Source organism: Salvelinus alpinus, chromosome 5 (assembly GCF_045679555.1).
Source record: "Salvelinus alpinus chromosome 5, SLU_Salpinus.1, whole genome shotgun sequence".
NCBI lineage: Eukaryota > Metazoa > Chordata > Actinopteri > Salmoniformes > Salmonidae > Salvelinus > Salvelinus alpinus.
In genome coordinates this window covers 54,936,791-55,008,879 of record NC_092090.1, presented here as the reverse complement: position 1 = coordinate 55,008,879, position 72,089 = coordinate 54,936,791, and the positions used below count along the sequence as shown (strand labels likewise).

The window sequence follows — 72,089 nt, the reverse complement described above, 5'->3', positions numbered from 1 at the left end:
TTTCCCAGAATGTCCAGATATTTTTATGACACTCACCTATTCTGACCAAATAACTATTCATAAACGTTACAAAAAAATACATGTTGTATAGGAAATGATAGATACACTAGTTCTTAATGCAATCGCGTGTTAGAATTCTAAAAATAACTTAATTACGACATCCAGCTTACGTTATAGCGAGAGAGTGCCCAAAATCTGAGCGCAAACTAATAGTACACATGTTCGACAGATATATGAAATAACATCATAAAATGGGTCCTACTTTTGATGATCTTCCATCAGAATGTTGTACAAGGGGTCCTTTGTCGGGGACAATCGTTGTTTGGTTTTAGAATGTCCTCTTCTCCAGTCAATTAGCACGGAAAGCTAGCAAAGTGGCGCGAAGCTCTCCTTCGTGAACAAACGCAGACAACGCAACACGCATAACTTCCCGAAAAAATTTCAATAATCTAATAAAACTATATTGAAAAAACATACTTTACGATGATATTGTCACATTTTATCAAATAAAATCAAAGCCGGAGATATTAGTCGTCTATAACGACAGCTTTTCAGAAGGCAATACCCGGTCCCTTCTCGCGCCTTCCAGAAAACAGGAAATTGGTGTCACGTCATGCCAAGAGCTCTTATTCGACCTCAGATCAAGTTATACACTCCATTTCTTCTCTCACTGCCTGTTGACATCTAGTGGAAGGCGTATGAAGTGCATGTATACTAATACATATCAAGCACATTTATAGGCAGGCCCTAGAACAGAGCATCGATTTCAGATTTTCCACTTCCTGTCAGGAAGTTTGCTGCAAAATGAGTTCTGTTTTACTCACAGATATAATTCAAACGGTTTTAGAAACTAGAGAGTGTTTTCTATCCAATAGTAATAATAATATGCATATTGTACGAGCAAGAATTGAGTACGAGGCCATTTGAAATGGGCACCTTATCCAGGCTACTCAATACTGCCCCTGCAGCCCAAAGAGGATATGCAGTGGAAGAAAAAAAATTACGTTTATAAAAATTCATTATAAAAATAAAAAGATTGAGGCCAAGCTATATAAAGTAGAAATAACAGAGTTTTGGGGCAGTGAAGAACAAATTGTTATTTACAATGACGGCCTACCCCGGACGACGCTGGGCCAATTGTACGCCACCCTATGGGACTCCCAATCACAGCCAGATGTGATACAGCCAGGATTAGAACCAGGGACTGTAGTGACACCTCTAGCACTAAGATGCAGTGCCTTAGACCGCTGCACCACTCAGGAGCCCACTCAGGAGCCAATGTTGATCCAGAGCATCCCAGACATGCTCAATGGGTGACATGTCTGGTGAGTATGCTGGCCATGGAAGAAATGGGACATTTTCAGCTTCCAGGAATTGTGTACAGATCCTTGCGACATGGGGCCGTGCATTATCATGTTGAAACATGAGGTGATGGCGGCAGATGAAGGATACAACAATGAGCCTCAGGATCTGGTCATGGTATCTCTGTGCATTCAAATTGCCATCGATAAAATGCAATCATGTTCGTTGTCCGTAGCTTATGCCTGTCCATACCATAACCCTACCGCCACCAAGGGGCACTCTGTTCACAATGTTGACATCAGCAAACCGCTCGCCATCTGCTCGGTACAGTTGAAACTGGGATTCATCAGAGAAGAGGACACTTCTCCAGGTGACAGTAGCCATCGAAGGTGAGCATTTGCCAACTGAAGTCGGTTACGATGCTGAACTGCAGTCAGGTCAAGACCCTGGTGAGGATGATGAGCATGCATATGAGCTTCCCTGAGATGGTTTCTGACAATTTGTGCAGAAATTCTTCAGTTGTGCAAACCCACAGTTTCATCAGCTGCCCATGTGGCTGGTCTCAGATGATCCCGCACGTGAATGTCCTGGGCTGGCGGGGTTACATGTGGTCTGCGGTTGTGAGACCGGTTGGACGTACTCTAAATTCTCTAAAACGACATTGGCTTATGGTAAAGAAATTAACATTTAATAATCTGGTGACAGCTCTGATGGACATTCCTGACGTCAGCATGCCAATTGCAAGCTCCCTCAACTTGAGACATCTGTGGCATTGTGTTGTGTGACAAAACTGCACACTTTAGAGTGTCTTTTTATTGTTCCCAGCACAAGGTGCACCTGTGTAATGAATATGTTGTATAATCAGTTTCTTGATATGCCTGTCAGGTGGATAGATTATCTTGGCAAAGAAGAAATGCTCACTAATATAGAAAGAAGCTTTTTGGAATATTGGGACAAAACTTGGGACAAAACTTTACATGTTGCGTTTATATTTTTGTTCAGTGTTTTGTTCAGTGTAATTCAATTACAGATGTAAAATAAAAAAACATGGGCATAGACTAAATATAAAATGGGAGTGACTGTCTGAATAGTATATTATTCGAATTAGGCTACAAATGAGAAGGAAAAAAAGTTTAATGAAATAAGAAAAGACGTCATGCATAGGCTAAAAGGCTACTACTTCTACTTCTCTCATCTTTCCTCAATAGTGTGTGAATGCGGCCCGCAGTTTGGGGCATTCCTGCATGTGGGCGTTAATGAATCTGCAGGAACGGCCCACCCTCAAGCATCATATTGGTTACTGCATGAACGTCTCCCCCCTCGAGCGAGCCATAAGCCTACATATTGAACTTGAAATAACCACAAAATCTAAGAAGAGAAAATAAGAAGCTGTTTTCATGGTGTTAAAAAATTATTGCTGCTCCTGATTCTCAAATCCATTTTGACCATAGATCTATAATTGTCTTTCCAGACAGTGTAGACTGGTCTTATACCTTATCGTTTTGGAGTGCTGCTCCAAGTCTGCGATTTGTGTGTCAGGTTAGCTAACTATGAGAGTGTCATGTGAGGATCCAAATAGGTCAGATAAGGTTTGCAATGAATGACTTCAACCAGACCCCCTCTCACTAGCAGAGGGGGGGAGGAGGGAACTGGTGGGGTTAACAACTCACACCCTGTTGTAAATCAAGGACAAAACAATAATTTCTCCCTCTCCAAATTCACCCAAGGAATGTGCTTTGTTTCAAGAATACTTTTTCCCGACGAAACTAACAGGTTCAAAAGCAACTACAGGAACAATATTTCTAACGTACAACGTGGGGAATGGTCAGAGGCGATCTAAAGAACACTAATGTCATTTTGATTATAACATTTTTAATGACATCACAAAATAACAAAGGAAACTGTACCTTGGAAAGTATACCCACTGCATGTGTGAAGTGTCCATCCTATGCGTTGTGCATGAAATATGAAAAAATTATGGTGTTTTTGTTGAGAGGGATGTGATTTGAGAAACTATAAGAGATAGTTTTACATACCTTTGTACATGTGACAAGTCACGCCTCTGAGTGAGGTCAGAGAGCGTATCAGCCTGACAGAACTGCCCTTTTGAACAAGCTGTATAAAATAATGGGTTAAGAATGAACATATCAGACCCGAGAGACGTAGAGCTGCATGTTTAAAGTGGTCTGAACTCTGAATCTCAATACGAGGTAGGGACGATAAACTCACTTCCCGGACAATCACTGGTACGGCTGATTAGCTGTCCTAAGTAAAGTAATTAGTAAAGTGAATTGAAGGAAAAATCAACTCTGTAGTTCTGTTCAGGACTACACGATAAGTCACCGGACAACTGCAGAGACAAACAACAGTAGAAGACATGTTGGAACCATTTTTGGACAATCAAAGCCTTACAAGCATGCCGCGAAAAGGCCCAACCCCCTTTCCAAGGCGACCTGGTTCTGAGAGAGATACACACATTTCATGTAAATACATTAACGATTTCTTTACTCCAAGCAGGCGGTGGTTCGTGTGCAAAGTATAAGAGTACTATAAGTGAGAGTAGTTTCTAAATGTACCAATGTTCTCTCTCTCTCTCTCTCACCCCCTCCCTTTCGCCCTCCCCCCTCTCTCTCTCCCTCTCTATGTCTTTTGTAACAAGCAGCCATATTGGTGTCAGTCCGCTAGGGACCTGTTTTTAACATATTAAGTGTATGTTTATCTTGTGTTACCATTTAGTTAGCTAGTAAATAAATAATTTAACCAATTTGTGTGTATTGAATCATAAGTAAGGTTTGGGTTTTTGCAGATGCAAGGAGGTTACGACTGTTCAGAATTATGATATGATACGAGGTTATGATTAACAATTTACTGTTTATAGATGTGATAGGTAAAGACCTTTTTAGAGTTTAATTTGGGAGGTGGTAACTCTAAAGAACTGCTCTGGTGGTGCCCCAGATCCTAATGAGTTAATTGTTACATGATTAATTTAAAATTGGGACTGTAGTCCTAAAGTCAATTGTGTTAAGCCATTCATTCAAGTTCTTCAAGTACCAGTGGAAATGGTAGCTTGTTCCCTGCCCACATTTTCATTGTTGTATACCAATAAGTATAGCCCTATGGCCATAATTGGGGAGCTAGTAGTGCACAAAGAAACATCACGAACCACATGACTCATTCTTGCAGCTTTCCAGTTCTAGACTGCAGGGAGAGAGAGGGAGAAGACAAACTCCATCTAACTAGTTTTAATGTATGGAATCACATTACCGTTGTCCTAGCTAGCTAGCTACCGGCGTTGTCACCTCTGCCTCTTCTTCTGTGGGGTTTATCGAGAGTTGGCATCAACGTTATGGTACATTACCGCCACCTACTGTACTGGACCACCTCTGCTTGCCGCCTGTGTACAGGAGTCCTAGCTTAAAAATGGACCAATAGAAGTATAATGCAGGAATGCCCCAAATTGCGAGCTTCTCTCTTTCTTGGACTCGCCTCAGTTTTTTTATGCCTTCTTTCAGACAGGAATATAGGCCTATTTCTATGACTAATTCCAAATGTCTTATGTTTTATTAACAGGGAATGAGGGTATTTAAAACCTTTTCTCAATAGGGGGTGCTGTTTACACTTTGAAGATTTTTCGTTCCCAGATTAAACTGCCTCGTACTCAATTCTTGCTCGTACAATATGCATATTATTATTACTATTGGATAGAGAACATTCTCTAGTTTCTAAAACCGTTTGAATTATTTCTCTGAGTGAAACAGAACTCATTCTGCAGCTCACTTCCTGTCAAGAAGTGAGATTTCTGAAATTGAGGTCTCTGTTCCAGGGTCGGTTTATAAATTCCCTTATAAGCTATGGGGCTACATGCACTGCATACGCCTTCCCCTAGATGTCAGTAAGCGGTGAGACTTTGAATGGAGCGGATAGCACCATCTGGGGGAGTATAAAACCTCTTGGAACGGAAGTACCGACCTTTTCGACGAGGCGCCTGACGCAGAAGGGAGACCGGCATGGCGTCTTCAAAAGCTTTCGGTTTAGCAGTTCTTTATCTCCGGCTCTGATTTAATTTGTTTTTTGTCTTAAAAACTTCATAATTTAAACCGACTTATAGCAGTTTATTGCGATTTTCTGGAGTTTCTTTGTCAGGCGTTATCACGAGTTGGGCACCTCTCCGGTACATCGGCGTTAGCAGCTAATTTCTACAGGAGTAGAGGACATCTTTCAACTAAAAGACGATTGTTCTGGACAAAGGACCACTTGCCCAAGATTCTGATGGAAGATCATCCAAAAGTAAGAGCTATTTATGATGTTAATTCGTATATCTGTGGAAAGATGTAAAATTATTAGTTCGCCATTGATTTAGGCATGGTCTCGCTGTAACGCACGCTGAATGTCGAGTAACGTTAATTTAAAAAATCTAACACAGCGGTTGCATTAAGAACTAATGTGTCTTTCATTTGCTGTCCAACCTGTATTTTTTAGTCAAGTTTACGATTAGTTATCGATTAGATTAGGTGCCTCTCCAAGATGGCGCCGGCCAGATTGCCTGAAATGTTGCTACTAATCACATTGTATAACCACGATTTGTGCTGCTAAATATGCACATTTTCGAACAAAACCTATATGCATTGTGTAATATGATGTTACAGGACTGTCATCTGATGAAGTATATCAAGGTTAGTCAAAAATTATATATCTTTTGCTGGATTGTTACGATCGCTAACCTTTGCTACTGGTAAACGGCTTGTGTTTCCAGCTATTGTGGTAAGCTAATATAATGCTAAATTGTGTTTTCGCTGTAAAACACTTAAAAAATCTGAAACATTGGCTGGATTCACAAGATGTTGGTCTTTCATTTGCTGTACGCTGTGTATTTTTCAGAAATGTTTTATGATGAGTATTTCGGTATTTGACGTTGTTCTCTGTAATTATTCTGGCTGCTTCGGCACTATTTCAGATTGCAGCTGCAATGTAGAACTGTGATTTATACCTGAAATATGCACATTTTTCTAAAAGAACATATGCTATACAATAAATATGTTATCAGACCTGATCTGATGAAGTTGTTTCTTGGTTAGTGGCTATATATATCTTTATTTGGTCGAAATTGTGATAGCTACCTATGCAGGGAAAAAAATGGTGGGGAAAAAGAGTTGTGTCTTTTGCTATCGTGGTTAGCTAATAGATTTACATATTGTGTCTTCCCTGTAAAACATTTTAAAAATCAGAAATGATGGCTGGATTCACAAGATGTGTATCTTTCATCTGGTGTCTTGGACTTGTGATTTAATGATATTTAGATGCTAGTATTTACTTGTGACGCTATGCTAGGCTATGCTAGTCAGCTTTTTTACTGTGGGGGGTGCTCCCGGATTGGGACCAATTAGAAGTTAATTAGGCTAATGATATTCATACACAGGTTAGTAGCAAATAATATAATTTAATGCAGCTACAGTGCATTCTGGAAGTATTCAGAGCCCTTCACTTTTACAACATTTTGTTACATTAGCCTTATTCTAAAATTGATTAAATAAATAAAAAATCCTCATCTATATACACACAATACCCCATAACGATAATGTAAAAGCAGGTTTTTTGAAATGTTGGCAAATTCATAAATAATAAAAATAGAAATACCTTATTTACATAAGTATTCAGACCCTTTGCTATGAGACCGAAATTGAGTTTCCATTGATTATCCTAGAGCTGTTTCTACAACTTGATTGGAGTCCACCTGTTGTGAATTCAATTGATTGGACATGAATTGGAAAGGCACACACCTGTCTATATAAAAGATCCCACAGTTGACAGTTCATGTCAGAGCAAAAACCAGGCCATGAGGTCGAAGGAATTGTCCGTAGAGCTCAGAGACAAGATTGTGTCGAGGCACAGATCTAGGGGAAGGGTACCAAAAACTGTACACAGCATTGAAGGTCCCTAAGATCACAGTGGCCTCCATCATTCCTAAATGGAAGAAGTTTGGAACCAACAAGACTCTTCCTAGAACTGGCCGCCTGGCCAAACTGAGTAATCGGGGGAGAAGGACCTTGGTCAGGGAGGTGACCAAGTACCCGATGGTCACTCTGACAGAGCTCCAGAGTTCCTCTGTAGAGATATGAGAAAACTTCCAGAAGGACAACCATCTCTGCAGCACTCCATCCATCAGGCCTTTATAGTACAGTGGCCAGACGGAAGCCACTCCTCAGTAAAAGGCACATGACAGCCCACTTGGAGTTTGTTAACTTCTCTGGGATATGTGGGACGCTAACGTCCCACTTGGCCAAAAGCCAGTAAAAATGCAGAGCGCCAAATTGATTTCATGAAATCACACATGAAAGACACCAAATTAAAGCTACACTTGTTGTGAATCCAGCCAACATGTCAGAATTCAAATAGGCTTTTCGGCGAAAGCAAACGATGCTATTATCTGAGAATAGCACCATAGTAAACAGAGAGAGAAGCATATTTCAACCCTGCAGGCGCTACACATAACCTTGCCTTACCTTTGACCCGCTTCTGTTGTTGGCACTCCAATATGTCCCATAAACGTCACAAATGGTCCTTTTGTTCGATTAATTCCGTCGATATATATCCAAAATGTACATTTATTTGGCGCGTTTGATCCTGAAAAACACCGGTTCAAACGTGGGGAACGTGATAACAAAATATCTCAAAAGTTACCTGTAAACTTTGCCAAAACATTTCAAACTACTTTTGTAATACAACTTTAGGATTTTTTTAATGTAAATAATCGATAAAATTTAAGACGGGATGATCTGTGTTCAATACAGGATTAAAACAAACTGTAGCTAGCCTTCTGGTCATGCGCCTCTAACAAACAGGACACAACAAGTGACACTGATTCAAAATGGCCGTACTTCTTCATTACACAAAGGAAAAACCCTCAACCTTTTCTAAAGACTGTTGACATCCAGTGGAAGCGGTAGGAACTGCAAGAAGGTCAATTAGAAATCTGTATTCCCAATGAAATACCATTGAAATGACCTAAAAAAAATAATATTCTGAATGGTTTGTCCTCGGGGTTTCGCCTGCTAAATAAGTTCTGTTATACTCACAGACATGATTCTGTAACGATTGTTCTCCTCCTCGTCTGAGGAGCATGGATCGGACCAAAACGCAGCTTGTGTGGAATACATGATGAATTTATTTAAAGAAGACGAACACGAAGCACACTTGAGAAATTACAAAATAACAAATGACGTAGACCGACCTGAACATATGAACTTACATAAAACGAAGAACGCACGAACAGGAACAGACTAGACAAACGAAACAGTCCCGTGTGGTACATACACTGACACGGAAGACAATCACCCACAAACAAACGGTGTGAACAGCCTACCTTAATATGGTTCTCAATCAGAGGAAATGTCAAACACCTGCCCCTGATTGAGAACCATATAAGGCTAATTAACAATGAAACTAAACATAGAAACAAACAACATAGACTGCCCACCCAGCTCACGTCCTGAACAACTAAACACAGCTAAACAAAGGAAAATAAGGTCAGGAACGTGACAGATTCAAACAGTTTTAGAAACTTCAGAGTGTTTTCTATCCACATCTACTAACAATATGCATATCTTATGTTCTGGGGATGAGTAACTGGCAGTTGAATTTGGGCATGCTTTTCATCCAAACGTGAAAATGCTGCCCCCTATCCTAGAGAAGTTAAAAGGCTCCTAAAAGACTCTCAGACCATGATAAACAAAATTCTCTGCTCTGATGAAACCAAGATTTAACTCGTTGGCCTGAATGCCAAGCGTCACGTCTGGAGGAAACCAGGCACCGCTCATCACCTGGCCAATACCATCCCTATGGTGAAGCATGGTGGTGGCAGCATCATGCTGTGGGGATGTTTTTCAGCGGCAGGGACTGGGAGACTAGTCAGGATTTAGGGAAAGAAAACAGAGGAAAGTACAGAGAGATCCTTGATGAAAACCTGCTACAGAGCACTCAGGACCTCAGACTGGGGTGAAGGTTCAGCTTCCAACAGGACAACGACCCTAAGCACACAGCCAAGACAATGCAGGAGTGGCTTCGGGACAAGTCTCTGAATGAAAGATGGTCCTCTCCTCCCTCCTCTGAGGAGCCTCCACTGGGCAGGATCAACTAGGGCAGGTATTCCCAAACTGGGGCACACATACCCCTGGCAATGCCATCGGGGCTATGCCAAATAAAAACGTGATTCACATTTTTTTTTTAAATACAACAAAACAACATTTTTGGTGAGTTTTTTTTTCTTGTCTGAGTAGCCTCGTTTCACTGCCAAAAATAAAATTCAACCATTTAGTGTTCAGCAAAATAACAACACAGGCTAGAGACATTGGATAAGATTTAAATGTAATATGCAAACACTGATCATTGTGAAGAAGTTTATAATTTATCAACAGTCCTATGTGTGATTTGGACCACCAGAGAAGGACAGAGAGAGAGCGCTGCCCCTGAATGAGAGAAACCTGTCTCTAGTCTATTTTACTATTCCTTTAATTACCTTATGCAATACAATTATTTTAAGATCGAGTTATCAAGGGTTGTAATTCAAATTGTATTTGTTATTTTGATTTAACCGGCAGTGTTGTTGTTGTTTTTTTAAATTGTAACGGCTTTTCGTCCTCTTCGTCTGAGGAGGAGTAGGAAATATCGGACCAATGTGCAGCGTGGTAAGTGTCCATAATAGATTTTTAATAAATCAAAATGAACACAGAACAAAAATAACAAAACACGAACAAACAACCGAAACAGTCCCGTATGGTGAAAACACTGAAACAGGAAACAATCACCCACAAAACACAATAGAAAACAGGCTACCTAAATATGGCTCCCAATCAGAGACAACGACTGACACCTGCCTCTGATTGAGAACCATACTAGGCCAAACACATAGAAATATAACAACAGAACAAAACATAGAAAAACAACATAGAATGCCCACCCCAACTCACGCCCTGACCAACCAAAATAAAGACATAAAAAAGGAACTAAGGTCAGAACGTGACAAAAATATAAATCACAATGTGAGTCATGTGTCAAAAGGGAAGAAGTGTATTGTTGCTGTTGTTTTGTTTTTGTCTTGCTTCAATTAATATCTCACCAGATTGGGTCTGCTGGATGGTTGGGATTTCTCCCTAAGGATTATCCCTCTGACCCCTGACCCTGTAACTCTGCGGTGAGGTAACCAATATGATGGGGGAGTATAAACCAATTTGAAAAAATGGTTTCAACTGTGTGTTGTTATTTTCTTTGATATTTGTCTTTGACATTTGCATTAAGAATATTGGTAGAAGTAATAATTTGTCATAGAGTGAATAGTTTGTCTGGATTTCCTGAATCAGAAATTCCCTAAACTAAACTGTTGTTCACTCAAGGTTATGGCGAAGGTGACCACAGATGGTATCTAGATGCATGGAAGGGATAATTTGACCAAGAACAGTGTGAGCCTCACCCCCTCTAACCCGCTGAAGTAATGACGACAATGGCGTTCACTATGGTCCTTCACCACTTCTACCTGAAACCTGAGTCAAAGCCTGTACACAGCATCCAGTCGAAGCTATCAACTGCCTTTTCTCTCAGGAGTGCGACATGAGTCCATGTGGAGTGAGCATGGAGAGAGATCTTGTCCAAACTTCTCTCACGCTGCTGGTGTACTGGTAGGAAAATGAACAAGACATAATGGACCGTAAAGGACAGCGGCTCAGGTGAGAGATTAGTCTGCTTGGGAAAATCAGATTATTCACCAGATTTTGAAATCGGGACATTATCAAGTGCCATCTACTTTGAACATGTGTGCCATTGGGAGGACAAACTGTAAAGCTATCTGAAGAAGAAAATAAAGAAAAAACAGAAGAATGCGTGCCGTGAATGCGTGCCGTCAACCATCCCAGTTAGTGATTTAGGCTTATCCTAAATTGTTTATTTGGGGTATCAGGTTGATTTGTGGAGGTCTGCACACTGCGGAATTTATAGTAATGTAGACTAAGAATGCATTGAGATACCAATCTGTCATTACTGCAAATGAGGGCTGTGATGAGAAATGTTAATGCTAGAAATAAAAGATTAATATACTGTAATGAAACAGCAGGGAGCAGGTCTCGAACCCTCGACCTTCTAGCCCGAGGTCCGGCGCGCTATCGACTGTGCCTGCAAAAGCATGCTCAAGCGGTGGAGTCGATTTCCGCGCTTATAAACCCAGGGTCCTTACACTACTCCCTCCTTTCAAAGAGCGCGTCCTTGTGCTAGCTTGCGACTCTACGTCTTACAGGAACGAGCTCACCGGCCAAGCACACGCACTGTCGTGGATGCAAGGTCCGATCACTTCTGACACCAATGTAATGACCTGACTGGAACAATTGGAACAATTGTCCAGACAGAGGTTTGAGTTTACGAATTGACGGTTTATTAACCCAACTTTACACAGGCTACTGTTTGGCCGTAGCCCACGCCAAATAAATTAAAGATAACCCACAAGCCAACCGTGACCTTCTCTTGTGAAAAACAGACGTCAGAGAGAACAAAGGCTAAACCTGGTCTTAACTTCCAATGCTCCATCCCCCTGCCCAACCCCACTCCACGCCACTCCGCCAACCGCCAGGATGCCCGGCATCAGAACATTCCAGGCATGCCCGTGATTGGCAGATAGCAGGTTGATTGGCATGTCGGACCCCGCGAACACTGGGTACTGGCAAGTACAACACAACCACCTCCTAGCCTAACACATAACACACAGCTGTCTGTGCGGGTCGCTACAATACTTTTTGTCAATGTACGTACTGCCAGTGTCGGTGTGTGCTAAGTTGAGGGTTTTAAATTCAAGTGATAGAACCAACATGAAGCACTAAGGACTGTCATTCTAAATTTGGGTTGGATAATTTATTAATAGTTCTTATTATTATCTATATTAATAGTTCTTATTATGATTTGGAAAGGCGAGGCTTCTAAAGACAGAGCGATGCCCCTAAAATGTGAGGAGAGACACTAGGTTGTAGCTTGGGCTAACCTTGCCCCAATCTCATTTTTATCAAGGTTGGTGTGAAACTGTTATAACATGTGTTCTCTCTCTTCCCTGTGAAAGTCAATATGGTTTCTAGGTGGTGTTGAACATGTGAGTGAACATTGTTCCAGATCAGGGATTGTTGGAAATTGACACATTTTTTGTAATTGACTAATTGCTTGAGCAAATTTTTTGTATGTTTATAACTATATATGTGGAGCAATTCATGTCTTATGATTTAGATGGAATGATTTATGTGCAAATGTATTTGTGGCCAGAGGCAAAGTACAAAGGGGGGCCTGTCTCTGTGAGATGGTAATCGTAGAAGGAGTCCTGAGCCAAAGGGACCAACGCAAGCCTGGAGTGGCCCAGAAGTTAACGCTTAATTAGAACGATTTATTTATTTCTAGTTCAGATAGTTTATAAGGTCTGGTGTTGTTTATAAAGTACAGTAGTCTGGCATTGTATAACTTGGGGTTGTGTGGTGGACCTTAGCAGCCTCCCAGGGTATGGTATGGTGTGGTTATAAAGTGTATTTTAACGTGTGGTTATATAGTCTGGTATCGTGTAGGTATAAAGTGTATTTTAACGTGTGGTTATATAGTCTGGTATTGTGTAGTTTATAAAGTGTATTTTAACGTGTGGTTATATAGTCTGGTATTGTATAGCCTGGGGTGTACTGGCTCTCAGCAGCCTCCCAGGCTGGTGTATGAGGTTCACCAGGTGAGCTCTGGGCTGGGGCTGGCACCCTGGGTAGTGGGGCGTCCAAACTGAGAGGAGGACCTCATTCCACACCCGGTTATACTCCCCCCTCACCAGGCTACAACTCACACCTATACGGTCAGCCAACACCTTATAAAGCAGAGCCCTGTGGTAGTAGGTTCCCTTGGGTATCTGTCCGATGGGGATGATGTTGGACTGTAGTTCGTAGCACAGCTCACTGAGGTGGAGCTCCCACAGGAAGTCATGCTGTCTGTCCACCTCCACCTCCCCGCCCATCACCTCACTCACCAGCCTGGCTAAGGCACTGTACTGCTCACCCTCCGCGTTCAGCGGGAGGATGGTCTTGGTGGCCTCGGTAACCGACAAATCCACTATAATTGAGAATTTCAATAAGCATTTTTCTACGGCTGGCCATGCTTTCCACCTGGCTACCCCTACCCCGGTCAACAGCACTGCCCTCCCCTCTGCTACTCGCCCAAGCCTTCCCCATTTCTCTTTCTCCCAAATACAGTCAGCTGATGTTCTGAAAGAGCTGCAAAATCTGGACCCTTACAAATCAGCCGGGCTATATAATCTGGACCCTTTCAATCTAAAACTATCTGCTGAAATTGTTGCCACCCCTATTACTAGCCTTTTCAACCTCTCTTTCGTGTCGTCTGAGATTCCCAAAGATTGGAAAGCAGCTGCGGTTATCCCCCTCTTCAAAGGGGGGGACAATCTTGACCCTAACAGCTACAGACCTATATCTATCCTACCCTGCCTTTCTAAGGTCTTCGAAAGCCAAATCAACAAACAAATTACCGACCATTTCGAATCCCACCATACCTTCTCCACTATGCAATCTGGTTTCAGAGCTGGTCATGGGTGCACCTCAGCCACGCTCAAGGTCATAAACGATATCTTAACCGCCATCGATAGGAAACAATACTGTGCAGCCGTATTCATTGACCTGGCCAAGGCTTTTGACTCTGTCAATCACCACATCCTCATCGGCAGACTCGACAGCCTTGGTTTCTCTAATGATTGCCTCGCTTGGTTCACCAACTACTTCTCTGATCGAGTTCAGTGTGTCAAATCGGAGGGTCTGTTGTCCGGGCCTCTGGCAGTCTCTATGGGGGTGCCACAGGGTTCAATTCTTGGACCGACTCTCTTCTCTGTATACATCAATGATGTCGCTCTTGCTGCTGGTGATTCTCTGATCCACCTCTACGCAGACGACACTATTCTGTATACTTCTGGCCCTTCTTTTGACACTGTGTTAACAACCCTCCAGGCGAGCTTCAATGCCATACAACTCTCCTTCCGTGGCCTCCAATTGCTCTTAAATACAAGTAAAACTAAATGCATGCTCTTCAACCGATCGCTGCCTGCACCTGCCCGCCTGTCCAACATCACTACTCTGGACGGCTCTGACTTAGAATATGTGGACAACTACAAATACCTAGGTGTCTGGTTAGACTGTAAACTCTCCTTCCAGACTCACATCAAACATCTCCAATCCAAAGTTAAATCTAGAATTGGCTTCCTATTCCGCAACAAAGCATCCTTCACTCATGCTGCCAAACATACCCTTGTAAAACTGACCATCCTAGCAAACCTCGACTTCGGTGATGTCATTTACAAAATAGCCTCCAAAACCCTACTCAATAAATTGGATGCAGTCTATCACAGTGCCATCCGTTTTGTCACCAAAGCCCCATATACTACCCACCACTGCGACCTGTACACTCTCGTTGGCTGGCCCTCGCTTCATACTCGTCGCCAAACCCACTGGCTCCAGGTCATCTACAAGACCCTGCTAGGTAAAGTCCCCCCTTATCTCAGCTCGCTGGTCACCATAGCAGCACCTACCTGTAGCACGCGCTCCAGCAGGTATATCTCTCTGGTCACCCCCAAAACCAATTCTTCCTTTGGCAGCCTCTCCTTCCAGTTCTCTGCTGCCAATGACTGGAACGAACTACAAAAATCTCTGAAACTGGAAACACTTATCTCCCTCAGTAGCTTTAAGCACCAGCTGTCAGAGCAGCTCATAGATTACTGCACCTGTACATAGCCCATCTATAATTTAGCCCAAACAACTACCTCTTTACCTACTGTATTTATTTATTTATTTTGCTCCTTTGCACCCCATTATTTCTATCTCTACTTTACACTTTCTTCCCACTGCAAACCAACCATTCCAGTGTTTTTTACTTGCTATATTGTATTTACTTCGCCACCATGGCCTTTTTATATTTTTATTTATTTATATTTATATTTTGTTTGCCTTCACCTCCCTTATCTCACCTCACTTGCTCACATTGTATATAGACTTATTTTTCACTGTATTATTGAATTTATGTTTGTTTTACTCCATGTGTAACTATGTGTTGTTGTATGTGTCGAACTGCTTTGCTTTATCTTGGCCAGGTCGCAATTGTAAATGAGAACGTGTTCTCAATTTGCCTACCTGGTTAAATAAAGGTGAAATAAAAAATAAAAAAACAGGGAGTGGGACGCAGCATCATACGGAAGCATCCACGGCTTCTCTGTTACCGTGGCTACCTCCTGCTGGGGCTTACTCTCATCCTCATCTCTCAGTTTCTCGTCCTCCTTCCACCCTTTACTGGAGGTCCTGGAACGCTTATTTAGAACGGCCAGTTTCGAATGACGCAACAATCAGCATTTGAACTGGCCACATTTTTTTGCTGAAACTATTTACACAAACACAGTCCTTACAAAGTTATGTCCAGAATGTGAGCAGTTTATTTTTGGATGCAATGTTCAGATATTCCCAGAAGTATCTATAGCATAACACAATCATCCTAACCGGAAAAATGTAGGCTACATTTGTCCTAGCGCTAACTGAGAAAATATTGACGCAACACAAGCGGTCATATTTTCTAACTCTCGGCTGACATAAACTACAATATGATTTAGCTAATAGCAATTACTATGTATAATTCATCACATGACGGGTGAGCTCACCGTTGATAAAAAATAATTGAGTAAAACACTTTCTAGAAATCGAAAGTATTCCGACGATGATTAGTTTCAGTGCGTAGCCATGCTTTTTTTCCTCAAAGAAACCAAAGATAATAAGAGAAGACAAGATGAGTTTGGTCTGTTTGTAGTATGCATGTTGAAGGGGTGTGTCGTCTACCATCGTTCACATCCCACCATTCACTTCCTGAAGTACTCAAAAAAATTGTGAACCCTGACTCACCTCATTTTGTTATAGCATCTTTGGTCCGATAGACGATTACGTGACCCCAGAATGCATTGTATGTCAACAAACAAGGCTCCACACACATAGCTGGAATTAGCTTAGCTCATCATAATCCGTACAACCTTCAAAAAAGTATTTTACACACACACTATGTGCCCATTACAATCTATGCAAGAATCGGAATGCATACAGTAAATATATCAATAATTACCACACAAAACATTTTCTGATAGTGATTTATTGATACAAATGGCGCGTGCAGGCAGTCAATCACGTAACCGCTCACTCAGAGCCATTCAGTCTTGTTGTTTATGTATGTAGCTAGTGAGCTAAGTTGTAGCATTAGCAATGTCTTTCAAAAGGAGACAACTCACAAATGCGGAAATTCTGGAGATTTAAAACAATTCTGACAATGAGACTGAAAGTCAGGAATCAGATTCTGACAGTGAGGAGCTGCCCCCCAGCCATTGAGAACCCTGAATCTGAGGACCCCTTTTCCACTGACAAAGTTCCAGTTCCCTTTGAAGATGCTGATGGTAATGGAGGCAGACCGACAATGGATGAAGTACAGGAGTTCTGTGGTAGCTGGAAGGCTGCCAGCCATTTCACCCCTCCTGACCCTGCTGTTTGCTTTGATGAGTCCCAGTCTGGAGTGCAACGCCCCTTGCCATTTCCATCTGTTCTTTCTGACAGAGGAGCTGGTGGGAGACATAGCAGAGACCAATCGCTATGCCTTGGAGCTACAGGAGAAGAGAGAGCCAGGAGTGGGGGGGACAACCACAATTTGTGAAATGTATACCTTCCTGGTGACAGTCCTTCTCATGGGAATAGTAAAGAACTCCCTAAGAGAATACTGGATCACAGATCGTATGTTTGCAACTCCCTTCTTTGCCACCCTCTTTAAACTGCATTTCATCAACAATGCTTCTGCCACCCTAAATGACCTGTTATACAAAATAAGAAATGTCAACATCTGGCAGTAAAGTGGCATGACAAACGAGACATCCATGTCCTCTCCACTGTCCATACAGCAACCACGTCGGCCACAGGGAAGGTGGACCACCTGACGGGAGAGAGAAAAATCAAACCAGACTGTGTACTTGACTATAACCTCAAAATGGGGGCAGTGGATAACGCGTACATGATAAAACAGCTTTGTGGAATGCACTCAGAAAACGACCAAGTGGTATAAGAAGATATTTTAAAACATTTCCAGGGTAGCTTCAAAATACAACAAGCCAATACTTCTGATGCAATTAGCATTGTTTTACAGAGCTAATAGAATAATGTAACTAGCTACATAAGCACGATTGACTATAACACCATAAAGGTTATGAAATTAGTAACATTACCTCGCGTGTCTGCGGTTATAAGGAATATACACAAATATATTATGCTCCATACACACAGTGAGCTACAGTAGAAACGGTATAACACGACATACAGAAACTATTATAACGTAATAAGGCACTTACTTTGATAGAAACGCAGTCTGGATTTGAACATGGGTGTCTGTAGTGACGCCTCTAGCACTGAGACGCTGTTCCTTACAGCTCCGCCACTTGGGAGTCATAAGGCCAGGGTAGCTTCAAAATACGACACATGCTAATATTTCTCTGATGCAATTAGCATTGTTTTCCAGAGCTAATAGAAGAATGTAGCTAACTACCTAAGCATTGAGTATAACACCATAAAGGTTATGAAATTAGTAATGTTACCTCGCGTGTCCGCGGTTATAAGGAATATACACAAAAATATTATGCTACAGTAGAAACGACATAATGACATGCAGAAACTATTATAACGTAATAAGGCACTTACTTTGATAGAAACGCACACATCTCCAAAGTTATCATTGGTTACGAAAACAACTATGACTGTGATGCAGGCAACAGACGGAAGATGTGAACACGTGTGTACAGGATGGGAGATGAGAAAATGTCTGCAGACTTGAACTGGACTAACAATTGGGAAGTGTTTGGGGAATTTTGTCCGGGTTCAGATGTGTAGGAGGTGACTCAGCATAAGATAAAGGGTTAAATATCAGTGCTTGTGTCAATATGTCTTTTGTCTTATGCCGCTGTATCGACCCAATTGGTGAATAAACTTGGTTTGAGCTTTATTAAGCGTCCGTGAGTTTTTTAATAGGTTCATTTAGAACCTACCAATTGGCAAGAAATTCATTTTAAGACTATGACCAACAATGTCCTATGAATCTTAATGGATCAAATGCTTGCACTGTTGGGTTTGTGGTGACAGCTATGAGAACCTTTCCAAACAATGAGAAGATCTGAAGGCTCTGTTTAAGAGACCTCCTGGAATGAGGAGAGATAAGAGGTCTCTAGATGACATCCCACACTCAGGCACTTGCCTCCAGGTTCTTTGGTATGTTTTTCCCTGGATATGGAGTTGCATATGCCCTAGATCAAATTCGGGAGATCTTTAAACACGTGGAGAAAAGTGGCAATGCTAAAAGAATTGCGTAAATTGTCTCTGCAAAACAGAGAGGCTCTTGACTATCTTTTGGCAGGACAAGGGGGCACTCGTGCAATCATTGGCGATGAATGTTGTACTTTTGTCACAGATCACTTTTCTGATATGACTGATCTCGCCAAATACACTGTTTCTAAGAATAATTCCCCACAGCCAGAGTGAAAGTTGCAACATGGTTGGAATCCCTGTTTGGAAGTTGGGGATCCCAAATTCCAAATGGGCTGCAGCGTGTGTATTTTTTCTTAGTTTGCCTAATTGTGTTATTAACATGCTGTGTATGTGTGTGTATTTTTGATAAATTCACTCCCGTTAATAGAAGTATAACCTTTATTATGATGATAGTCATACCATACTAATTAGATTGTAAAAGCCAGAATGAAGGCTTTTAAATGATGAAGTGTCTGGTTTTATGTGTTGATTTCCCTTACTTTAATAGAAGTATATAACATTTTGATAGAAGCTATAATCTAATGCTTACCTTAAAATTTAACGATTATTATCACAGAAGAGGAGAGGAGGGAATGTGAAGGAAAATGCTGTGTTTGTGCTTTTCTAATAACCAATTTGACTGGGTTCATGCAAGTGACTGATTGATCGTGCCTGGGAGGAATCGTCACTATCAGTAACTGCAATTTTGCAGTACGCCCACAACATTGTTTCGAGAATGGAAAGGGATATCTCAGTTTCAAGGTCTCAGCTTGGAGAGAATAATTGTTGTGAGGTATTGGTCGGTCACATGCATGAACCAGATGTTGATGAATTAATTATGAATGATGAAAAAGCAAAATCATGCAAATATAACTTAAGCAGCATATAAGAGAACTAACGGGACTGCCCCGGTGGAGCTCACTTCAGACCTGTAGTTTATGCATGTAAGTTTGACTGTGACCTCTCCAGCTTGCTGTTAATAAAGAATGATTCATTTAAGATTGACTTCAGGTGTCCCTGGTGGTAATTTCCATGACAACAGTTTTTATAGGGTCACTACTCCACAAAATGCCCCCAGCTTTCCCAGCCTAGATGTCATTCAGCCCTGGAGGAAACAAGATGTTCTGACCATTTATTAATTTGAATGTGGATAAATGTGTTACTTTGAGTCAGAACTCACACTTGTCGTGGAAAATTGCAAGATTATGTTATAATGCTTGTATTGCATTATAATGGTTGTTTTATTCGACAGAATAGAGTATTCTGTTAACTATTGTGTGTGTGTTCCACTGAGGATGGGCCTCTATGAGATAGCACTGACAGAGGAGGTTTATGTCTTTGGGTGATAAAACCTAAAGAGCATTCCAGATAACATGAGGTAATGTTTTTGTGCTATGAAGTACCAGGAACGAGATTAGAACCTCATATTAGGGACCAAACTGAATGATAATTTATAGTGAATGTTATCTGGCTTTCTCAATTATAAAGTCCCTTTGTGAACTGTTCCTAAGATCTGTGGTTCGTCATGTAGGTTGAGAGGGGTGTAATCTTGGCTATAAAAGATCTTTGTACTTTTCTGTTGTCACTTTCAATGGTTCATTAGAGATGGCGCATCATTGAAAGTCAAAGGCTATTGTAAAGCTCTTATTATTAAAGATGTAGTTTAAGTATAACTCTGACTGGTGTGTGAAGTTTGTAACTCTCCTCATTTGGTAAATACAGAAATAAGTCACCACACACTCTATATCAGTAGCCTTGAGGCCAGATGCATCCCTGAAAGGTCTTGATGCACTAATGGTGGAGGCTGGCGACACAGGAGGGGAAACAGGATAAGAGGATATGGGGGATGATGGGAGCAGAGACAATGATGACAGGCAGAGGCTGAGGTCAGGTTATGGTGGGAGGTCGAAGCTGAGAATGAGATCTGGTGATGGTGGGAGGCTGAAGCTTGGGTCTGGTGATGGTGGCAGGCAGAAGCTGGGGTCTGGTGATGGTGGGAGGCTGAAGCTGGGGTCTTGTGATGGTGGGAGGCTGAAGCTGAGGTTGAGGTCTGGTGATGGTGGGAGGCAGAAGCTGAGGTTTGGTGATGGTGGCAGGCAGAGGTTGAGGTCTGGTGATTGTAGGAGGGAGAAGCTGAGGTCTGGTGATGGTGGCAGGCAGAAGCTGAGGTCTAGTGATGATGGCAGGCTGAGGTCGGTTATGGTGGGGAACTGCTTTAGGAGGTTGGCAAAACGGAACAAGATTGGTGAAGGAAGGATGAAGTATGAGATGGTTGAAGTAAATTAATCAGGAAGGACAACAAAAGAACAATGAAGGTGAACAAAATACACTAAAATAAATAAAATAAAACAGAGTGGCCTGCAGTGTGACCAGCAGAAGAGGCAGCAGATGGGGTAGTAAATCGACAGGATTTGTGTGGGATTCTTTCCTTTTCCTCTTTGAACATGACCAGGTCGTTAGTGTTTATCATTGGGGTTAACATTTATTCCTTAGAAAGCAGGTCTGCATTCTTCCCCTAAATTCTGGCAATAGTATATGGGCCCAACTGGTCATGGTCCAATATACCACACTTCCTTTGCTGGCTCTGGATGTTCCTTCTCAGGACCTGGTCTCCAACGGCAAAGGTCACTTAATTTCCCTGTGTCAACTTTCTCTTCCTCACCTTCTCTTGCTCCTTCTCCACATTCTGTTAGTACTATTCTGTATTATGATTTTTTGTTGTTGTGTCAAATCGCCAATTGGCATCCTATCCCTTATGGGATTAATTGACACATAAACAAACATTACAATTATTCACTATGGCTGTCACGCCTTGACCTTAGAGATCCTTTTAATTCTCTATTTGGTTAGGTCAGGGTGTGACTAGGGTGGGCAATCTATGTTTGCTTTTTCTTTGTTGGCCTGGTATGGTTCCCAATCAGAGGCAGCTGTCTATCGTTGTCTCTGATTGGGGATCATACTTAGGCAGCCTTTTTTTCACTTTAGTTTGTGGGATCTTGTTTTTGTACTGTTGCTTTCCAGCCCTACAGAACTGTGCGTTTCGTTTTGTATTTTTATTTTATTTTCGGTGTCATCAATAAAAGAAAGAGGTACGCCTACCACGCTGCACCTTGGTCCGATCCTTCCATCGACGAACGTAACAGAAGATCCCACCACAAACGGACCAAGCGGCGTGGCCAGGAGGAGCAGGGATCCTGGGCACTGGAGAGAAGGGAGTGGAGGACTTCCTGGACGTGGGAGGAGATCATGGCAGGAGACAAGAGCCTACCATGGAAGCAGGGGGAGGCAGCGAAGGAGGATCAACGACGACTCCAGGGTTCGCAACCACGACAGAAGCACACGGGGTGGTTGGCAGAGCCAGGGTTTAAACCAGAGCCAACTCCCTGTACTCACCTTGGGGAGCGTGTGACCGGGCAGGCACCATGTTTTGTGGTGATACGCACTGTGTCTCCAGTGAGCATCCACAGCCCGGTGCGTGCTGTGCCAGCTCCCCGCACTTACCGTGCGAAAGTGGGCATCTGTCCAGGACTGGTGGTGCCGGCTCAGCGAGCCTGGTCTCCAGTGCGCCTCCTCGGTCCAGGATATCCTGCGCCAGCTCTACGCGTTGTATCTCCGGTGCACCTTCACAGCCCAGTGCGTCCTGTGCCAGCTCCCCGCACTTGCCGTGCGAAGGTGGTCCTTTGTCCAGGATGCGTTGTGCCAACTCTATGCTCCAGACCTCCAGTGCGCCTCCACGGCCCAGTGCGTCCTGTGCCAGCTCCCCGCACTTGCCATGCGAAGGTGGTCCTTTGTCCAGGAGGCGTTGTGCCAGCTCTACACTCCAGACCTCCAGTGCGCCTCCACGGTCCAGTATATCCTGTGCCAGCTCCATGCACCCGGCCTCCAGTGCGTGTCTCCAGCCTGGTACGTCCTGTGCCTGCTCCACGCACGACACCTCCAGTGACGATCCATGGCACGAAGCTTCCAGTGACGATCCATGGCCCGAAGCCTCCAGTGATGATCCATGGCCTGAAGCCTCCAGTGATGATCCATGGCCCGGAGCCTCCAGTGATGATCCATGGCCCAAAGCCTCCAGTGATGATCCATGGCCCGAAGCCTCCAGTGATGATCCATGGCCCGGAGCCTCCAGTGATGATCCATGGCCCGGAGCCTCCAATGATGATTCATGGCCCGGAGCCTCCAGTGATGATTCATGGCCCGGAGCCTCCAGTGATGGTCCATGACCCAGAGCCTCCAGTGAAGATCCATGGCACAGAGCCTCCAGAGACGATCCAAGGTCCGGAGTCTCCAGTGACGGTCTGCAGTCCAGAGCCTCCAGCGACGGTCGGCAGTCCAGAGTCTCCAGCGACGTGCAGTCCAGCGGCTCCAGAGAGGGTTCCCAGTCCGGAGCCTCCAGCGGGGGTTCCCAGTCAGGAGCCATCTGCGACGATCTACGGTCCGGAGTCCCCGGCGACGATCTACGGTCCGGAGTCCCCGGCGACGATCTACGGTCCGCAGTCCCTTGCGACGATCTACGGTCCGGAGTCCCCGGCGACGATCTACGGTCCGGAGTCCCCGGGGACGATCTACGGTCCGGAGTCCCCGATGACGATCTACGGTCCGGAGTCCCCGGCGATGATCCACGGTTCGATTCCTCCGGCGATGATTCACGGTATGGAGCTTCCGGCGACAATCCCCGCACCAGAGGTGCCACCGAAGTTGGTGGAGCCACGAGCGGAGCGGGGTCTGCGTCCTGCACCGGAGCCGCCACCGAGGGTAGATGCCCACCAGGACCCTCCCCTATAGGTTCAGGTTTGTGGCTGGAGTCCGCACCTTTGGGTGGGTACTGTCACGCCTTGACCTTAGAGATCCTTTTAATTCTCTATTTGGTTAGGTCAGGGTGTGACTAGGGTGGGCAATCTTTGTTTTCTATTTCTTTGTTGGCCGGGTATGGTTCTTTCCAGCCCTACAGAACTGTGCGTTTCGTATCGTATATATATTTTTTTCCCGGTGTCATCAATAAAAGAAAGATGCACGCTTACCACGCTGCACCTTGGTCCGATCCTTCCATTGACGAACGTAACAATGGCAATTAAATGATAATTCTTCTTCCGGTGTTCTCTGCAAATGTCTTAGTGCCTTTTCAGACCCTCTGCCAGGATCTCATTTGCCAGGACATCCTCAACACTTGCATCTGCCTATACCAAAATAAATGTGAATATGTCAACTGTGTAGGTCGACATCAAGGATACACGATAATCAAATGAATGAATTCCAGACTTACTTCATAATGTACTGGCATCTTAGAAGGATATTGAGCATTTTGGCCAAACTTCAAAAAGTATGGGGAGAACTTTGTCATCATTTGTTTCTTTGTTCTGATTACAAAAATGGTAGCATCCAGGAATTTGTTTCATTGTTCTGCTTTCAGGTTCACCTGTTTGTTAATTAAGGGTCCTGAAAGATATAAAGACGTTTGAGGATTATGTAATTCCAATCTCATCACAATTTATAAATTATATTTTTAATACATTTCAATCTTGGCATTCATCATCTCCACCAAGCCATTTGTTTGAGTGTACAGGGAACAAAAGCTACGTTATATTCCCAGCCTCTCACAGACATCTCTGTTGATCTTTCAAAGAGGGCAAATTATTAATTTGAATGTTCCACTCTAATGTCAATGTTAAAGCATGTTGAAAACGTGTCAATGAGAAATTAGGATACCTGGAATTTGTAGGTCAATTTAAGCAAAATACTAAGCATTAGACTGAAAAGTATTAGTAATGTTTGGACTAAAACTTACCTTGTTCACAAATTACTTCCCTTGATCAGTTACAATTATTCTGGGGGCGCCAAACCTGTAGAACAATTTCACAATGCAGTCTGTGACCTCCTCTGCACATTTTGTCTTTAACTTCTTACGGCTGAGATCGGCTGAGATCCCGTTAACGGGATCGACTTGACAACAGCCAGTGAAAGTGCAGGGCGCCAAATTTAAACAACAGAAATCTCATAATTAAAATTCCTCAAACATACAAGTATTTTACACCATTTTAAAGATAAACTTGTTGTTAATCCCACCACAGTGTCCGATTTCAAAAAGGCTTTACGACGAAAGCACAACATATCATTATGTTAGGTCAGTACCTAGTCACAGAAAAACCCTGCCATTTTTCCAGCCAAAGAGAGGAGTCACAAAAAGCAGAAATAGAGATAAAATTAATCTCTAACCTTTGATGATCTTCATCAGATGACACTCATAGGCCTTCATGTTACACAATACATGTATGTTTTGTTCGATAAAGTTCATATTTATACCCAAAAATCTTAGTTTACATTGGCGCGTTATGTTCAGTAATGTTTTGCCTCCAAAACATCCGATGATTTTGCAGAGAGCCACATCAATTTACAGAAATACTCATCATAAATGTTGATGAAAATACAAGTGTTATGCATGGAACTTTAGATAAACTTCTCCTTTTTGCAACCGCTGTGTCAGATTTTTTTTTACCTTTACGGAAAAAGCACACCATGCAATAATCTGAGTACAGCGCTCAGACACAAAAACAAGCCATACAGGTACCCGCCATGTTGTGGAGTCAACAGAAGTCAGAAATAGCATTATAAATATTCACTTACCTTTGATGATCTTCATCAGAATGCACTCCCAGGAATCCCAGTTCCACAAAAAATGTTTGTTTTGTTTCGATAAAGTCCATAATTTATGTCCAAATACCTCCTTTTTGTTCGCACGTTTAGTTCAAAAATCCAAATTCACGACGCGCAGGCACACTTAGTCCAGACATAAAGTCAAAAATTCCATTACAGTTCGTAGAAACATGTCAAACGATGTATTGAATCAATCTTTAGGATGTTTTTAACATAAATCTTCAATACTGTTTCAACCGGAGAATTCCTTTGTCTTTAGAAAGGAGAAGGAACGCAGCTACCTCTCACGGGGGAGCGCCTGAGTGAGCTCATGGCACTCTGCCAGACACCTGGTTGAAACAGCTCTCATTCCCTCATCCTTCACAGTAGAATTCTGAAACAATGTTCTAAAGACTGTTGACATCTAGTGGAAGCCTTAGGAAGTGCAATATGACCCCATAGACACTGTATATTCGATAGGCAATGATTTTTTCTCAGGTTTTTGCCTGCCATATGAGTTCTGTTATACTCACAGACATCATTCAAACAGTTTTAGAAACTTCAGAGTGTTTTCTATCCAAACTACTAATAATAAGCATGTCTTAGTTTCTCTGCCTGAGTAGCAGGCAGTTTACTCTGGGCACCTTATTCATCCAAGCTACTCAATACTGCCCCCAGCCATAAGAAGGGGAAAGCCTCTGTCCATTTTGAAATGTAATCCATCATTACACATATGTACTGGTACCCCTCAGATGCCCTGGTTAGGTCCATCCCAACCAATTCCCATGGTTCCATTACCTAACAAAGCAGAAAAGACAAAAACATCTTCTATATCTGCATATTCATTGTTCAAAGGCATTGGAAATGTGTGGGTCGGTGGAGAGGAAATTACCACTATTGGGGTTTCAAGTTTTAATGTCACATGCACTAGTACATTTATTGCAAACTCAAAACCCCAAAATGCAATAATCAATAACAATGTATTACTAGAATAAAACACAAGAGAAATAAGAATAAGAAATATGAAATACACAAAGTAAGTAAGCATACAGGAAATATTTAAAAAGTCAGTGCCAATACCATATTTACATGTGCAGGGATACTGGAGTGATGAAGGTAGATATGTATGGGGTAAGGGGTAAGGTAACAGGATATAAAATAAACAGAGTAGCAGCAGTTTGCATGTGAAGGGGTGTGCGGGTGTGTAGAATCAGTATATATGTACAGTATGTGCATATTACAGTATGTGTGAATGAGCAAATGATGGAATGAGTGTTTATGTGTCTGTTGGAGTGACAGTGTGTGTGCATGTGTAGGGCCATGTGAGTGTGCATAGAAACAGTGCAAATATTTAAATAAAAGGTCAATAAAGATAACTCAATAACTCAGTCTGTGTAGCTATTTTGTTAGCTATTTATCAGTTGTATTGCTTGGGGATAGAACTTGTTCAAGAGCCTGTTATGGTCAGACTTGATGCACCGGTACCTCTTGCCCTGCGGAAGCAGAGAAAATAGTCTATGGCTTGGGTGGTTGGGGTCTTTGACAATTTTCCAGGCCTTCTTTTCACACCTCCTAATATAGAGGTCCTGGATGGCAGGAAGCTCGGCCCCAGTGATAGAGCCATGCGATCGAGGGTGGTGCTATTTTCATACCAAGCAGTGATGCAGCCGGTCAATATGCTCTACCTCCTGAAGGGGTAGAGGCACTGTCATGCCTTCTTCATGACTGTGCGAGTGTGTTTGGACCATTTTAAGTCTTTAGTGATTTGGACACCGAGGAACTTGAAGCTGTCTACCTGCTCCACTGCTGCCCCATCGATGTGGATGGGGGAATGCTCACCCCCCCGTTTCCTGTAGTCCACGATCAGCTCCTTGGTCTTGCTGACGTTGAGGGAGAGGTTGTTGCTCCGTAATCTGATGTCTGTTTCAAAACAGTTATTTTCCCCTGGCAGACTGGACATTGAGCTACCTGCAGGAAAGGGGCAACACTACTTCTAGGTTTCAGAGCAAGTGACGTAACTGATTGAAACGCTACTAGCGCGTACCCGCTAACTAGCTAGCCATTTCACATCCGTTACATGTGCATAATAGTGTACTTTTATTTACGACAAGGTTGTGGTATAAAATACCCATTGTTATAAGACAATAGATCTGAAAATACGAAGACTGAAAAATCGAGCACATAGACCTACGCAGGCCTGCTCGATGTTTCAGTCTTCATTGTCACACATTGTCACACACCAAGTACATTTTGACTGATGCCAATGATACAGTATGTTCACAACTACGGAGGTTTACTTCCAGCCATTAATATGATTTCGGTGTTGATGTATCAAATAAAACAAGTGAGGTGGGTGATATGCAGACAAGCAAATGTAATTATAATCGGACAAACTAAGAAACTTTAACAGGGGAAAAGAGAAAAATTCCACGTCTCCCGTTTTCTGATGACATCCCTTTCTTGTTTTTTCTTCCAGCATGTCCCTTTACAACTAATCAGTGTTGACAAACCACCAGTATCATAACATTGTCCACGCTATCTAGAATCCTTGGGATGTCCCAACTCTGAAGTTACCCCATTGAAGTTGACATTTAATATAGTTAAGGTGATGGTTAAGGTTAGGGTCAGTGGCGATTTTAGCTTGTAAATCTTGGTGGGGCAAACTAAAATATATATTTTTTAGATACATGCCAGCAAAGCCACTACACAACACAACAATTAACAATACATTAATTGGACTATAACGGTGACAAATGGTTCCCACAAACTGTTAGGGCCTACATAAAGCTGTCCCAATGGCAGAGTCCCAACAGCAATCTCAACACCTTACCACAAATCAACCTGGCTATCAGGGGAGCATTGTCTGGCAGCGAAACAGTTCATTCAGCCTTGTTTACTGCCTTTAAAAAAAACATAGTTGATATGGCTGACTTGCTTAAACAAATGTGGTTTCCACTGACAATTGAGATGTACAAACTATGGCATAAGGGGATGATGAGCGGATAAAAGGCAATCCGTAATTTAGATTCCGACATTAATGAGCGAGCTAGGACAGACGTAGTAAATATAACTATTTGTTCATCACGTTTGAAATGTGCAGCGACAGAATTCAGAACATGGGCCGTTCTTACAGTTTTCTCCCTGTACACCAAGTCAGTAGGATAAATAAAGGGGGCATGTAAGCAGACAATGAAAGCTCTTACAATATTCAATGATGACATTTCTCTAAAACAGGCTATAAGCTACATGTGCACCACCAAGTCAGAACAGTAGGCTAAATTATGAGGGGAAAAAGGACCAAATTATTAGGGTGAGGCACATGGGTTACTAACAGCTTACTATCCAACATATACATAGTATTACTTTCTTAGCTACAGTATACATATCTCCCTGGCATATTACATAATTTTTGCAGTAGCATAAAATACATTTCTGGACTCACGTTGTTGTGCTGTGTTCACTTGAACAGGAATGTGGCACGGCGCTTCTTCGTGGGCAAATTTTGTCATCAAACTTTGTCATCAAAGTCTGGCATTCTCTGGATTTATGGTGCTTTCAAGACAACAGGGGATTCAGAAAAAAACAAGGTTGAATCATGACGTTAGTGATCTTCAGGATGGAGTTCTAGAAAGAGGCAGGTTGGAATTCCGAATTGGATGACCGTTCAAAATGTATTTTCCCAGTCAGAGCTCGTTTTTTTCAGAGTTCTTGAACTCACTGAAGTCTGAGATTTCCCAGTTCCGAGTTTCCAGTTGTTTTGAAAGGGGCAGAAGTCATGCTGGATTGACAGCATGGCCAATGTTGAATGTTTATCCTTTTAAGCTTGAAAAAGAGACTCTTAAACTCAGACTCGGACCACAAATCCACTCCACTGAATAGCAGGCTAGTGATTGCTTTGCAATGCTTGCAGTTAGCCACTGATTCCTTCCTAACCACTCATTGTTGAATTTGCAATTTCCAACTTGTTGTGTAATGTTTATGTCCAATGGCCGATGAGCACCGAAACGTTTTATCTATAATTTCTCTTCATATGACAAGGATTGAAAAGGATTTTCCAGTAGATTGTCGACTTGATTCAAGATGATGACTGCTAGCTTGTCCAATCAAAGATAAAATCTGTAGATATAACGTGGGCAGAGCCAAGCACACGCTAGCGAGATCCTATTGGTGCGTTCTAGCATGCACCTGCATATTTCCGTTAGGGAACGCCTACTCTGTGGTGTGCTTGCAATAACTCAATTCGCCTTTGCATTACACAGCGCGATTTTTTAAACGTTTTGCGAAAGGTACTTTACCTACAAAACTTAGTCCACTCTGTTCAAAGTAGATTTGGGAACAGAAAACTGTATTGAGAGCAACGAGGAGGAGATGAGGAGAAAATGTGCAGAATGTCAGCCCCAAAAAATAGAGACCATATTTGTATGCGGCTTTATTACCTCAATTATTATTATTTTAATTTTTTTTACATTGTTTGCAAACTGATATTTGACACGTACTAATGCCAAAATAACATGCAAAACAGGCACATTTAAAAAAAATATATATAATAATTATAATTCTTGTTTTTAGCTAAACAGGTTCAATTCAATGCCCCACCTGCCCTGGATGACGGTTCGCCACTGGTTAGGCTTAAGGTTAGTTAACTTAGAGTTTAGGGTAGGGACGTCCAATGGATCCCAGATAGCACTTTCCATTATAACACCGGACGAGATTGCATGAGTGATTAAGATAGTTTTTCCTTCTGTGTGCACATGTGACACATTTTACCTTTATTCAACTAGGCAAATCAGTTAAACACACATTCTTATTTACAATGACAGCCTACCCTGGCAATGCTGGGCCAATTGTGCACTAACCTATGGGACTCCCAATCACAGCCAGATGTGATACAGCCTGGATTAGACCGCTGTACCACTCAGGAGCCCTAGCAGCATGAATATAAAATGTAAAATATAAAACTTCGGCTGTGAGTGATGGAAGAAAATTGACCTTGGAGACAATTCATGGAAAAATTCAATGGATATTTGTCACAAAGGTGATGATGAAAGTTTCTTCTTAAATCATTTTGAAAATTGACTTCTCTTTGAGGGCGTCTTCTGGGCTCCGCGTCAGTTAAACTGTAGTACGCCAGTCTCCTCTGTCTACATGGGATGGCGTGCTTCCCAACCCAAATGGATGAGTATACGTGGCACGCTATGGCAATTACTGCCTACAGAGGGAGCTGTGTTATGGGGCGGAGGTAGCGCTTGCACTTCTTAGATGAAGAGGAGCTAGCGTCTGAAAAAACCCAAGGCGAAAGGTCAGATTTTTGTCAGTTAGAATTTTAGGAAACTGTGGTGGCACCAGCTGTACCAGACTCAGAGCGTGACATGGGGCAGAATGATCTGATGAGCAATGCGGAGGACGTGGCGGACCAGGTAAGCAGTTAACCGACAAGGCCCTCGCGGCCACGGCAGAACCAGACAGGAGTCACCATTGAATTAAGAGGAGGGAGTCTTCTCACTTTTTCATGATAGCGAAACTAGAATGTGGATAAAAAAGTGAATGTAAATTAATGAACAATGATGGTGTAGTCCCTTCCCGTTTGAGTTATTCTTCAATCGTACAGTCATGAAGCCGAAACAGTTGCAATAGTGGCTACCTCAGGTTTAGCTTTCGAAAACACTTCTGCTCCGTATGTATGGGTTTCAGCGGTTACATTCGTCCACATTTGGTACATTTCCGACGCTGTGTTTCTACTCTTAGAAACGTCAATAATCATTGTTTTCGAAACGTATGCTGATATGCCCCTGACAATTGTTATAATAACAAATCTATATAGTTACTGTAGCAGTTATGCTTACACACAGGTGTTCAGCGCAAGCTATATGGCTGATTAGCACATGTGGCCGCCTATGTCTTCCATCTGTCTTTTGAAACAAATAATGTAAACATGCAGATATGGCCGTGTGGGAACACTAACCATATAAAGGTGTGTCGTAGTTTAACCTTTTAGTTTTTAGAAAATCGTTTCGCTTAAATGAAAGATACGTTCCTTATGTTTCCAAAAACGTACCTCAAGCGATATGTTAATGTTTAGATTAGTGTCGGGGCTCCTAACAAAACTCCCCCAGTTAGAAGATACTATCATCAACAGGTAAGCGGTGGACCGCTAAATCAGTTGGCGTCTATGAATTGTCTACCTCAGGCTGTTTGCAGTAAACACAGTAACATGGATAGTCAGATTAATATAGTTTGTTTAAAACGTTTACATGCTTTGCAATAAATATTATAATCCTGTTCACATGGAAATCTGAAATCAGGCTACCTGATGGGATTTAAATAAATTTAAGAAAATCTCTAATCAAAATAAACATTCTACCACAGAGACGATGTTATTTTTGTGAATCTTATTTGATTTTGAGATTGGACATATAAAGTTTGTATGTGAACTATTTCTAAGATGCATACTTGAGTTTTTATGAACTCACTTCACTTACCCCAAGGTAGTATGACTGTCAGATTTGTCAATCTGAAGTCTAAAAAAACATTCACATGCAATTAGAATCCAACCTGAATAAGACATCCTATTTCTGACTTCCTTATAACTCATATCCAACCAAAATAAGATCCGTTTATGACCTGCCAATATTACTTGTGTAATGCTGTACTCATTTCTCACAGCAGCAATGTACACTGCAAATCAAACTTTATTTCCCACATGCGCCGAATACAACAAGTGTAGACTTTACCGTGAAATGCTTACTTACAAGCCCTTAACCAACAGTGCAGTTCAAGAAGAAGAAAATATTTACCAAGTCAGTGTGCGGGGGTACAGGCTAGTTGAGGTAATCTGTACATGTAGGTGGGGGTGACGTGACTATGCATATGTAACAAACAAACAGCGAGTAGCAGCAGTTTACAAAAGGGAGGGGGGGTGTCAATGTAAATTGTCCGGTGGCGATTGTTATGAATTGTTCAGCAGTCTAATGGCTTGGGGGGTATAAGCTGTTGAGGAGCCTTTTGGTCCTAGATGGCAGAGAAAACAGTCTATAACTAGGGTGTTTGGAGTCTCTGACATACATTTTATGGCCTTTCCTCTGACGCCGTCTATAAATCAGTCCATATGTATAGTACTTTACACCACTATCACAATATCCAGCTACTATGACAATGGTGAGATTATCGACAAAAATGAAATTGCCTATTTAAAATAGCCAAATTATCCTAGGGTTCCATTCACAATAACTGTTGAACATTTATTTTGTACCACCATAAAAAAAATCACATCAATAAAGAAATACAGTTTCTAAGTCAAATAAATTAACTAGGGGGGAGGAGATTATATTACAAAATGAACCCAAATTAACAAGAACAGCAGCAACAACTTATTTTAGTGGCGATCCTCCACTCCATTGTTTATCCAGTGCCTACTTTTGAAAATTGACTTCTCTATGGTGGTGTTTTCTGGACTCCGCATCAGTTAAACTGCAGTACTGCCAGTCTCCTCTGTGTACACAGGATGGCGTGCTTCCCAACCAGAACACTATCCCCTTGTCTCCCTCGTGTCTTTACGGTGCATACTTTAGCACCAGTCTGACACGGAACCCAAACCGGCTGCGCGTGTGCACCATCGTGCATAAATATATTTTGTCCCCCTACACCAAACGCGATCACGACACGCAGGTTAAAATATCTAAACAAACTCTGAGCCAATTACATTAATTTGGGAACAGGTCGGAATGCATTAAAAATGTAAGGCAATTTGCTAGTTAGCTTGCACTTGCTAGCTAATTTGTCCTATATAGCTAGCTTGCTGTTGCTAGCTAATTTGTCCTGGGATATAAACATTGAGTTGTGCATTTCAGGTAAAATAACAAGGTCCTCTACTCCGACAATTAATCCATACATCAAACGGTCAACCGAATCGTTTCTACTCATATCTCCTCCTTCCAGGCTTTTTCATCGTTGAACTTATATGGTGAATGGCATCTAAACTTTCATAGTATTACCACGGCGACCGGCAAAACATTTCGTCTTTCAATCACCCACGTGGGTATAACCAATGGAGAGATGGCACTGACTGTTAGCACTTGGTCTATAGCAGCTTCCCACAAGAATGGGCTTTAGGTGAGGCAGATGAACCTGTAGCCATATTACTTCAACAGTATTTAACATTAGATTGTCGCTAAGCTTTACAGGAATGTGGTTCTGAATATAGACCGAAACCATGCCTCATTGGCATTTGTCTTTTCGGTAGATGTGATAACCATGTATTGCTACCACTATTATCTAAGTGAGTTTCAGAGATAATCAGAATATGAATGTCTTCTGTTACAAGCAAGTTATTGACTTAATGGACCTTGTTGATATGGGCTATTTTTAGCACTTCTGGGTTGTTTGATTGTTTTTAATGCTTTACTGGGAAGCTTATCAGAAGTAGACTTGCTCATATTATTTATTATTATTTAGCTCACCCTGCACTAAGTGGACTTCCTACTAGAGCGCACCGCCTCAGTGCTAACAGTATATTTCCGGTTTCTTAGGCTCATGATTACTGCATACAATAGCTGTAGGATCAAGAGGTATTCAGGGCAATTAGAGGTACATAAATTAAGTTACTTATATTGTCTGCCAATGCCCTTAGGATAATGTACATTGGATGCAGCATTATGACGACTCATTGTCACAATGATACAATGGTAGAGATTAATTGAGCTGGTCTTGGGTCACATGACCTCATAATGAAGTCATGTGTCCATTGGGTAAGACGGAGGCTTGTGCTACCAGTGGTGGCACATGTGCAGATCAAATGCACAGCTGGAACACTGATTAAGCTGTTTACATGTCCTAATAATTTGAAAGATTGCTCAGAAAACCAGGTGTTTTAATCAGCGTATGCTTACTTAGATTTTGGTTTGACCCAGATTTTAAGATAAGCAGAGTAAGACGTTTACATGACAATTTCCATACTCAACCTACTGCCATAATCAGTTTAATATTGAATTATTTGAGTGCATGTAAACGTACCCAGTGATAGTTCTCTGAAACATTATGGGCATGGCTTCATTATGATGACTTAACGTTGCTCAGTAAGTAAATAATCGTGGACGGCGAGAAGAACTTCAGTCTGGTGGCCAAGATTGAACGTTGATTGTATGAACTTGAGTAATGCTTCATGATTTTACTTTTTGGCTACTAGCTAACCTCTTTGCTCTGTATATTTTTGTCAGACATCTTTGTTTGGCTATGTTGTCGTCATGAATTACATCTAATCTGAAAACTCACATAATGTTTAATCAGATACACTATGTATCACATGCAGTGCAGTCCATTGTACTTCACCTGTAAACCAGTAAAGTGACACATGATATCCAATCCATATAGCATTTTTCCCTGATGGAACAATTGCGCAGTACTTGTGTTTTATCTTTGAAGCTATCTTAAAATGCCTGTGATGTACATTGGAGAATAGGGCCCGGACGATACCAGTATTGCAATATTTTTTCCCATGACAATTATGAACTTTTTTACAAATAGATGCTTTAAGTCAAATATTGATATATCATCCCAAAATGTATATAGCGATTAGTGTTGCACATTTTGGAGAATATTCAGAGGTGGAAACTTTCCGTCGGAATTAACAGGAATATATGGGAATTAACGGGAATATATGCAAATTAATATTAATGCCATTTAAATGTAGATGGTTTTTGCATTGGATATATTTACCATATAATATGAAGACAGAAACATAAACCTTTTACCTTATCATAAGTAGACATAATTGCAAATGATTGAATCCTTCCAATAGAAAAAAAAAAACCAAAACAATTTACTTAGGAATTGAACTTCAATTAAATGTGTTGACTCTTCATATGGGATGATTTCACTGACCTAACGATCCATCGCATCTCCCAAAAATGTTTTCAACATGCATCTGTAAAGCTTTGGTTGTCTTCCTCTCGGGCTACCATGCCTTCTCCCTGGACCTCCTCAATGTCCACCTCTTGAACATCAGAATCTGAGGCCTCATCTTCACTGTCACTTTCCAACCTTGTTGAGGATGGCTCGTTGTCAGGCTCAAAAAAACTCAAATTTGCTCAGATGGCCAGCAATTTTTCAACCCTTGTATTGGTCAGCCTGTTGTGTGCTTTGGTGTGTGTTCCCAAACAAGGACCAGTTGCGCTCTGAGGCGGCTGATGTTGGTGGGATTTGGCGGCTGATGGAGGCAACTGGGGAAAGAGCCTCAGATCCACAAAGTCCCTTCCACCAGGTGGCTGATGAGATATGTTGGCACGACTGCCATATTGCATCTCCATCCCAAAGCCCTTGCTTGGAAGTGTACTTTGCCAGACTGCCAAGAACCTTGCCCTCATCCAGGCCAAGTTGGCGAGACACGGTAGTGATGACACCATAGGCCTTGTTGATCTCTGCACCAGACAGGATGCTCTTGCCAGCATACTTGGGGTCCAACATGTACGCTGCGGCGTGTATGGGCAGTTTCTTATGCTTGAAGCAACAGTGAAGTGGGCAGGGCAGTACAGATTTATTCTCTTACATCTGCAAGCAGAGTCTGAACTAGAGGTTGACCGATTATTGGAGGACAAAAAAAAGCCGATAACGATGAATCGGCCGATTTTTTTTTATTTTTTTTATTTTTTTTTAAATGTATTTGTAATAATGACAATTACAAAAATACTGAATGAAAACTTATTTTAACTTAATATAATACATCAATAAAATCAATTTAGCCTCAAATAAATAATGAAACATGTTCTATTTGGTTTAAATAATGCAAAAACAAAGTGTTGGAGAAGAAAGTAAAAGTGCAATATGTGCCATGTAAGAAAGCTAACGTTTAAGTTCCTTGCTCAGAACAAGAGAACATATGAAAGCTGGTGGTTCCTTTTTAACATGAGTCTTCAATATTCCCAGTTAAGAAGTTGTAGTTATTATAGGAATTATAGGACTATTTATCTCTATACCATTTGTATTTGATATACCTTTGACTATTGGATGTTCTAATAGGCTCTTTAGTATTGCCAGTGTAACAGTATAGCTTCCGTACCTCTCCTCGCTCCTACCTGGGCTAGAACCAGGAACACAACGACAACAGCCACCCTCGAAGCAGCGTTACCCATGCAGAGCAAGGGGAACAACTACTCCAAGTCTCAGAGCGAGTGACATTTGAAACGCTATTAGCGCGCACCCCGCTAACTAGCTAGCCATTTCACATCACATCGTTACACCAGCCTAATCTCGGGAGTTGATAGGCTTGAGCTGCTGGCAAAATGCACGAAAGTGCTGTTTGAATGAATGCTTATGAGCCTGCTGGTGCCTACCATCGCTCAGTCAGACTGCTCTATCAAATCATAGACTTAATTATAACATAATAACACACAGAAATGCGAGCCTTAGGTCATTAATATGGTCAAATCCGGAAACTATCATCTCAAACAAGACGTTTATTCTTTCAGTGAAATACGGAACCGTTACGTATTTTATCTAACGGGTGGCATCCATCAGTCTAAATATTCCTGTTACGTTGCACAACCTTCAATGTTATGTCATAATTATGTAAAATTCTGGCAAATTAGTTCGCAATTAGCCAGGCGGCCCAAACTGTTGCATATACCCTGACTCTGCGTGCAATGAACGCAAGAGAAGTGACACAATTTCACCTGGTTAATATTGCCTGCTAACCTGGATTTCTTTTAGCTAAATATGCAGGTTTAAAAATATATACTCCTGTCTATTGATTTGAAGAAAGGCATTGGTGTTTATGGTTAGGTACACATTGGAGCAACGACAGTCCTTTTTCGCGAATGCGCACTGCATCGATTATATGCAACGCTAGATAAACTAGTAATATCATCAACCATGTGTAGTTGTAACTAGTGATTATGATTGATTTAAGTTTAATGCTAGCTAGCAACTTACCTTTGCTTCTTACTGCATTCGCGTAACAGGCGGCCTCCTCGTGAGGCTGGTGGTTAGAGCGTTGGACTCTAACCACAGTAAGGTTGCAAGATTGAATCCCTGGGCTGACAAGGTGAAAATCTGTCGTTCTGCCCCTGAACAAGGCAGTTAACCCACCGTTCCTAGGCCGTCATTGAAAATAAGAATGTGTTCTTAGCTGATTTGCCTAGTTAAATAAAGATTAAATAAAGGTGTAAAAAAAAAAATTGGCAAAATCGGCGTCCAAAATTACCTAATTAATCGGCCATTCCGATTTAATCGGTCGACCTCTAGTCTGAACATCAGACAGGATGGCATTGTCTCCCTCAATCTGTGCAATGGCTACTGCTATAGGTTTCAGGCTGCTTACCACTCTCTCCCAAAATACATCATACAGGAGGATCCTCTTGATGGGGCTGTCCATACCGGCAGACTGTGATATATGGCCATTTCTTGGAGAGACTCCTACACCTCCAGGAGACTGTCAAACATGACAAAACCACCCCAACAGGTGTGGCTGGGCAGCTTCAATGTGATTCTCTTATTCTTCTCACTTTGCTGGGTGAGGTAGATTACTGCTATAACTTGATGACCATTCACATACCTGTTAAACTCTCTTGTAGAGTTTATCCATTGTTTTCAGTGCCATGATGTCCTTGAGGAGCAGATTCAATGCATGAGCAGCACAGCCCATGGGTGTGATGTGAGGGTAGGACTCCTCCACTTTAGACCAAGCAGCCTTCATGTTCGCAGCATTTTCTGTCACCAGTGGAAATACCTTCTGTGGTCCAAGGTCATTGATGACTGCCTTCAGCTCATCTGCAATGTATAGACTGGTGTCTGTCCCTTGTGTCTGTTTTTCTTGTAGAATACTGGTTGAGGGGTGGAGATGATGTAGTTAGTTATTCCTTGCCCACGAGCAGTCGACCACCCATCAGAGATGATTGCAATACAGTCTGTTTTCTCTATGATTTGCTTGACCTTCACTTGAACTCTGATGAACTCTGCATCCAGCAAATTAGTAGATAAAGCATGTCTGGTTGGAGGGGTGTATGCTGGGTGTAGAACGTTCAGAAATCTCTCCCAATGCACATTGCCTGTGAGCATCAGAGGTGAACCAGTTGCATACACCGCTCGAGCAAGACATTCATCAATTTCTGACTACGTTCCTCAATTGAGTAAAAATAACTACTGATTCCAGGAGGACCATGAGCTGTTCCTATCGATTAAGTGTCTGATTCATAGTTTTCACCTCGAATAGAAGTAGAGGGACTTTTGTCAGATGTTGTGAGTGCTGAGGGAAAGTTAAGCACTTAGCCAGATGATTCTGCATCTTTGCCTTCTTCACATATGATTTGGCACAGTATTTGCAAATGTACACAGCTTTTCCTTCTAGATTAGCTGCAGTGAAATGTCTCCATACTGTTAAGTTCATGTTTTAAGTATCCCTATATTTCTGTTATTACGGGGCTATCACTCAGTCAAGAGTGCGCATGCGCAGGAAGTTAGTTCGTTGTTGGACCTAGCCTGGAGTGTAATGGCTACCATGTAGTGTGTTCATATAGTAGAGTAAACTTTGTTAAACTGGAACCTCGTCCTTGTGTCATTTCGAATTAACATTGGTAGCAGAGAATGTCTTCTAACTACAACGTGCCACCTCGCTTCGACGAGAAGAGGTCGTACGAAAGTTGGAAAAATGAACTGGGAATCTGGACACGCGTTACTAATCTGGACGCGAAAAAGCAAGCACTTGCGGTGGTATTATCGCTCGAGGGAAGAGCGAGAGATACAGCACTGGAAATATCCGTTGAGGATTTGAACAAGGATGACGGTATGGGAACTTTGATCACAGCACTGGATTCTGTATTTCTTAAAGAAGAGAAAGACCGTGCCTACGAGGCATAGTCAAACTTTGACAGTGTAAGAGAGATATTTCGGTTGCAATGGCGGACTACATCATTGATTTCGAACAGAGGTACAATAGAATGCGCAAGTACGACATGGTTCTCCCAGATGCAGTGTTAGCTTTCAAGTTGCTAGATACTGCCTGTCTAGATGGTAGGGAGAAACAGTTGGCTTTGACTGCTTGTACTGTGCTGACTTTTGCATCTATGAAGTCGGCACTAAAAAGAATATTTGGTGAGAAGACGTCTGTCGCGCCAATAACAGATGGAATGCAAGTGAGTGACGCAGCATATTACACCGAGCAGCACAGAAAAGGCGCCAACAAGTCACGTTCTCAAGACAACCAGAAGAGGGCGCCATTTCCCGGCACTAATCCACTGGACACATATGGAAGGAGATCAAAATGTGCAATTTGTCAAAGCACTTACCATTGGGTTAAAGACTGTCCTCATAAAAATGAACAAGTTAAACTAACAGAGGAAATTGTAAACACAGAGATAGAGCAGTGTAACATTACACTGTTTTCAAATGAATCTGATACTGAGATTTTTATAATTGAATCCTTAGGATCTGCTGTGATTGATACTGCATGTACACGGACAGTGTGTGGCGCAAAATGGCTTGATAGCTATGTCAGTGAACTAAATATGAAAGAAGTACAAAATATGATTGACACACCAAGCAAAAGAGCTTTCAAATTTGGAGATGGGAGAATTGTCCATTCTATCAAGAGAGTTAAGATACCAGCAAAAATTGGTCAGACTAAGTGTCACATTGAAACAGAGGTGGTCCCTACAGATATCCCCTTACTATTAAGCAAAGCTTCCCTCAAGAAGGCAGAGGCTGTACTAGACATAAAAAATGACAAGGCAGTGATGTTTAAACAACCAGTGACTCTTGAACTTACTACCTCAGGCCACTATTGTGTAAACATTTTAGACAAAGACATCTCACAGAGTCCATGCAAAAATGAGATTCTGACAGACACAGAGCACATGGAGATTCTGACAGTCACAGAGAACATGAGCACTAAAGAAAAACACAAAGTATTGCAAAAGCTTTACAAACAGTTTGGACATGATACAGTTGACAGACTTCAGAAGTTACTCAGCAGTTCAGGGAATAATGATGATGAGAAGTACGAAACTGGAAACAAAGTGTACTACAAACGAGTTGACTGTCAAGAGTGGAAAGGACCGGGAGTAGTCATTGGTCAAGATGGTGTGGTGATATTTGTGAGGCACGAAGGCATGATTGTCAGGGTGCATCACTCAAGATTGCGGAAAGTAAATGATCAAAAAGATAGAGGGGCTGTAGCTGAGAATCAGTCTCCTAATGAAAATGACAAAAAGGACACAGTAACAGACACAAACCTACCAGATGTCACATCCAATGATATGGACACTGAAACTGACACAGGAAATGGAGCAGAGACCTTTAACCATGCCACAGATAATACTATTGAGCGTTCAAATGAGGAAAACATTCAACAACAGCCATATGTGTTAAGAGAACATGGTTGTTCCAATCTGAAAACAGGACAAACTGTTAAATACATGGACAGAGAAAGTGGTATTCCACATACAGCAACCGTCATTGGACGAGCAGGAAAAGTAAAACACAAGAACTGGTACAACTTGCAGTACTCTGAACCAGCTACACTTTCTGGTACAACAGGGTCAGCTGACCTGTCACTTGTAGATAATATCAGAATTGAATCAATGGAAAATCGAGAAAAACAGAATGACATTCAAAATGATGATGTACTTGAAACAAAGGACGTGTCATTTGACTCAGCTAAGCTAGATGAGCTCAGTAATTGGAGGAAAAATGGAGTGTTTGAGGAAGTCAAAGACATTGGCCAAAAGTGCGTATCAACAAGGTGGGTGTGTACCCTTAAAGAATCCTTAACTGGAATAGTGCCCAAAGCACGTCTAGTGGCTAGAGGTTTTGAGGGGCTGGCTGCTAAAGAACTCCCAAAAGACACACCGACATCAGAGTCATTCAGATTGCTGATGTCAGTGATCTGCCAGAAAAAATGGAAACTTAATTCCATAGACATCAAATCTGGATTTTTGCAGGGAACAGAGCTGTCAAGGGACATTCACATCCGACCTCCGCCCGAAGCTAAAAGTGAAGGAACACTGTGGAAACTAAAAAAGTGTGTGTATGGACTGGCAGATGGATCACTCTACTGGTACAACAAAGTCAAGGCAACAATGCTGAATACAGGTGGAAAAATGTCACAAGTGGATCCTGCAGTCTTCTATTGGCTTGATCAAGACTGCAATGTGACTGGAGTACTTGCCTGTCATGTTGATGACTTTATCTGGGGTGGCTCACAGACCTTTGCTTCAACTGTGATTCCACACCTCAAAGCTGTTTTCTAGGTTGGCCGTGAGGAGCATGATCATTTTTGTTATGTTGGCATAGAGTTTATTACAGTTGATGGAAAAATACTGATGCAACAGGAGAGCTATATCAAGAATCTTCAACCCATCCACATGGATTCTTCAAGAGCCGTACAAAGGAATTCCCCTCTGTGGAATTGAAGCTGGTCAATTGAGGTCAAAGATAGGACAAATTTTATGGGCTGCGAGACAGAGTAGACCTGGTTTGATGGTTGCAACTTGGCATCTAACACAAAACACGCCACTGTACAAACCATTCATGAGGCAAACAAAGTTGTTCGTAAACTGAAATCACAACAAGTGACTTTAATGTTTCAGCATGTTGGAAAAGATGACTCTTTGAAAACTGGTTGTCTTCAGTGATGCTTCGCTAGGTTATCACTGGTGGGACAAAATGGCACTTCCTACCTGTAGTTTGTGTCACTGACAACTACTCATTAGTTGATGCTGTGAAGTCAACCAAGTCTGTCACAGAGAAAAGACTTTGAGATTAGCAGCATCAAGGAACTTATTCAAGCACAGAGAATCCAGCGGATTCTGTGGTCGACCACAAAGGAACAGCTTGCTGACTGTCTGACTAAAAAGGGAGCATCCGTTCTTGTGCTCCTACAGGCTCTCGCTCCTACAGGCTCTCAGTAATGGAAAGTGGCAGCTTGAGTAATACAAATAAAAACTGTCACACAACCCATTTGTAATGGGGATCTTGAATAATACTTGGACATTTAATTATGTTGTTGATGTTTTTTTTGTCTTTAAAGAAAAGGGGGAGATTGTTAAGTTCATGTTTTAAGTATCCCTATATTTCTGTTATTACGGGGCTATCACTCAGTCAAGAGTGCGCATGCGCAGGAAGTTAGTTCGTTGTTGGACCTAGCCTGGAGTGTAATGGCTACCTTGTAGTGTGTTCATATAGTAGAGTAAACTTTGTTAAACTGGAACCTCGTCCTTGTGTCATTTCGAATTAACACATACATCAGATAGTGCCCGTGACATTTTCCTGTAAAGATTAGAAAACATGAGTAAAAAAACAAATACAATTTAATGTACAAACAAATAGTTAAGCAGTTAGATTAAACAACTCCTTTGTATGATACATGTTTTAAAATGAAAGAAGTATTGAAACAGGTGAATTAACACTCAGTTAGCAGGCTCAAGCAAGCTCAAACCCACATGGTAGCAAAGACTAACTAGCAGAAATTAAGTTAGAAATTATTTAAACACTTTGCTGTAGGCTACTATTTACTAGTTAACAAAAAATCATGTTTGTCATATAGAATATATTCACCCCACCCAGTATTGTAATCAAAACTTACCAGAAAGCATGTAGTCCTTGGCTCAGACAGTGTGGTTGTTTTGGGCTCAATAGCATCTCATTAGTGTGCATGATCTTGAGAATCAGCTGTACATGTGATGGAAGAATGTACTGTGCATGCAGAGGGTTGCAATTCCATTGAATTGGGGATAGTTTAACCAAAATATGCCACAAGACCTAGAATTGCCTTGTGTATCTTACAAAAAAAGGTTCACTGTTATAAGCTAACTTTTTTTGATGAATTTAAGCAAAATTCCCCAAATTCACAAGCTAAACTTCCCATGGAAATTTACCGGAAAGTTTACGATCCTTTGCAACCCTAACTGCGATATGTAACTATCAACCCCCCCCCCCCCATCACTACTATTAGCCTACTTTCTAGTGTACTGATATATCCTAGCCTATAGCCTAACATCAGAGGGACAGTACAAGCACTACTGCAACAGTCCTCCCTCCCTTCACCGATCCCCTGTAGACACAACCGACTAGGTCGTAAATCTGCTTATAGGAATATATACCCGGTAAGCAAATCATCTTCTTCTGGCTCTAACCAGTGGCAATGCTGGGGGCATTCCAGGTTGTCTGTTATTATGCTAATGCTTCTCAGAAGATGTCATATTAACCTGAGACGTTCAACACTTGTTACTGGACGGAAGATGACCTGCCTGAAACGCCAGTAATGACTACAAAAGTTGACCTTAGATACTGATCTTGGGTTATTTTAGCATTTTCCCCACTTATGGTTAAGGTTTGGATTGAGGGAGGTATCCTAGATCTGTACCTAGGGAAAACTTAACCTCAAACCTGCATGTGTTGTGACTGAGCTACTCTCTCTGACTGTAACCATTTAACCAACCACTTCATCTTTTCTGGCAGTTCCTGAGAGTGACCAAACAATACCTTCCTCACGTGGCGCGCCTGTGTCTGATCAGCACCTTCCTGGAAGACGGCATCCGCATGTGGTTCCAGTGGAATGAGCAGCGGGACTACATTGAGGCCACCTGGAGCTGTGGCTACTTTCTGGCCGCCTGCTTCGTGTTACTGAACCTGCTAGGACAGCTAGGTGAGTTACTTGAACCTGTTACTGAACCTACTAGAACAGTTGCACTGTAAAGCTTTTCCCTGTAAATTTACAGCATTATACTGGCACCAGAGTTGCCAGCTTAATACTGTAATTTTGCTTTACAGCAGAGATGCTGTAATTTACAGATATTGCAGCTCCCTGCTGTACATTTTAATGGATGCTGTAATGTTTTACAGTAAGGAAAATAGTACTGTCAAATACATTACAGGATCTCTTCTCACCAATTAGGAAAAGCATAGAAAAATAAAGAATAGAATGAGAGATGAACACCAGTTACTCTGTGGGTAAAAAGGCAGGTGTTAAGGGACATATCAAGCTTGTGTGTGGTCATCCAAACTCAGTGAGCTCTTGGAAGAATGGGGCAATGTAGGGGTTGAGAACAGCTGGCTTCCTCTGGGCCACCTTGTCATGCACTTTGTCCCATCTTCAGGGTTAATCTTGGGTTAATTCAAACCAGGAATCTGTACAGCCATATATCCAATATAGTTTATGGAATCAATTGAGGCATTGAACAAATGCAAATAAGACAGCTAGATACACCTACTTCAAACCTTTGTTAACTATACTGATCAAAAATATACTGTATATATATAAATGTAAAGTGTTGGTACTAGGGATGCAAAATATATCTGTGAACATATCGGAATAGGCCGATATTAGCTAAAAATGCCAACATCGGTAGCGGCCCGATGTCTGGTTTTTCACATCGGCGTTAAACTAATGTCAAAGCTTACGTGCATACCTATATAACGTAGGTACATGATGTAATGACGCCACATAAAATTTGCACTACACGTGCAACACAGCATTCCTAACCTAGCCCACAATGTCTGCTGTGTGGATCGAGCACTCATTTGAAAGAGTAAGAATATTTCAGCGAAACAACTCGAAGGTGAAATCCATTAATGGCAAGATAATGGAATTCATTGCCATTGACAATCAACCGCTTTGTCGTGGTTAATGTTGGCTTTTGCGACTGGTCGAGCACCGGTACACACTAACGTTACCACGCGTGCTATTGTTCAGATGTTACCCTACTGGAGTTACACAGTAATAGCGTCACTGCTATTAGCTTCACGACATACTATGGAACGCCGTTTGGGTCTTTGCGTATCAAAACAATGACCAGTAGAAACTGCAGTCATTTTCACTATTCTTAGAAATTATTTAGTAATCCTTGTGATTTAAGTATTAGCTTGGTAGCCACTTGTTGTTCGCCTATTGAAATTGAACTTCAGTTCATGAAAATAAATAGCTAGCCAGTTAATTAACTATCTGTTAGCTATCTGGCTGCTTATAACGTTAGCTTTGGGCAGCCAGATAGCTTCATCTGGCTAGTGAGGCTCGACCTGACTGGGTTGTGTGTTGTGAAGAAAGACACTAAGGATTAGACACAATAGTGGAGTTTGCCTTCAAAATAAAAGTACCTCTTTGAAAGTGATGCAGAAGGTTACAATTGGTGGAATCATGCCATACTAGATAATGTTAAAGAAGGTTGCGATGTGAAGCAATGAAGTGGGGTTTCAGTCTACTCGGTGACACCCACAGAACACAACTGTGAAGAGTTTATGCAAATATTAGCGTTGTAGCTCTTATCGTGTGACTTGTGACTTGTGTGAAATCACCTCCCCAGTCAGCCTATTGACATTCATATTGCGCTGTACAGCTTTATCGAAGGATTGGGGATCAATGAAATGGGGTAACAGTCTACTCAATACCCAATATATTTTTTCCCAGCGTCCTCAAGAGTTATCAGGCTCCTAAACATCCACACAGTATTGTTTTTCCTCGAATAGTGTTCAATACACATTGGTTGACAATAAATGTGGCTCAATTCAGTTGTTTCAGAGTCTAAGCTATGATGCTAATGTTCTCTGGGTGTCACTGAGCAGACTGATAACCCATGTCATTGAGCCACAATCCATAGATAAGGCTGTACACAGTGAAATAAATAAACTGTACTAGAATGCTTAAAAGGCCGCAGGATTTTTTTTGGCAAGGAAAATATTGGATATTGGTATCGGCCAAAAATGTCATATCGGTGCATCACTAGTTGGTACCATGTTTCATGAGCTGAAAAAGAAGATCCCAGAATTGCATGTGTCTGCACCTATTTGTCTCTACAGTCCCGTTGTTCCATAAGGTGTATTTTTACCTGTGTTTTTAAAATCTGATTCTACTGCGTGCATCAGTTACCTGATATGGAATAGCGTTCCATGTAGTCATGGATCTACAGTTGAAGTCTGACGTTTACATACACTTAGGTGGGAGTCATTAAAACTAGTTTTTCAACCAATCCAAAAATGTCTTGTTAACAAACTATAGTTTTGGCAAGTCGGTTAGGACATCTACTTTGTGCATGACACAAGTAATTTTTCCAACAATTGTTTACAGACAGATTATTTAACTTAATTCACTGTATCACAATTCTAGTGGGTCAGAAGTTTACATACATTAAGTTGACTGCCTTTAAACAGCTTGGAAACTTCCAGAAAATGATTTCATGGCTTTAGAAGCTTCTGATAGGCTAATTGACATCATTTGGGTCAATTGGAGGTGTAGCTGTGGATGTATTTCAAGGCCTACCTTCAAACTCAGTGCCCCTTTGTCAAGCTATTGGAGTGGCCATCACAAAGCCCTGACCTCAATCCCATAGAAAATGTGTGGGCAGAACTGAAAAAGCGTGTGCAAGCAAGGAGGCCTACAAACCTGACTCCGTGACACCAGCTCTGTCAGGAGGAATGGGCCAAAATTCACCACTTATTGTGGGAAGCTTGTGGAAGGCTACACAATTCTTGACTCAAGTTAAACAATTTAAAGGCGCTGCTACCAAATACTAATTGAGTGTATGTAAACTTCTGACGCACTGGGAATGTGATGAAAGAAATAAAACCTGAAATAATTATCTCTACTATTATTCTGACATTTCACATTCTTAACATAAAGTGGTGATGCTAACTGACCTAAGACGGGGAATTTTTACTAGGATTACATTTTAGGAATTGTGAAACTGAGTTTAAATGTATTTGGCTAAGGTGTATGTAAACTTCAACTGTATATAAACTCAGTACACAAAAAACGTCCTCTCACTGTCAACTGCGTTTATTTTCAGCGAACTTAACGTGTAAATATTTGTATGAACATAACAAGATTCAACAACTGAGACATAAATTGAACAAGTTCCACAGACATGTGACTAACAAATGGAATAATGTGTCCCTGAACTAAAGGGGGGTCAAAGTAACATTATCTGGTGTGGCCACCAGCTACATTAAGTACTGTAGTGCATCTCCTCATGGATTGCACCAGATTTGCCAGTTGTTACTGTGAGTTGTTACCCCACTCTTCCACCAAGGCACCTGCAAGTTCCCGGACATTTCTGGGGGAAATGGCCCTAGCTCTCACCCTCCAATCCAACAGGTCCCTGATGTGCTCAATGGGATTGAGATCTGGGCTCTTTGCTGGCCATGGCAGAACACTGACATTCCTGTCTTGCAGGAAATCACGCACAGAACGAGCAGTATGGCTGGTGGCATTGTCAAGCTGGAGGGTCATGTCAGGACGAGACTGCAGGATGGGTACCACATGAGGGAGGAGGATGTCTTCCCTGTAACGCACAGCGTTGAGTATGTAAACCCCTAGGCTAATGACTTCTCCAAAAGCTAATTGGAGTCAGCTAACCTGGAGTCCAATCAATGAGATGAGATTGGAGATGTTGGTTAGAGTTGCATTGCCCTATAAATAACACTCACAAGTTTGTTTGCTATTCACAAGATGCATTGCCTGATGTGAACCATGCCTTGAACAAAAGAGATCTCAGAAGATTAAGAATTATTGACTTGCATAAAGCTGGGAAGGGTCACAAAAGTATCTCAAAGCCTTGATGTTTATCAGTCCAAGGTAAGACAAATGGTCTATAAATGGAGAAATTTCAGCACTGTTGCTACGCTCCCTAGGAGTGGCCATCCTGCAAAGATGATTGCAAGAGCACTTCGCAGAATGCTCAAGGAGGATAAGAAGAATCCTAGAATGTCAGCTAAAGAGTTACAGAAATCTCTGGAATATGCTAACATCTCTTACGTGTCTACGATACGTAAAACACTAAACAAGAATGGTGTTCATGGGAGGACACCACGGAAGAAGCCAGTGCTGTCCAAAAAAAACATTGCTGCTCGTCTGAGGTTTGCAGTAGTGCACCGGGATGTTCCACAGCACTACTGGCAAAATATTCTGTGGACAGATGAAACTACAGTTGAGTTGTTTGGAAGGAACACACAACACTATGTGTGGAGAAAAAAAAGGCACAGCACACCAACATCAAAACCTCATCCCAACTGTAAAGTATGGTGGAGGGAGCATCATGGTTTGGGGCTGTCTCAGGGCCTGGACAGCTTGCTATTGTTGATGGAAAAAATGAATTCCCAAGCTGATCAAGACATTTTGCAGGAGAATGAATGTAAGGCTATCTGTCCGCCAATTGAAGCTCAACAGAAGTTGGGTGACGGTACTAGACAACCCAAAACACAGAAGTAAATCAACAACAGAATGGTTTCAACAGAAGAAAATACGCCATCTGGAGTGGTCCAGTCAGAGTCCTGACCTCAACCTGATTGAGATGCTGTGGCATGACCTCGAGCAGTTCACACCAGACATCCCAAGAATATTGCTGAACTGAAACAGTTTTATAAAGAGGAATGTTCTGCAACTACAGAAAATGTTTGGGTGAGGTTATTACTGCCAAAGGAGGGTCAACCAGTTATTAAATCCAAGGGTTCACATACTTTTCCCACCCTGCACTGTGAATGTTTACACGGTGTGTTCAATAAAGACATGAAAATGTCAATTTGTTATTAGTTTTAAGCAGACTGTTTGTCTATTGTGACCTAGATGAAGATCAGACCAAATTGTATGACCAATTTATGCAGAAATCCAGGTATTTCCAAAGGGTTCACATACTTTTTATTTATACAAGGTCCCACAGTTGACAGTGCATGTCAGAGCAAAAACCAAGCCATGAGGTCGAAGGAATTGTCTGTAGAGCTCCGAGACAAGATTGTGTCGAGGCACAGATTTGGGGAATGGTACCTAAACATGTTTGCAGCATTCGAAGGTCCCCAAGAACACAGTGACCTCCATCATTCTTAAGTAGAAGAAGTTTGGAACCACCAAGATTCTTCCTAGAGCTGGCCACCTGGCCAAAATGTGCAATTGGGGGAGAAGGTTCAGGGAGGTTACCAAGAACCCGATGGTCACTCTGACAGAGCTCCAGAGTTCTGTGGAGATGGGAGAACCTTCCAGAAGGACAACCATCTCTGCAGCACTCCACCAATCAGGCCTTTATGGTTGAGTGGCCAAGCGGAAGCTGTGCCTCAGTAAAAGGCACATGACAGCCCTCTTGGAGTTTGCCAAAAGGCACCTAAAGGACTCTGACCATGAAAAACAAGGTTCTCTGGTCTGATGAAACCAAGATTGATCTCTTTGGCCTGAATGCAAAGCGTCACGTCTGGAGTAAACCTGGCACCATCCCTACGTTTAGGCATGTTGGTGGCAGCATCATGCTGTGGATGTTTTTCAATGGCAGGGACTGGGAGACTATTCGGGATTGTGAGAAAGATGAACGGTGCAAAGTACAGAGGGAGCCTTGATGAAAATGTGCTCAGGACCTCAGACTGCTATCAAGGTTCACCATCCAACAGGACAAAGACCCTAAACACACAGCCAACACAATGCAGGAGTGGCTTCTGAACAAGTCTCTGAATGTCCTTGAGTTGCCCAGCCAGAGCCCGGACTTGAACCTGATCGAACATCTCTGGAGAGACCTGAAAAAAGCTGTGCAGCGACGCTCCCCATCCAACCTAACAGAGCTGGAGAGGATCTGCAGAGAGGAATGGGAGAAACTCCCCAAATACAGGTGTGACATGCTTGTAGCGTCATACCCAAGAAGACTCGAGGCTGTAATCGCTGCCAAAGGTGCTTCAGCAAAGTACTGAGTAAAGAGTGAATACATTTGATATTTCAGTAGTTTTTTTTATAAACTTGCAAAAATTTCTAAACCTGTTTTGCTTTGTCATTATGGGGTATTGTGTGTAGATATGGGGGGGGGGGGGGGGGGACTATTATTGAATCAATTTTAGAACAAGTCTGTAATTTAACAATGTGGAAAAAGTCGGTCTGAATACTTTCCGAATGCACTCACGTTTTGAGGGATCATGCTGACTGCAGGAATGTCCTCCAGAGCTGTTGCCAGAGAATTGAATGTTCATTTCTCTACCGTAAGGCACCTCCTACGTCAGTTTTGAGAATTTAGCAGTACGGCCAACCGGCCTCAACTGCAGACCACGTGTAATCACGCCAGCCCAGAACCTCCACATCTGGTTTTTCACCTGCGGGATCGTCTGAGACCTGCCACCTGGACAGCTGATGAAACGGAGTATGCACAACCGAAGAATTTCTGCACAAACTGTCAGAAACCATCTAAGGAAGCTCATCTGCATGCTCGTCGTCTTCACCATGGTCTTGACTTGACTGCGGTTCGGCATAACCGACTTCTGTGGGGAAATGCTCACCTTCGATGGCCACTGGCATGCTGTAGATGTGTGGTTTTACAGATGAACTGTACCAAGCAGATTGCATGGCGTCGGGTGGACTAGCAGTTTGCTGATGCCAATGTTGTGAACAGAGTGCCCTATGGTGGCGGTGGTGTTGTGGTATGGGCAGGCATAAGCTACGGACAATGAACACAGTTGCATTTTATCAATCACAATTTGAATGCACAGAGATACCGTGATGCGATCCTGAGGCCCATTGTGCCGCCCTCACCTGATGTTTCAGCATGATAATGCAAGGATCTGTACACAATTCCCAGATGCTGAAAATGTACCGGTTCTTCCATGGCCTGCATAATTACCTGACATGTCAACCATTGAGCATGTTTGGGGTGCTCTGGATTGACATGCATGACAGCGTGTTCCAGTTCCCGCCAATATCCAGCAACTTCTCACAGCCATTGAAGAGTGGGACAACATTCCACAGGCCACGATCAACAGCCTGATCAACTCTATGCGAAGGAAATGGTCACACCATTTAAGGTACTGTAGCTGTGACCAACAGATGCATATCTGTATTCCCAGTCATGTGAAATCCATAGATTAGGGCGTAATGAATTTATTTCAATTTATTTATTTCCTTATATGAACTGTAGCTCAGTAAAGTCTTGGAAATTGTTGCGTTTTGTATTTTTGTTCAGTGTATAAACAAATCAAGGTAGCTGCTGAAAAATATTCTTCCACTTCAAGATATTTACTAAAATAGTCTGAGCGTCATGCGTCTCACCCGACAGCATGAGTTTGGCGCCTGAGACAGATAATTTGAATCTATAGTAGGCATAAGATATAACTGTTAAATAGTGTTAGGTACATTTTTACATGAGGCTTCGGATTAGTTATAGTATTTTTCTCAGCTTTTTACCCATAGTACAGTGTAGTCTAAAGCATTCATGCTGTGAAACACTTGAAATTACAGGAAAGTCTTCGTGTCGGTGAGTTACTAAACATTCTAGAGCAGCTAGGTTAGCTACTGAACCTACCAGGACAATTAGGTGAGTTACTGAACCTACTAGGACAGCTAGGTGTGAGAGGCTTGTTGTGCACTATGCAGTGAATATGTTGGTGCAATTTCTGGCATTGCCTGGGGAGACTGCTAGTAGAACTGGGAATTGCCAGGGACCTCGCGATATGATTATTATCACGATTCTTATGTGCAGAGACGATATGTATTGCAATTCTCACGATTCTATATGTATTGCGATTTGATGTTCCAAACATAATGTTCACTATATGTCTGCTGCAGAGAGATGAGAAAGCATGTTAAAATAAGTTTTGATCACTCATTGAAATAAAAGTGCTGAAAACATGTTGGCTCACTTTAAAACAAAGATTGAGAAAAGGCTAAAGGATGAATAATAGCAGAGTTTTGGCGCAGGTACAGCCAACTAGCGCTAGCTAACACTACCTACCAGTCAAATATCGATATAATATCCTGATACGTTACTGTATCGATTTTATTCCCCATCACTATCTAGCAGATGAGGACCCATATGGCCAGTTGCAGTTACGTTGGGCCCTGAACTGGCCTAGGGAGGGAGAGAATCCAGGCTGTATCACATCCGGCCGTGATTGGTAGTCCCATAGGGCGGCACACAATTGTCCCAGGGTAGGCCGTCATTGTAAATAATAACTTGTTCTTAACTGACTTGCCTAGTTAAATAAATCAAATGTTATTGTTCATCTCTCTTTCAAACAGGTGGCTGTGTCCTTATCCTCAGTAGGAATTTTGTCCAGTATGCTTGCTTTGCGTTATTTGGAATCCTTTCTTTACAGGTAAGTCTAAACTTGTTTTTCTTTAATTGTATATGGGCTGAATACAGCGGAAGATGAAACCATTCATGATACTATATTCTGTTTTACATTATTTATAGTTAATTAAATACATAAGGGAAACCAGAGTCTCACTAAATCATCTTACCATTTCAGACTATTGCCTACAGCATTTTATGGGATCTTAAATTCTTGATGAGGTGAGTCCTTTGATTGTTTGTCTTTTTCATATGAACCAATGAGCGCCAAGTTGGTGGTCATAAGTCTTTAAAAAAATATCCTCCTGTGAAGCACAGATCAGAGCAACACGCCCCAGCGAATGATACAGTGGTTCCTCCTTTAAAAGTTGGGAGCTTAGACCGTGGGACTAGAAAATTAGTGGGTAGAACTGAAATTGCGTGTGCGAGCAAGGAGGCCTACAAACCTGAGTCAGTTACACCAGCTCTGTCAGGAGGAATGGGCCAAAATTCACCCAACTTATTGTGGGAAGCTTGTGGAAGGCTACCCGAAATGCTTGACCCAAGTTAAGCAATTTGAAGGCAATGCTACCAAATACTAATTGAGTGTATACTTCCTGTTGACCTGACCTCTCACCTATGATCATGCGGTGCCCTCTGTGTCAGCCAGTTCAGATGTGGGAGGGGTTCACCGACACAGCTGATATAACCTAGAGGATTTAGGGAGGAGGAGATGGATGAAGTGAAGGAGAGACTTTATTGTGTGTGTGGTCTCACCTGGTGTCCACACTAAGTGGCCAAAGAGTACTTTATGCTGAAAAACAGACACATGAGGACAAACAATAGAAAATGTCATTATTAGACAAAAATACCACTTGAAGCTTGATGATGACTTTATAATTTGAATCAGCTGTGTAGTGCAAAGGCAAAAACAAAAATGTGCACAGGTGTTTGGAGCATTCCGATATGTCACAGCTGGTGAGGTGTCAGGTTCGCCTCTGTACTTAAATGGTGTTTATTCCAACTCTGTGAAATGCTGCAGATCTGCCCGTAGATGAGGTAGGAACATTTCCCACACAGAAGAGGTGGATAGAATTCGACAGGTCAAGGTATCCTTCCTCCAAACTGTGCATGTGAGACAGGTTCCATGTACTACAAGACAGGCAGAGGGAAAAAGAACACAGAACATTTTAATTACCTCTGGTTATGGACACTTTTGCCAGCAATAACGCTTCCACGGCCTGATCCTCGGACAGTGAACATCTGGCAATATCTACATTTTCAACCCCTTGATCAGCTCGTACTCTGAAAGTACAGAAAATAGCTTATTTTTTGTAGATATGAAAACATAACTTGAGATATGACCGTTCAATCTAAACTAGCAGATGTCGTTTTCAGGATGCGTCAATACAGCACAGAAAGCTTAACGCCAAACTGGTATTGTGGTTGTTCATTAAGTGATGGGAAATATGCAATATGTATACAAAATAATATGCTTACCTGTTGTATCTTGAAAAAGGCATTGGAATTTAAAGTGTAATGTCTAACCTATTAACCTTCATTATTTATGTATTACCAGTTGAAGAACAACTCCCAATTTCATACTTATTCCTAGACCAATTTTCAATGATGTAAGAATAAAGAAGTTTAAATAACTTCTTAGATTTGATGGAGACAAACTCAGCAAAAAAAGAAACGTCCTCTCACTGTCAACTGCATTTATTTTCAGTAAACTTAACATGTGTAAATATTTGTATGAACATAAGATTCAACAACTGAGACACAAACTGAACAAGTTCCACAGACATGTGACTATCAGAAATATAATAATGTGTCCCTGAACAAAGGGATGGTCAAAATCAAAAGTAAACAGTCAGTATCTGGTGTGGCCACCAGCTGCATTAAGTACTGCAGTGCACCTCCTCATGGACTGCACCAGATTTGCCCGTTCTTGCTGTGAGATGTTACCCCACTCTTCCACCAAGGCACTTGCAAGTTCCCAGACATTTCTGGAGGGGAATGGACCTAGCCCTCACCCTCCGATCCAACAGGTCCCAGACGTGCTCAATGGGATTGAGATCCGGGCTCTTTGCTGGCCATGGCAGAACACTGACATTCCTGTCTTGCAGGAAATCACGGACAGAACGAGCAGTATGGCTGGTGGCATTGTCGTGCTGGAGGGTCATGTCAGGATGAGCCTGCAGGAAGGGTACCGCATGAGGGAGGATGTCTTCCCTGTAACGCACAGCGTTGAGATTGCCTACAATGACAAGCCCAATTCGATGATACTGTGACACAAAACCGAGACTCGTCAGTGAAGAGCACTTTTTGCCAGTCCTGTCTGGTCCAGCGACGGTGGGTGTGTGCCCATAGCCGACGTTGTTGCCTGTGATGTAAGGCAGGTCCTCACCAGACAACAGGCCTACAAGCCCTCAGTCTAGCCTCTCTCAGCCTATTTTGGACATTCTGAGCATTGGAGGGATTGTGCGTTCCTGGTGTAACTCAGGCAGTTGTTGCCATCCTGTACCTGTCCCGCAGGTGTGATGTTCGGATGTACCGATCCTGTGCAGGTGTTACCCTTTGGTCTGCCACTGCGAGGACGATCAGCTGTCCGTCCTGTCTCCCTGTAGCGCTGTCTTAGGCGTCTCACAGTACGGACATTGCAATTGCCCTGGCCACATCTGCAGTCCTCATGCCTCTTTGCAGCATGCCTAAGGCACGTTCACGCAGATGAGCAGGGACCCTGGGCATCTTTCTTTTGGTGTTTTTCAGAGTCAGTAGAAAGACCTCTTTAGTGTCCCAATTTTTCATAACTTTGACCTTAATTTCCTTCCGTCTGTAAGCTGTTAGTCTTAATGACCGTTCCACAGGTGCATGTTCATTAATTGTTTATGGTTCATTGAACAAGCATGGGAAACAGTGTTTAAACCCTTTACAATGAAGATCTTTGGATTTTTACGAATTGTCTTTGGAAGACAGGGTCCTGATAAAGGGACGTTTCTTTTTTTGCTGAGTTTACATCTTGGTACCTTATCAATTTATGATTTGTATCAATGTGGACAAAAGACGGGTGCAGGAACAGAGTATTTTTGTCAAGCAATGCAACGAAGCTGGATCATTCTGGCAATGATACCTGCACCATCTACACGCTACAAAGACTCTTCGCCATTGTACACGATGGCTCATTGCTCTGAGACTTCCTTTGACCATTCTAAAGCTCACATGGGGCATCCTTGCATTCCCTGACATACATTGTGTTCTTTCATCCTTCTGTAAACAATGCTAACTGTTACACTGTCATGAAATATGATTATATATCGACTGTGAAACAAATAGGACATGGCCTGCTTATGAGTTGCCATGAAAGAAAGTTAGATTAATTCAACTGAAAATGGTGAGAACAGGCGTTCGTAGCTAAATGCTTTTGGTTAGCTTGAGAATAATAATTGCATGATTTATTATTCTACGGTATGTATGTAATATAGTACAATGTTATGAACCGACACTGAATCGTAGGAGCTATGTAAAAGTTGGACAGAAGAACGGCCAGTGCTGCTTACCTGAGATGCCATCATCACACAGTCCTTCGTAGGTGTCCGCAGAGTCGATAGAGCGCGTCCTTGCGGTAGCTTGCAACTCAATGAAATACATTTTTAAATAAGTTACCTTACATGTTTTGTTGGCTGACAATGTTAGCTACGCTGTCCTTACGAAACACAGCATATCATTACAGGAGTATGTACCGGTATGTTAGCTATCTACCTAACGTTAGTAGTTATACATCAAACTTGACAGTATATTAACTATAGGCTATCTAACTACCCAACGTTTATGGACTTGATTATTCCTGTCATGCTTAGCTAAATGGTATTGTCGGTGTGCGTTCTCAATAGACATTCGGGTGCTTTCGTAAATTCGTTCTGGCTATCTACTCCGATTTCAGAGCACTCGTCTGGCTACCAGAGCTCGGGAATAATGAATTTACGAGCGCTCAACACCCGTTGATTATGGCCGGTGTCAGTAAACATCGGCAAAAATGCGTAATTAAATTGTTTCCCGCAGCACAATTACAGTCACCAACTCTGGTTAACAGAACATGCCTAACCAGCTCTGCTTGGGTGAGTAAAATGGTCAGTAGTCTCATTTGTGTCTGGAAGTAGCTAGCAAGCTAGCCAACGTTTGCTTGGGTGCTTGACTGCCTCTGCGCGAACGTCCCTTGTGTGCTCCGAGAGCGAAACGGTCTGAATTTACCCAGAGGGTTTTTAGTTTTTCATGGAATAAAAACACAATATTAATCAAATTAAGCAAGTACCAGTCAAACGTTTGGACACACCTACTCATTCCAAGATGTTTCTATAGTTTTACTATTTTCTACATTGTAGAATAATATTGAAGACATCACAACTATGAAATAACACATGGAATCAATTAAGAACTCATTCTTATTTACAAGGACAGCCTACTCCTTCCTCCCCATTGGGGGATTGAACCCCGGTCTCCCGTGTGTCTGACTATCAAATGCTTCTCAGAGATGCCTTCTGGTGGTCAAACTAGCAATAACTTGCAGTAACAGAAAAAATGGCTGAGAATTAAATGACGTGCCACAGAATGCTGAGGCAGCACGCAAGGTGTGCCGCAGTATGACGCAACTTTTAATGGAGGAAACACTGTACATCTCTGTGAAAAACTGCAAATACACTGCTTAACTCTTTCTCCCTCTCACTCTGCCTCCTCCTTTCCAGGAACCTGGCCCTGGGCGGGGGGCTCCTGCTGTTGCTAGCCGAATCACGTGGAGAGGGGAAGAGCATGTTTGCTGGGGTGCCGTCAATGGGAGAGCACTCGCCCAAGCAGTACATGCAGCTGGGCGGACGGGTTCTCCTGGTGCTCATGTTCATGACCCTGCTGCACTTTGACCCTAGCTTCATCTCTGTGAGTTCTGAGCTCCTGCAGACTGATTGAAATCGCATTTGTTCTTTACTTTTGATTCAGCATTTGATCGAGCATGCCTGGATGAGGGTGTTTATTTATTTTTTTAAATATACTTTTGGGACTTCCATTGGTTTCATTGCGAGCTCAATCAAGCACCTCGTGTATTTGAAAGAAAACATTTTATTCTATTTGAATCCAGGTCTAACCTGTTCATCTCAGGCACTCAGCTTGTGGCTGGCTGCACAGATGCATACCATTTAGTGTAGTTGCAGTGTATTGGCTCTGAAATGCATTTTTACATCATAATTCAAGAGATGGACACAGGGGAAGTAGTGTAGGTATATATTGTCACATAGTACTACAACTGTTGTACATGAAAACATTTGAGAGTGCTCTTTCAAAATTCCTTTTGAGTTATCAGATCCAGTGCATTTACGAAAGTCAATAGGGATTCAGGCACATAGGCTGTGTCCCAAATGGCACCGTATTCCCTTGTTAATAAATAAATATTTTATTAAAACTACTATATATTGAACTACTTTTGACTAGGGGTCCCTGGACAATAGTAGTGCACTATATAAAGTATAGGGTGCCATTTGGGATGCAACCATATCAACATTCTTCTGTAATCCTGGTACGAGTTTGAATGAACATTGACTGCTGTCCTACTTTACACCTACCCCTCATTTTAGATTCTGCAGAACCTGGTGGGCACAGCTCTGATCGTGCTGGTGGCAATCGGCTTCAAGACCAAGCTGGCCGCCCTCACCCTGGTGTTGTGGCTGTTTGCCGTCAACGTATACTTCAATGCCTTCTGGATGGTGCCCACCTACAAGCCCATGCACGACTTCCTCAAGTACGACTTCTTCCAGACCATGTCGGTGATCGGTGGGCTGCTACTGATTGTGGCTCTGGGGCCCGGTGGGGTGTCCATGGACGAGAAGAAGAAGTTGTGGTGAGACTCGACCCAAGTTACCAGGACCGACGACTGGGACCCCCCCCCCCTTACCGAACATGGCCTAAGCAGTACGCACCTCCTCCCTCTACCCCCCTCCCCTCAGCACTGTCTCACTCTCCCTCGCTAAACTTTCTGTGACTGTCCTCCACAGGCACTTTTACAAATGGTTTGCAGTCTTTATTTTGCTACTGTAGCTCGTTGTGACATGGCCATCTCTCGATTTGGGGATATCCAAGACATCACTAATATTATTTTTGTCTTTTTATTTTTTAGTGATCAATTTTCAAGGTATTGTCTTTAATGGTGTATTTGTACAGTTTGTATACTGTAATTGTTTCATGCTTCTTTTGCTATTTTTTTGGTGCTCATCTTTTGTCTATGCTTTCGATAATGCCAGCCCTTAACTAAAGACACAACCCACTGTTTTAGAGGACATGTTTTACACTATTGTGTGTAAATGATGGTAGCTGCTTTTGTGCTGATTTTGAGTTAGCGCAGAATAGATACATTACTATATTTATGGTCAGGTAGGTTTCTATGAAGGGGCAAATGCAGTACTTTCTATCAAATATTTTAAGTTAGGATGAACAAGGGATAAAAAAAAAAGTACCTTTGGCTAGTCACAATTTTACAGTTCAATGAACTGGGGCGACAGGTAGCCTAGTGGTTAGAGTGTTGGGCCAGTAATCGAAATGTTGCTAGATCGAATCCCCGAGCTGACAAGGTAAAAATCTGTCGTTCTGCCCCTGAACAAGGCAGTTAACCCACTCTTCCTAGGCCGTAATTGTAAATAAGAATTGGTTCTCAACTGACTTGCCAAATAAAAAGCATGTTAGCTGCTTTTTACTGTATTTGTCTTGGTCCACGTTCTGAGTTTCTGTGTGCCTATTCAAATGCCTTGTAGACTCCCATGAACACCTCAAGCCATTTAATGTACAGACACTTTCACATGAGGAGATTTATATTCTGTTCTTTATTTAAATTTTGTCACAAGTATGAGTCCTCATAGCATTCCATATGACAAATGTGAGTGCTGTCAATTGAGTCCAAAGTTTACAATTGGTTAATTATAGTATTCTATATCATCCAGCACAACAGGGCCATTTAGCTTTAAAGTCCTCTATCGTTGGTCTCACTCAGTGTTTTTCCATTTAATAAAGTATGAGAAAAGTAATGATTTTCTATTGTTTTATAAACAAAAACATTAACTCTGGTGTGTTTATTACGGCTCTGTGTAGATGGCTGTGTTTCTCCGTGCACATTTTTCCCACCATGAATCTCGAGGCTCCCATGATATCAGGAAATAATGTACATTTTGAGGACAGTCTACAAATATGATTTTTCACTGTCCTCATAACTTGTGACTGCTAGATTTTCCACTATTCTGTTTCATGATAGGTGAATCAAATATTTAAATGCACTATAAAGACCTGAGTTGATAAACGCATACATGTTACATTTTTTTTCTCTAGTTCAAACCATATCTTTTTCAAATTTGTAGCTCAACTGTTAATCTTTTAGTTAGTTGTGCCATCTACTGGACAAATCTGAAGTTACAGCCACAGTGGTTTTATTGGAATAACTGAGTAGCCCTAAGTCCTCCCACTGACTCAATACTAGCAATCGGGAGTTCCTGTCAACGCGGACCCTAAGGAACACTGCGGAAGAGACCATGAGGGAGCATCAGTTTAGGTTTGCAATCTCCTCCCAGGCTGTCTCTTTGTCATCACATTTCAAGGAGTCTGTTTTGTGGTCAGTAGCATACACAAGGCTGCTTCACTAAACTAGACTGACCTGACATCACGTTTTATGAACTGACAGCTTCTCTTGGCACCAGGCAGTTGAGGTGGGTGTTGTGTGGCAGAGGTGAGTGCATAGCCGTGCCGTACCAGCCCTTGTGCTGAAACAGAGGGCTAAATAGGTTGACTGCTGGAGCTGAGTGAACAAAGGAAAAGCGACTTCAGAATGTACATAAAAGAAAGTGCATGAAATGGAGCACACAGAGGATGAACAAAGTGATACCCTGTCGGAAGGGCAAGAATCTTTGTGTTTTGTCCATTTCAGACAATGGCCACGGATACTGGGTGACACCGCTACTAGATGGAAAAGCAGTACGGATGCAAGTGGACACAGGAGCAGCCATATCTTTTCTGTATACAAGGAGAAACTACATCACTTCACACCACAGCCTACAAAGAGGACGCTGAGAACATACACCGGTGAGATTGTTCCAGTGAGAGGAAGTGTGATTGTTAGCAGTGAGAAGGACATAATAGTTAGTGACCATGAAACCAGACAGCAAGCCAAAATGCTTCAAAGCTAGACCTGTCCCATACGCCTTGAAACTGAGCTAAACAGACTAGTCGAGAGTGGAGTATTGGATCAAGTGAATGTTAGTGAATGGGTTACACCTGTCGTTCCAGTCATAAAAAAAGATGGATCACTCAGACTCTATAGTGATTTCAAAGTCACCATTAACCCAGTCTTGACTGCTGAAAAATATCCACCACCCCGCATTGACCTCTTTTCTGGTTTAGCTGGAGGACATAAATTCAGTAAGATAGGCCTGACATAAGTCTATCTACAGATGCATGTGGACCAAGAGTCACAAGAACTGTTGACCATAGTGACTCACAAAAGACTGTACAGGTACCGGAGGCTTCCTTTTGGAATCACCTCAGCTCCGGCCTTGTTTCAGAGAACTATGGACCAGATAGTGAGCGGGCTCAGTGGGGTCCAATGTTACCTTGATCTACTCATCACCGGCAAAGACGAGCACTTAAGAAACCTGAATGCTACACTACAGAGACTGGAGGAGTACGAATTGAGGGTCCGGAAGGACAAATGCAAGTTTTTCTGGGCTTCTGTTGAGTACCTGGGCCATGTCATCGACAGTTCGGGGCTCCACAAGGCACCGTCATAGGTGAAGGCCGTTGCGGAAGCTCCATACCCACAGAACGTGAGTTATCTGAGATCATTCTTAGGATTACTGACGTACTACGCAAAGTTTGCCGAACCTAGCTAGCATGTTAAAGCCACTGCATGAACTTTTGAACAAAACCAAACAGTGGAAGTGGACAGACAAATGTGAGGCCTTCAATAAAGTGAAAACAGCCTTCGCTCAATCAGAGGCCCTAACCCACTTCAACCCCAACTTGCCATTGGCATGTGATGCATGGCAAGTTGGGGTTGAAGTGGGTTAGGGCATTGGCATGTGATGCATGGCACACATGCCAACTGCATCACAGTGGGTTAGGGCATTGGCATGTGATGCATGGCACACGGCATGTGATGCATGGCCTTATGGCAATGGTGCTGTTGTTTCACACATCATGCCATCAGGTGAAGAAAGGCCAACTGCTTTCGCATCACGGACCTTAAGTAAAGCTGAGAGCAATTATGCACAGATAGAGCGTGAAGCCCTCACCATCGTGTTTGGAGTTAAGACATTTCATCAGTTTCTGTTTGGCCGACGATTCACACTGCTGACAGACCACAGACCCCTCACCTCCATCTTTGGTCCCAACACCGGCATGCCGTCGCTCGCAGCCAGCCGCATGCAGCGATGGGCATTACTGTTATCTGCTCACCAGTACGATATCAAGTACAGAAGGTCTGAGCAGCACAGCCTCTCAAGGCTTCCCTTACCGGTCGCACACACTGAGCACGCCCAGGCTAAAATCTTCTACTTCAAGGAAGTGACAAACGCACCAGTTAGGTCTGTCCAAGTGAAAAGGTTCACCCAGACTGATCCAGTGATGTCTGAGGTCATGGACATTATCACTCGTGGGAAAGGAGGAGACCTGTCAGACAGCCTAAAACCTTACCTAGTGAGGAGAAACGAGCTCACAGTTCAGTCTTGATGCTTGCTATGGGGCTGGTATAGGAATAATGATGCATTTTATTTTGTAAAGTGGTTTCTTGCATCAAACAACATTTTCAGTCACCTCCTCGTCTGAAAGACAAGTGTATAAACAGGTTAATGTCAAGCCCTGCATGTTTTTTTCAAAGGTTTAATGGAATATAGGCCTACATTGAACACGACACATTGGCTGCTTCTGTAGGGTGAACAATAGAACAGCTACAGTATTTCCGTGTTAAAATGTTATAGGATGCATTTTCTACATTGTTTTTGATGGTAGGCAACTCTCGTAGGCCTACATTAAGATTAAATAGCCACAGTAGACTACTTGACTTGACTGTTAAAACAAACTTAAAGTGTGTATCAGTGTTCAGCATCAGTGTTCACAGTAAATGCGCGCCGGAAGTTGCATAACATTTTCTGTAGAGTTCCATTTTCCACCTCATATTCTCTTGATAATCCCACCCTGACCTGGAAGGTTCGGTCAAACAAGAAATCCATAATTTGGTTATACATTCTCCCACTAATACCCATTCCATTCAATTTATTCAGTAGACCTTCCCTCCACATCGTATCATGCTTTTTCAATATCAAAGTATACTATTGACATCACTTCCTTCATTGCCAAAGCTTTGGTCCCCTCAGTACTAACTTTAACTAATGCATCAAGGGTAGTCCTTCCTTTTTGAATCCACTCTGGCCTTAATAGATTCCTATGTTCCAGATAATACATCGGCCTACAATAAACTTTTCCACTAATTTACAGAGATTTGATGTAAGTGCAATAGGTCTATAACTAGCAGGACTGGATGGATCTTTACCAGGCTTCACAAAAAGCAAAACCACAGCACATTTCCATCCTGATGGTAGCACTCCTTTCCTCCATATTTTGTTAAATAAAATCTTTCCAAAAACTTCTGTAGGCAGATGTTTAAACATAATGTAGCATATTCGATCCTCACCTGGAGCAGTGCAACCACACCCCTCCAAAGCCCTCGTTATATTAAACATGGTGAATTAAGCATCCATTGATTCTCCAGAATCGCACTTCTTATGGTATACATCTTCATGCATTCTTAGCTTTTTTTCTTTACATCTTTTACATTCATCACTTAGATTGTCAACTTTTATGCACTGCTGCAAAAGCTCTTCCTAGAGCGTCTGCTTTTCTTTGTTTGAAACAGCCATATCTTCCTCAGCTAACACGGGTATCTGTACTGTCTTTCCTTTCCCTATCATCCTCTAATATTTTCCACACATTCCCCAGTTGTGTTTACCTTCCTATAAAATAACAGAATTCCCGCCAGGCACCTACCTTTCTTTTCGTTCCTGATAACTTTCAGAGCCAACGCTCTTTCTCTTAATGACTATCATGCTATCAAATGTCGAATTATTCTTCAAAGTTTAAAAATATTTATCTCAATCATTGATGGCTTTATTGCATGCTTCAGTCCACGAAGGAACTATCTTTTGTCTACTATCCCCCCTCTGATTGAAATAGCCAGTAAGGCAGCATCCAATATGACTGAATTCACAGATGCAGCACAGTCTTCTATCAACAATTCCAATGAAAATGTATTACTCTCCTTTTACTTTCCCAGTTTGCTCTGTCAAAGCACCAATTTGAAACCAGTTTCATTTTCTGAAAACATACCTAAAGATCTATGTTGCACATGTCTGGGAAATTATCACTGCCTATAGTGGATTCTATCTTCACATCCCACTCATCCCACGCCAGCAATGGACGAGGACACCAATGTAAGATCTGAACAAAGCGATGTACCTCTAGTCACATTTACCCGTGTACCCCGAACAGTGGCAACCCGTCATTCAGGGCAAGTGGGGCAGAGCCCCACCTGTATTGAGCGCCACATGTTAAGCTAAGAAAAACTTTTTGTTGTTGTTGCCTGTTTTCCATGTTATTTTGGCCTTTATTAATACGTGTCAGTTTGCAAACAATGTAAAAAAAATTATAATAATTGTTATGTCATGCTTACTCCCGCTCCGGCGCTCGTCATCGCCGGACTACTAACCATTGTGGCATAGAAAGACGGAGGTCTACACCCATGCATCGAGGACAGAGGCCTCAATTCCATCACCACCAAGTACCGCTACCCTCTCCCGTTGGTGCCAGCTGCAATCTAACAGCTCTGCGGACCCAGTTTTTTACCAAATTGGGCCTGCGGAGTGCCTACAATCTGATCCGCATCTGGGAGGGGGATGAATGGAAAACGGTATTCAGCACGATGTCTGGCCACTACGAGTACTTGGTGATGTCTTGTGGTTTAGCCAATGCTCCCTCGGTGTTCCAGGCATTCATTAGCTGTTCTGGGACATGCTCGGGCGCCAGGTGGTCATTTATATCCACGACATCCTGGTCTACTCGGCCACCTTGGATGATCACATTGCCCACATCAGAGTAGTCCTGGAACGCCTCCTGAAGAATCACCTGTATGTGAAAGCGGAGTGCCAGTTCCATCAGGTCGCTGTCTCCTTCTTAGGATACCAGATCAGTCCACAGGGAGTGAAGATAGAGTAGAGGAAGATTGATGCAGTCATGTCATGGCCAGTCTCAACCACTATAAAAGGGCTACAGTGGTTTTTGGGGTTTGCCAACTTCTACAACTGCTTCATTAGGAACTTCAGCTCCATCGCCTCTCCTCTCACCTCGCTCCTCAAGGGTGGTCCCCGTAAGTTGGTGTGGAGTCCTGCAGCCAATGAGGCCTTCCGTATACTAAAGGGGCATTTCACCTCAGCCCTGTTGTTGAAACACCCAGATCCTACGCTGCCCTTTGTGGTGAAGGTGGATGCTTCAGAAGTATCCCAACGTCAAGGTAACCAACAGAAATTGTATCCATGTATATACCATTCCAAAACAAATGTCTCCTTCAGAGAGGAACATGGACGTCGAAGACCGGGAACTCTGGGCGGTAAATTTGGCATTAGAGGAGTGGAGATACTGGCTGGAGGGCACCGATGGACCCATTTCTCATCCTCACCGAACATCGGGATTCGGGAGAGGTTCATGTTCTGAGTGTACCCATCATTCTGCCCTCTCTCTCGCTGGACACCCAGGTATCACCCGCACTATTCAATCTACCTCCGGAAAGTACTGGTGGCCCACCTTGGAGAAGGACGTCACTCGCTATGTCAACTCCTGCTCCATATGTGCCCAAACTAAATCTCCCCAGCACGCTCCAGCAGGAAAACTTCTTCCCTTTCCCGTGCCTCAGCGGCCATCATCTCATCTGTCCATTGATTTCGTCACTGATCTCCCCTCTTCTGATGGTTTAGGCAGCTAGGCAGGTTCGTTAGGACTCACTGCCATGACCAGCAGGGGGAGTGGGCCCGGTTCCTCTCTTGAGAGGAGTTTTCCCAGAATTCACTGCGTCACTCCTCCACCGGGCTGAATGACTCCGAGTGTGTCGTGGGATATCAGCCAGTCCTGGCTATGTGGACCCCAAGCCAGACTGAAGCTCCTGCGGTGGACGAGTGGTTCAGGCACGCAGAGGAGGTTTGGAACGATGCCCACGTCAGGCACCAGCGCTCCAGAGGATCAACGGGGTAACCTATAGATTAGTCCCTCCTGGACTCCCGACATTATGGGGGTCGGCTCCAGTGCCTGGTGGACTGGGAGGGTTACGGTCCAGAAGAGCGCTGCTGGGTCCTGGTGGACGACATCCTGGATTCCAACATCATCCGGGATTTCCACCTCCGTTGTCCAGACCGGCCAACTACTCGCCCTCGGGTCAATTCTCCTGGTCGGTGTCTTCCTGCTACTAACCACCGGTCCTGGCAACCAACATTACGCACACCTGGCAACCATCATTGCGCACACCTGCTCCCCATTTTTACGCACATCTGGACTTCATCATCACCCTGATTACTCTCCATTTATTTAGCCCTCAGTAGCCTCAGTCTTCAGGCAGTATTTGTTTACATTCAGTACACTACTCCTGTTTTGATTATCTTCATGTTTCTTATTATTAAACTCACCTTCTGCACCTGCTTCCTGACTTCCTGCGTATACGTTACAAGTTAATAAATCCGCACATAAACATGGTCTCTTTTTTGCTGTCACGCCCTGACCATAGAGTGCTGCTTATTCTCTGTTGGTTGGGGCGTGACAGTGACTAGGGTGGGTTATCTAGGTGAATAATGATCTATGTTGGCCTGGTATGGAACCCAATCAGAGGCAGCTGCTTATCATTGTCTCTGATTGGGGATCATATTTAGGCAGCCATTTCCCCATTGTGCTTGGTGGGATCTTGACTATGGATAGTTGCCTGTTAGCACTATTGTTAACTTCACATTTCGTTTGAGATTGATTGTTTTGTTTTGATGTGAGTTTCACTTAGTAATAAAAAGATGTGGAACCCAGATCACGCAGTGCTTTGGTCCACTTATTATAACGATCGTGACATTTGCTTTCTTGAGTAAAGCAGCTTCAAAATGCAGGTGTTTCAGCCTAGCTCAGTGCATTCTGTGGTAGTGGGACAGCCAGCGGAAAATACGGAGCATAGGGGTTGGTAATGTTTTCTAGTTGCGCCGTGATTGGCTCAGTGTTCTGTCACTGATGGGGACACTACATCACCGCAAAATCTACGTGGAGCGCTCAAATATTCAAGCCCCTTGGTTGCTGCCATAGATTTACATTACAAGTGCCCATACAAGAAGGCTCAAGGTAATTTGCCACAGATAACATCTACCGTAGCTTTGATTGGACTGATCATGTCAACATCATACTTTCAAAGTCTTAGCTATCAAGCTAGACAAGCAGACATGAATCATCATGAATAAAGTCGACAGTCTACTGGCAAATCCTTTTCAATCCTTGTCATATGAAGAGAAATTATAGATAAAATATATCGGTGCTCATCGGCCATTGGACATAAACATTACACAATAAATTGGAGTTGGAAATCGCAAATTCAACAATGAGTGGTTTGGAAGGAATCACTGGCTAACTGCGAGCATTGCAAAGCAATCACTAGCCTGTTATTCAGTGGAGTGGGTGTGTGGTCCATGTCTGCGTTTAAGGGTCTCTTTTCCCAGCTTAAAAGGATAAACATTCACATGTTGAATGTTGAATATATTAGCCATGCTGTCAATCCAGCATGACTTCTGCCGTGTTCAAAACAACTGAAACTCGAAACTGGGAAATCTCAGACTTCAGTGAGTTCAAGAGAACTGGGAACTCTGAAAACAATGAGCTCCAACTTGAAAATAAGTTTTGAATGATCATCCAACTCTAAATTCCAAGTCGGGAACTCAGGCCTCTTTCTAGAGCTCCAACCTGAAGATCAGTGACATCATGATTCGACCTTGATTTTTTCCCAGTTCCCAGTTGTCTTGAAAGCACCATAAATCCAGAGAACACCAGACTTGATGACAGAGTTTCATCACAAAATTTGCCCAAAAGGACTGCCATGCCACTTTCCTGTTCAAGTGAGCACAGCACAACAAGGTGATGAAATCCGAGCACGGGTAGCATTCCAGAGAGACATCAGGGATTGCAACGTGCTCTGCTTCACGGAAACATGGCTAACTCAAGGGACGCTAACGGAGTCGGTGCAGCCAGCTGGTTTCTTCATGCATCGCGCCGACAGAAACAAACATCTTTCCGGTAAGAAGAGGGGCGGGGGGGTATGCCTTATGATTAACGAGAAGTGGTGTGATCATCATAACAACACACAAGAACTCAAGTCGTTCTGTTCACCTGATCTAGAACTCCTCACAATCAAATGTCGACCGCATTATCTACCAAGGGAATTCTCGTCAATCATAATCACAGCCGTATACATTCCCCCCCAAGCAGACACATCGATGGCCCTGAACGAACTTTATCTGACTCTTTGTAAACTGGAAACCACACACCCTGAGGCTGCATTCATCGTAGCTGGGGATTTTAACAAGGCTAATCTAAAAACAAAACTCCCTAAATTCTATCAGCATATCGATTGTGCTACCAGGGCTGGAAAAACACTAGACCATTGTTATACTAATTTCCGCGACGCTTATAAGGCCCTCCTCCGCCCCCCTTTCGGAAAAGCTGACCACGACTCCATTTTGTTGATTCCAGCCTACAAACAAAAACTCAAACAACAAGCTCCCGCGCTCAGGTCTGTTCAACGCTGGTCCGACCAATCTGAATCCACGCTTCAAGACTGCTTCGATCACGCGGATTGGAATATGTTCCGCATCGCGTCCAACAACAATATTGACGAATATGCTGATTCGGTGAGCGAGTTCATTAGGAAGTGCATTGACGATGTCGTACCCACAGCAACGATAAAAACATTCCCAAACCAGAAACCGTGGATTGACGGCAGCATTCGCGTGAAACTGAAAGCGCGAACCACTGCTTTTAACCAGGGCAAGGTGACCGGAAGCATGACCGAATACAAACAGTGTAGCTATTCTCTCCGCAAGGCAATCAAACAGGCTAAGTCTCAGTACAGAGACAAAATCGAGTCGAAATTCAACAGCTCAGACACAAGAGGTATGTGGCAGGGTCTACAGTCAATCACGGACTACAAAAAGAAAACCAGCCCCGTCGAGGACCAGGATGTCTTGCTCCCAGACAGGCTAAACAACTTTTTTGCCCGCTTTGAGGACAATACAGTGCCACTGACACGGCCCCCTACCAAAACCTGCGGGCTCTCCTTCACTGCAGCCGAGGTGAGTAAAACATTTAAACGTGTTAACCCTCGCAAGGCTGCAGGCCCAGACGGCATTCCCAGCCGCGTCCTCAGAGCATGCGCAGACCAGCTGGCTGGTGTGTTTACGGACATATTCAATCAATCCTTATCCCAGTCTGCTGTTCCCACATGCTTCAAGAGGGCCACCATTGTTCCTGTTCCCAAGAAAGCTAAGGTAACTGAGCTAAACGACTACCGCCCCGTAGCACTCACTTCCGTCATCATGAAGTGCTTTGAGAGACTAGTCAAGGACCATATCACCTCCACCCTACCGGACACCCTAGACCCACTCCAATTTGCTTACCGACCCAATAGGTCCACAGACGACGCAATCGCAACCACACTGCACACTGCCCTAACCCATCTGGACAAGAGGAATACCCATGTGAGAATGCTGTTCATCGATTACAGCTCAGCATTTAACACCATAGTACCCTCCAAACTCGTCATCAAGCTCGAGACCCTGGGTCTCGACCCCGCCCTGTGCAACTGGGTCCTGGACTTCCTGACGGGCCGCCCCCAGGTGGTGAGGGTAGGTAACAACATCTCCACCCCGCTGATCCTCAACACTGGGGCCCCACAAGGGTGCGTTCTGAGCCCTCTCCTGTACTCCCTGTTCTCCCACGACTGCGTGGCCATGCACGCCTCCAACTCAATCATCAAGTTTGCGGATGACACTACAGTGGTAGGCTTGATCACCAACAACGACGAGACGGCCTACAGGGAGGAGGTGAGGGCCCTCGGAGTGTGGTGTCAGGAAAATAACCTCATACTCAACGTCAACAAAACAAAGGAGATGATTGTGGACTTCAGGAAACAGCAGAGGGAGCACCCCCCTATCCACATCGACGGGTCAGTAGTGGAGAAGGTGGAAAGTTTTAAGTTCCTCGGTGTACACATCACGGACAAACTGAACTGGTCCACCCACACAGACAGCGTTGTGAAGAAGGCGCAGCAGCGCCTCTTCAACCTCAGGAGGCTGAAGAAATTCGGCTTGTCACCAAAAGCACTCACAAACTTCTACAGATGCACAATCGAGAGCATCCTGTCGGGCTGTATCACCGCCTGGTACGGCAACTGCTCCGCCCACAACCGTAAGGCTCTCCAGAGGGTAGTGAGGTCTGCAGAACGCATCACCAGGGGCAAACTACCTGCCCTCCAGGACACCTACACCACCCGATGTCACAGGAAGGCCATAAAGATCATCAAGGACAACAACCACCCAAGCCACTGCCTGTTCACCCCGCTATCATCCAGAAGGCGAGGTCAGTACAGGTGCATCAAAGCAGGGACCGAGAGACTGAAAAACAGCTTCTATCTCAAGGCCATCAGACTGTTAAACAGCCACCACTAACATTTAGCGGCCGCTGCCAACATACTGACCCAACTCCAGCCACTTTAAAAATGGGAATTGATGGAAATTATGTAAAAATGTACCACTAGCCACTTTAAGCAATGCCACTTAATACAATGTTTACATACCCTACATTACCCATCTCATATGTATATATACTGTACTCTATATCATCTACTGCATCTTGCCATCTTTATGCAATACATGTACCACTAGCCACTTTAAACTATGCCACTTTATGTTTACATACCCTACAGTACTCATCTCATATGTATATACCGTACTCTATACCATCTACTGCATCTGCCATGCCGTTCTGTACCACCACTCATTCATATATCTTTATGTACATATTCTTTATCCCTTTACACTTGTGTGTGTGTGTAAGGTAGTAGTGTGGAATTGTTAGGTTAGATTACTGTTGGTTATTACTGCATTGTCGGAACTAGAAGCACAAGCATTTCGCTACACTCGCATTAACATCTGCTAACCATGTGTATGTGACTAATAAAATTTGATTTGATTTGAGTCCAAAAATGTTTTGTATGCTGCTGCATAGTAATACTAAGTGTATGTTGTGTAGTAAGCTGTTAGTAGCTCATGTGCCTCACCCTAATAATTTGGTCCCTTTCCCCCTCATAAGTTAGGTTACTGTTCTGACTTGGTGGTGCACATTTAGGGAAATGTCATAATCGAATATTGTAAGAGCTTTCATTGTCTGCTTATTTGCCCCCTTTATTTATCCTACAGTTCTGACTTGGTGTACAGGGAGAATACTGTAAGAACGACCCATGTTCTGAATTCTGTCTCTGTACATTAAAAAAATGTTGAACAAAATGAATAATAGTTATATTGACTACCTCTCCTATCTCGCTCAATAATGCCTTAATCTAAATTACGGATTGCCTCTAATCCGCTCGTTGTTCCCTTATGCCATAGTTTGTACATCTCAATAGTCAGTAGAAACCACATTTATTTAAGCAAGTCAATCATATCAGCTATGTTTTTTAAAAAGACTGAATGAACTGTTTCGCTGCCAGACAAGGCTTTGTTGATAGCCAGGTGTAGCGGTGGTAAGGATTCACTTCATGGTGCTGAAAGGAAAGCTCCGCTGTCGGGACAGCTTTATATAGACCCAAACAGTTTGTGGGCACCGTTTGTCACCGTTATAGTGCAATTAATGTAGTGTTCAGTGTTGTGTAGTGGATTTGCTGGCATGCATAAAAAAAAATTGTTTCCCCAAGATTTCCATGCTAAAGTCGCCACTTCCCGACCATCATTTATACAATCTAGTCCCCTCCGCTCCATAAAATCGTCAACCACTAAACCATTGGCATCTGTGGTATTGCTGCCCCACAAGCTGTTATACGCATGGCAATCTCCACACCATATCTCCTTATCACCTGAACTGGATTTCGCAACTATGTCTAATTCAGATACAGAGATGGGCTTACAAGGATTATAGTAATTAAACAACGTGAAATTACCCTCTTCTCTACAAATCTCCACTGCCACACATTCATGTTCTTTGAAACCATTAATCCCTCATTGTGCTACACCTTTGATAAATATAGCACACCCACTACCCGAACTCTCTATTCTATCACTTCTCACAGAAATAAACACGTATAATATAATCCAATTGAGGTTTAAGCCATGTTTCTTGTATACACACCATGTCCGGTAAAACATCTAAATCATGTATAAACTTCTTAAATGATTGTCCATTGGTTATCACACTCCTAGCGTTCCATTGAAGAACAAGGAACACCATAATTAAGTGACAATGCCCAAGAAGCTGGTGTTTGGAGGATATATTGGCACAGGTGTTGTTGGGCCCGAGACAAAGTTTTCTTGTGACATTTATTTGGATACATCCATAACAATGAGCTAATGAGGCGCGATTTCGCCTGGAATAGAAAATGTGCTCACTCGTCAGGACAGTGTTGTTCAGAGGAGCTAGCCAACAACACAGTTTAACACAATCACTTTGTCACGATCGTCGTATT

At 42.7% G+C, this 72,089-nt stretch overlaps 1 protein-coding gene across 1 annotated transcript; it reads left to right on the top strand.

The window, feature by feature from the left end:
* The first annotated feature begins 30,379 nt into the window (after nt 1-30,379).
* surf4l (surfeit 4, like) lies at nt 30,380-59,371 on the top strand. The gene is made up of 6 exons (XM_071400106.1): nt 30,380-30,709; nt 43,737-43,923; nt 52,246-52,322; nt 52,476-52,519; nt 57,019-57,205; nt 57,898-59,371. The coding sequence occupies exons 1-6, from the start codon at nt 30,662-30,664 to the stop codon at nt 58,162-58,164; spliced, it is 810 nt and encodes a 269-aa protein (XP_071256207.1). The 5' UTR covers nt 30,380-30,661; the 3' UTR covers nt 58,165-59,371.
* The last annotated feature ends 12,718 nt before the right edge of the window (nt 59,372-72,089 follow it).

Bases quoted from the DNA above. Each gene is read 5' to 3' on its own strand.
- surf4l (XM_071400106.1), top strand. From the start codon at position 30,662: ATGGGGCAGAATGATCTGATGAGCAATGCGGAGGACGTGGCGGACCAG. The intron at 30,710-43,736 runs GTAAGCAGTTAA...CTTTTCTGGCAG, and splicing joins CGGAGGACGTGGCGGACCAG to TTCCTGAGAGTGACCAAACA. The intron at 52,323-52,475 runs GTAAGTCTAAAC...TTACCATTTCAG, and splicing joins TTGGAATCCTTTCTTTACAG to ACTATTGCCTACAGCATTTT.